The following is a 72,089-nucleotide window of genomic DNA, read 5'->3' on the forward strand; positions in this document are numbered from 1 at the left end:
GTAACAAAGCCAGCATGGATGTGGCTCCAAAAACTGATGTGTAGGTAATGGAAGAGAATGAAGGACTCATAAGTAACTATACACAACTATAAGCACCTAATTGTCAAAGATGTCAACAGCATATGCTGGGGAAAAGATGGCTACCTTAATACTCAGTGGTAGGAAAACTGGATTTTCCCATGTAGAAGAATGAAATTGGTCTGACTTTCTCATATATCACACACATCAATTTTAAATGAATTAAAGGTATTATTATAAGACTAAAACTCTAGAGGAGACTACATAAGACACTTCAAGTGATAGGCAGGGACTTCTCAATGGTCTCCAGTATATAGGCAAACCATCTCCAGAACTGAAAAATGAGATCAAAAAAATTAAAACAAACAAATAATCCAAAAAGCCATAAAAACAAATATTCTGTGCAGAATAGAAAACCAGACTTGAGAGATAGCCCAAAGAACTGGGAATGGGTAACTTTGCCAACTATTCATCACACAAGGGATTCATATGTAGACTATACAAAGAACTGCAAACATTAAACATCAAAATTAAACTATCGAATCAATAAGTGAGCTAATGAACTGAACAAAGTGATCTCAAGAGAAGAAATACACATAACCAATAAAATGCTTGAATGTTCAGCATACTGATCCATCAGGGAAACGCAAACTAAAGGGCAAACTGTTCCATATGACATCCTCAGAGTGGCTGTGAGAGAACAAATGGCAATGATCAATGGAACGGATGTGAAGGAACCCACAGAAACTGTATGAGCATAACTCCATAACTACTATGGACATTAATACGGAGGCTTCTCAAACAAACTGAAAACAGGAATGCTCTATGGCCCAGCTACCACTCTTGGATATATACCTGAAGGATTCTGATATATACACACCACAGAAGTACATGTGCATCCATGTTTACTGCAGTAACATATTGCAGGGCCAGCTGAAGTGTCCATGAATGGACTAAAGCATCAAGAAAATGTGGTATGTGTGCACAATAAAAACTTAACCAACTGAAATGGAAAATGACATTTGAAGGAAAATGAATGAAAGGGGAAATCATGTTCATCAATTTCACTAGACCCCTTGTCATTCATTTTTATACTACAAATGAAAGGAACAAAGGTGGAGAAAGTAAGAGAATTTAAGTTAATTTCTATGATTTTCATAGCTTAAATCTATGATGATGTTTTGTTATTTTGCACTCCCAGAAGTTTGCTAACGTATAATTTGATCAATACAAAGTTTAATCGTAACAGAAATCTTTGCTCCCCTAATGGAACACAGGGGACAGTGATTGTTCTCCTTTCAAGAGGGGCGCCTGCATTGTTTTGACTTGACTGTCATTAGCCTTAGTCCTGGCTGATATGTGTATCTTATCCATAAATGGAAATCTGTATCTCTGCTCTTATGCAAAGATGATGTTTTAAATATAGAACAATATAACAGGGCAATTACTCTATGAAGCTACCTTGTCAGTCAAACATCCAGCACTATGCCCTGTGTATCTGCAGAAAACTGAGAGCTAAAAGCTGCTCAGCTTTTGGGTCTTTTGGACCATGCTTGCACTGTATTTCTCTCTTCAGACTGCTATAATATAAGACAAAGACCAGGTAGTTTATAATATTTTTTTTATCATTCTGAAAACTGTCTGACAAGATTAAGTTCTTCTTCATTACACATATTTTGGTGTGTCCGTGTGAGGTAGAAAGAGACTGAGCCTTGGGTTTTTTTTTTTTTTTTTATGACATCACTATTCTCGGCTCCACCTCATAGTCTAACCATCTTTCAAAGGCTTTGCCTCCTAGCACCATTGTTTTGGGGCTTTGAACATAAGAACTTGGAAAAGTTCATTATACTCGTTAAGCTAATTTTCTCAGGACTATAAAACACAATTAAGATAATCAAAAAAGAAAAAAACAAACAAAAGAGGAGGAGGAAAAAAAGAAAAATGACAAATTATAAAGGAAGAAATGTTTATACAATTCAGCTTAGCTTATTGGCTTACCTTTACTGAAGGTATAGTTCTATTTACTCAAGAAAGAGAGAGCAGCAACAGAGCAAAGCAACAATTCTGTGCAAGTGAAGAGGAAAATTCCACCAGACCCCCTCCCCTCCAGAAGAGAGACGATAATTAACATTCCTCAGACCACAGGCCACAGGGGTTGGGGACTGACGGGGGGGGGGGGGGGGGGGGGGGGGGGGGGGCGCCAAGAGACAACGGACATTGGCCACGCACAGACAAGGGAGATCCTTGCTGCCTCATTCCCTAAAGACCAATCAGTTTAAAAAGTCAGATTGTCCTGCCAATCACATTGTGCCTAATAGCTGCTGTCCTAAGGACTGTATAAAAGCTTACTGAATGAGCCGCACCAGGTCGCCTCTCCTTCTGGATGCAGGATGGCCCCAGCATGCTGGAACATTAAAATTCCCCTTGTTTTTTGTGGCGATTCATTCTCGTTTCTGCATAGTTCACTGAGGGGGTCTCCAGTAAACTAAGGCTCTGTTTGCTAGAGTCTTACACAAGATTTGCTCAGTGAAGCTATCTATTACATAGCTATCTGTTAGAGTCACTACAGGAATCGGAATGAATCTCAGACATCTGTATCCCAGGAAATCCCACCCAGCATGGGTGACATGATATTCATGATAGCTGCATCACAGATCATTGTCAAAACTTTCAAGCAGTTATAACACTAAAGAGTGTCCTCCCCTCCAGCAGTTGTTTTCTGCTTATAGAACCTCAGGCGAGTCCCTCATCAGCCTTCAAAGTGTCTTGTGAACATCGTGAGTCTCTTAAGCCTCCTTGGTCCCCTCTATAAAGAAAGTATCCATTTGAAGAAAATAGCCACACAACAGTGATCAGTTGACCAGTCTAGCTACAGAATTTGATGGGGTCAATACAAAGGGAAAATATAGGGTCTTGTTTCAAAAAGGAGCAAAAGAAAAGTCTATTCCATACACTAAACTATATAGGGCTTTTTTTTTTCCCTTTTAATTCTTTCTCATGACTTATCATGATGTGTTTTTATTTGCCATCCGATGACACAAATTAAAATTCAGCACAAATTTTGCCATGTATCTTGATGTTATTTTAAATATAAATAAAAGAACATATGGCTTACATGCAGAATCACCAAGATGGTGATTGCCTTTTAACATCTTCTATATATTGTTAGGTCCCCGGCTATCTAAATATCCAGAAATGAGCTTAAGGTGGACTATATAGAATGTTTTCTGGCACTTAGATAAAAGTCATTTCCCCCAGAAATTTGTGAAACTAGTTCTCATCTGCCAAAAGGAGTCATTCCCCTTACCTCTGGCAGAAGGGACATGTGGCTCTCAATTAACATGTATCTGTGGCTGTATATCAAAGCACATGATGGCCTTCAGGCTTCCTTGGTCCTTTCCCACAAGTACTTGTTATACAGGTCAACATCCCCCAACCCTGCACCAGTCTCTTTTCATTTCCCTCCCCTCAGCTACTCAGTCTCCTAATAACCCACTTTTCTCTAGTCTTCCAGCACTTACATAGTCTTTATCTCTTGCTATCCTATTCTCTTGCTCTCTCACTACTTGCTATATTCCCTTCTCTCTCAGGTAGCCCCAGCATGTGGAGCCTGTTGTTCTTCTGTTCTCCTCTAAACACTTCCAAATTCCCCTGGCTATTGTCTTTCTCATGTTTACAATAAAAATCTTTCCATTATGGAACAGTCATGTTGGCAGTTTCTTTACTATGCTCCCTCTCTTACACATATATATTTCATTCTTACAAGAACAAAGAAGACGTTGAATAAAAGTGTTTCTTTCCACCTCTTGTGACCTGCACACTGAGCCAACCTTAGACATTAGCTAGAGAAAGATCAGAGAACAAAGCGATGTTCATCATTCTTGCAACCATCTTCAGCATAAGTGTTCAGCTTAATGCAAAAGGTAACAAGCATTTAAAAAGAGAGCCTAGGGATTTGGCTCATCACTGCTCTTTTAAAACTCACTGCTTTCTTATTGCAAATAGAAGTTCTGGTTCAGTCAGAAGAAACAGGACCCAGCACAGTTTTTCCTCATTTCTCTGAGCTCCCTCCTCTCATGATATTCTGCACATGGAATATAAAGAATGCTATATGTGAATGATATTGTACAACAATTTGGATCCAGAACATTCCAAAGTTTGTGGATTAATAGTCTGAGTCCCAGTCCATGACATTGTTGGAAGGCATGGAACCCTTGTGAGGCAGGGCTAGTCAAAGACTATTACTCCTCGGGATAGTTTTTTGAACATGAGATTGAAATTCTAGCCCTTCCCATCCCCTCTTTTTAGCTTTGCTTCCTGATACCTATGAAGTAAGCAGCTCTTCAACAATGTCTTCATACCATGTATCAGAGCATTATGAAAATAAACAAACGCATAAAGAAATAACATTAATAAGTAAGAAGAGCTGTAAAGATCAAGGAGATGGTTCAGTTGATAAAGTGCTTTCTGTGCAAGAATGAGGGCTGGAGTTTTGATTCCTCAGCAGTCACATAACAAAGGTGTGGTAACATGTTCCTGTGGTGATCCCAGCAGTGAAGTAGAAACAGGCAGATCCCAGAGCCTTGCTGACCCATCAGCCCAGCCACATCAGATACTAAAAAATATGAGCACTCAAAATCTGAACTACTGGTCCTTTGACAGATCCAAAAGCTGGAAACATTAAGAGTCAAACTTCTCTAAGTCTGGGCCAGACTATGGTGATAAATCATCCAACTGTCCTCTTCTGTCTTTGAATTCCTTTCAGCAACCCCCTCTTCTATAAGCTTATGAAACTCTCCAGACCTCTGTATCCAGGCTTCTTAAATTTGTAGCAAGTTACATTTTCAAAACAACCTGTTCATTCTCTATTCTAAATAGAAGGTTTTGAAGGCAGATTGGGACCCTTCTTCAGTCCTTTTATGCACAGTTTGCTATACAGTAAGAATTCAGTGTAACTCTTTTATGCTTATTTTATATTTTTGTAAAAGGAGAAAGAAAGCTAGAGGCATAAAGAATAGCTACATAAGTATGTTTTGAAATTGTGAAAATTAATAGTTTAGATGTTTAGTTTCCTATCTAATTAGTATATAAAGCTCCTATCAAAAAATTGAACAGTTCCTGTGGTGGTTTGAGTGTGATGCCTGCCACCATAGTCTCAGACATTTGGACACTTTGTCCCTAGTTGGTGTCACTGCCTGAATAGGAGGTGTGGCCTTTCTAGAAAAAGTACACCACTGGGAGAGGGCTTTGAGGTTACAAAAACCATGTGCCATTCTCATGGGCTCTATATGTCCTGGTTTCAGTTTAAGATGTGAGCTCTCAGCTTGCTGCTCAAGTTTCCACAACTACCCACTGCCATGCTCCCCCACTGTGATGGCGATGGACTCTTACACCTCTGGAACCATAAATCCAAATAAAGCCTTCCTTCTGTAAGTTGTCTTGGTTGCAGTGTTTTGCCTCAACAATAGAAAAATAACTCATAAAAGCTTTCTTTTAACTTAGACTGTATGAGATCTATAAAAAAATCTATAAACATAGTATATGATAAGAATGGCAATGCTGGCTGGTAAGACAGGCCAGTGGATAAAGTACTTGCCACACAAGTGTGAGGACCTGAGTTCAAAGGCCCCCCAAAAGACAGATGCAGTATTGATTGTCAGTCATCCCAGCATTCCTATGGCAAGATGGAAAACAGATTGAAAAACCTTTGGAACCTCACTGGACATCTCTGGTGTCCACGGTGAAAGACAAAGAACTGGAGATGCTGCCACAAATAACGTAGAAGGCAAAGGCTGACACTGGAAGATGTATCCTGATCACCATACATACAATATGGCCTAAGTGTACCCATACTTATACAGAGACAGAGGGAAGGGGAGAATGTCAGAGGCCCAGTTCTTCCTTTATACAACTACTCAGTATACACCTAGCTTTGATGCAAGGAGGTAGGTTCACCTGTCGTCTCTGCAAGAACTGTTTCCTTGTCTGGGATTAATACAGTGTTCCTTCAAGATACTTAGAAAGAGAACACAGTATGTTCCCATAATCCCAGAACTTGGAGGTCAGAGGCAGGGAGTCATAACCTCCAGACATGACTGAGCTCTATAGCAAGACACTACCTCAAAAAATCAAAACAAAAAGAAACAAAAAGATATTTAGAACAGGATCCCATCATTCTAATGGTCTGTCTGTGTCTCACTTAGAGTTTCTATCACTGTGAAAAGACATGATGACCAAGGCTCATATAGGAAAACAACTAGAGCTGCCTTGCAGACTAAACATTCAGTCCATTATCATCAGTGAAGCAAGCATGGTGGGATGTAGAGAACTCTACATCTGTATCCTCAGGAAGAGAAACTTTCTGAGAAGGTTTCTAAAAACTCAAGTCCACCCCTAGTGACACATTTTCTCTAACAAGGCCACACTTCCTAGTTGTGCTACTACTTGTGGTTCCTATGGGTGCCATTTTCATTCAAACCACCATAGTCTTCTGCAATGTCTGTGTGTATGTGGTGTCTGTATGTATGTGGTAGGTAAATAAAGTTGAATTTGTTTACCACAGCTTGCAGGAACACTATATCAAAGGACAATTAGAGCATATAGTCAAACATGCAAGACCAAGATCCATCCCCAAAGTAAAAATTAAAAAAAAAAAGATAAAACAAACAAGTGATCTTTCCCAGTAATAAATCAAACAGAAATGTTCACAAAGTAAGCATCCCTGCCAAATTAAAAGGTAAATATGTTATGATCTCAAAATTATTCAAAATGGATAGTATTTAAAGAGAATGAAATAAAAATGGATATTATTTTAAAAGAATTGGTACAGAAAGTCTAGACTATTTTATTTAATGTTTAAAAGCAGTGACTGTGAAATCCCTAGGATTCCGGTCCAGAGCGTGTCCCATTTGCTGTGACTTCCCCTAGTGTTCACCTGTTGGGAACAGGGCATCTGTTTCAAGTTCTGCCTGGCTTAAGTCAACATAATTCTATTCATCAAGTTGACAATCTTAAATGAAAGTTGGTGTTCTATTTGATTTCCCGCCGTTCTAATATGCCTTCAGCCACTACCACTTTCAAATTGCTTTTCCTGGGGAAGATTATGGTGTGATAAGCTCGGCCAGAGGCCTTAATAAATCAACTGGCATGGAGAATAAAAGTGAAAAATGTGCAGAACAAAGATATCAGATCTCATTTATTTTTAATTTTATTCTTCCCCTACACGTATATCTGTCTAATGTTTAAACATTATCTCCAAATCATCCATTTAAAGGGGGACTTTCAAATTAATTTAATTTCCATATCAGGAATACACCAAGCAGGCAAACAAAACAATCTCTCAGCGAGCCAGGCTGTGGTTTTTTGTCTCAATGGAACATCTTATGAGTCTTCATTAACTTCTGGTGAAAACTGATGAACTGTCTTACAATTTAATGTTTTGTTTACATAAATTTATAGCAGAATAGCTCAGACAAAGTTCTGAGCCATGGAACATCATGAATTATATTCCTCAGGAGGTGACAGCTACTGTCTACTATACAACTTTAACCAGCATTTCCTTAGACTTTAGACAAAGAGGCCCCAGGGTTGGTCTAGTTTCTAACAGTGCCAGATACATTCTTTACCTTGTCACCTAGGGTCCTCAGAACATGAACTTCCCCCTTTGCCTTATTTTTAAAAGAATCATGAAAAGAATGATAGTGGCCAATGAGTTGCTTTCTTGCCCTATCTTCTCTTACATTGGCAAGAAATTTTCCCAGAATTCTCCTTTTGAGGTCATTAGCCAGAACGGGACACAGGCAGTCTTTGAAACAGTCTGCTAGCACACTCCTCAACAAATGAATGGCCACAGCTGGGTTACGTTCACACCTGTAAACCAACTACTGACAAAAGAAATACAGCTAATGTCATTAGCCTGAATTAATTACAAGTCACCCCTGAGGCCTCAGCCACTAACCAAACAAATGGAGAAGGTAATGTTTTCTAGATGAACAAAGGTGTTGAACCAACCATAGGATATGTGTTTTTCTTATAAAGACATATCTGTAACTAACTCTATTTTTTGCTATCTAACCCATTGGTTGAACAGTGAAGATGAAATCAAAGCACAAAAGACTGACAAAATATTAGTGCTAAATAGACGAAGCTTTAATGTTAAATGAAAGGAGTTTTAGTCTTACTTTGAAGATTATTCTACTTATGTGATCCTTACCTTAGAGGCTTAATTACTGAATGTTTGAGAATTACCGATTTTCTTTCTTATAGTGACTTTCAACATCTACTAAATGAAACTTGTTCAACTAAATCAAGAATCAGGTGGGTAAAGTTAGAAGAAGGTACCTAAATGTTAATGCAGAGATCTGGGAATGACTTTTCAGAAGTCTCTGCAGAAGCTATGTTCTCACTCAGGACAGACCATCAACATCATAGAGGATTCTGAAAGCAGCTTCCCAGCATGCCCCCCTCACTATTATTCAACATTCCTCAACAGCCTTCCAACCACCTATTCAACTAGCTATTCTTCACTTTTCTATACTCATTTTATCCACAGAGGTATAAAAAGTGAATTAACAGTAGCTTCTCTTCCTTAAAAAGAAGAGGAAATAATGGAAAGGACCTCAATAAATACTTCTCCAAGGAAGGCACCTAAATGACCAGTGAGTATTCAGAAATGGCTAGTCCCAATACTCATCAGAGAAGTGTGAATTACTTATGAACTGACTTATGACCTCACATCTGTTAAAAGGAATGCCAGGAAAATAGATAGATAGATAGATAGATAGATAGATAGATAGATAGATAGATAGATAGATTTCTGTGGTCTAGAAATCCAGAGTATAACTTCAAAGTCACTGAAATTAGTATGTCCCACAGACATCTGCACTCCCATGCCAATTGCTGCAGCCAGGACATGGAACTGAAGTGTGAATCAACAGAAAATAGCATAGAACTTTGAAAAAAGAAAGAAATCTTGCTATGTTCTACAACGTGACTGACAATATGACAAGTAAAATGATCCAGGCACAGAAACACAAGTACCCCATGATCTTGCTTACATGCAAAATATAAAAAAGTTAAACTCACTGATGCAAAATCACCTGTGATTACCAAGGTTTCCCAAGGAGTGGGGAGTGGGCAGATGTTGATCAAAGGACGTAAAATTAGACATTTTACATGACAGGAAACCTAAATTCATAAGGCCTATTGTGTAATCTGACAGTTACAATAAATAACAATGTATTATATACATGCATATATATGTACAGACATACACACACAAAGTGAGAGAGAAAGAAAAAGAGAGAGAAAGAAAGAGGGAGGGAGGGAGGGAGAGAGAGAGAGAGAGAGAGAGAGAGAGAGAATTTAAAAAGATACAAATATATTTCTTTGGAGAATAGTGTTGTTCTCTTTCAGCTGTGTGCCATGGTGGCCTACATCATTTTTATTCCTCGGTTCTGTGATGCCCTAGGGTTTATAGAGACCCTTCCCGGTTACCATCCTCATTAGAATTCATCACAACACAACTCAGTTGCCTCCAAAGTGTAATTCTGGGGCACAAATGAGATAGTCAAAGAAAGATGAGGCATCCAATCCCACTTGAGAAGAGATGGCAACGTCATGAGAACACCAAGAGTGTTAATTCAGTTAGGGAACATAAAATGTAGAACCTCACAGATGAGGCCTCATTCATGAATCTCCACCGACAGCTGGTAGCCATCTCTGTCCATAGGGAAGTGCTACTAGGGGGCAGCAATATCCCCTTGGCTGTCTTTACCCAGTTGTAGGTATAGACTGACTTCAGTTTGTGGGATGAGAAACCTGTTTGAAGTTTTGGGGACAGTCTGAGGGGGAAGTGTGGGGAATTAATATCCTCCTTGCTGCACATGGAAATCTTTTGTTTCCCCTATGGCTTTGACAAGGCAAAGCTAATATTTTGATTTCTTCATGTCAGGCCAATCCTTGACTGTGTTTGACCCCAGGAGAAGAAAGAGGTAGGTGTCAATAGTGACAACTACTAACACATGTTTCCTGTGTTGTCCTTGTGAGTGTAGTTTGTGCCAGCATGCAGAGACGTAGGTATATGCTACCAAAGTGTGTTGCACTAGCCATTTTAATTACAAAGTGGAGATGGAAAATATTGAGTAATTCTGTGCATAACCCCATGGAACATTCTGAAACTATATGTAATTCACAGTGCTGGCTATAACTGTTACTCACCCTCTCTTCACCTGGTAGCAGTGAGGGCTTTGGTCTCTGCTGATGGTCATTCCAGTGAATTTTAGAATGTAGAGGGCCCTGTGCGTTCCTTCCCCTGAAATGTGCAGCTGTCCCACGGACTATAATTATCCTTCCACTGAAGTCCTGATTATTCCACTAACATGCTAGGTGGTCTGCTTTTATGACAGATCACTTCAATGAGTGTTTCTTTATTAAATAATTGGCATTTTCTTTACTAGTATCTTGATTTGAGAATAGATATATCTTCTTCAGAGAACCTCAGTCTACTCTATTAAATATTAGTTATTTACTTATTAAATAATGATAATATAATAAGGTGGAGTGATATACAAGAAGTAAATAGTTTACAGTGCTTATCTTTGGAGACAAAGGAACTTTACTTTTCCTTTCCTCTGCCTTGTGGCTCAGTGTCAGGGTTTGCTTCCTAGGACAAGCAGATGCTGTTCAGGGATCTTCACGGCTTTATGTCTACGTATATCTGATACGACAAATATCAGAGTGTACGTTTTATATGTTGCTCTGTTTGTGTATTTGGTTGTTTACTGATGCTATGGCTCAACCTAGGGCCTCAGAGAAGATAAGCATGTACCAAGCCTACCCCCAATTACCTTATTATACTCTCTCAAATGCAGTCTTGCAAATATTTTGCTCTCACCAAAACAACCTCCTAAGAATAATCTGTGATGCTTAACCACAATGATGCATTTAAATACACACATGCACACACATGCACACACACAGCCTGGGTCGCAAGGAGATGGGTCATATGATCAAAACACGTTGCATGCAAGTTATGAAATTCTCAAAGACTTAGTAAAAGACACACTTTTTAAAATCAGGTGAAGAGCAGCAGGGGAATACACCAGCAGACCTCTGATCTCCACTCTGTATACCCACATGGGTGAACACCCTCACATCTATAATACACAGCATTTATACACAGATACAAAAGAAAACAACCTGAAGTCACCGCTGGGATTGCTAATGCATTCCAGATGTTTGGCCACCTCTTGCTGAAAAGGTGGAAATCAAAATCCTTTTTGTTACAAAGCCCCAAATCCATAAAGATAAAAGAATCCATAACTTGAATGTGAAATAAAAAACTATGTGAAGGTAGCATTGAATCTAACTTAGTTCTTGACAGGTTTTTTTGTTTGTTTTTGTTTTGTTTTTGTTTAGAGCGGAGGGCCGAACCCAGGGCCTTGGGCTTGCTAGGCAAGCACTCTACCACTGAGCTAAATCCCCAATCCCGGTTCTTGACAATTGTTAAGTGGTTACTAACTTGCACAATAGAGCCCAGCTTAACACTCAACCCAAAATGCTACTTCAGAAGACACAAAACTGCACAGAAAGACATTATCTTTTAACTTTCTGTTAACGAAGAGAATGTTCACAAACCACAGTATGATTCAAACAATACAAAAAAAAAGTTTTGCACAGAAGGAAGACATGAAAAATCTACTCAGTCTAACACGTTAAAGTAGAAAGCAGAACACAAATTAATTCAAACAAAGCCACTTCATTTAACCAGGTGGCCAGTTCAAGATCACAGAAACTTTCTTACCATTTTGACCTTGAAAATCTGCCTCTCAAATCACATTAGGGGTGGCTGTGCTTTCTGGTACCAAAGCTTCAAGTTGTTAGTGATCAGCCTGACTCACCATTAGTGATAACACTCAGCCCTAAGTGGTTCCTTCAAGTAAAGAAAGGGCAAGAGCAAAGTAGCCCTGAGATACCCCTTCTTCAACTGAGACCTTGCTCTACTTCCAAGGCAGAACACTGCTTATGAGCAATACGAATAAAACAGACATAAAGGTAGCCAGGCATTCTCATTATTTAAGGAGAATTTTATTCTATGACAATTTACATAATTTTTGAGGCCAAAGTACGACTAGGAATTGCAAAAGAGCTTTGCTCAAGCCATTAGTAGGTAAGGACATTTAGAAAGTGCTCCCAAATGTATTATCAAAATCTCTTCAGAAAACTGTAGTGAATCCTTGCTATGCTTGTTTGCTTTCTGTTGTTGGGATGAAACACTGACAAAAAACTAATTCAGAGAGGAAAGAGTTTATTTCAACTTACAAGTTATAGTTCATCATGGAGGGAAGCCAGGTCAGAATTCAAGGCAGGAACTGGAGGCAGGAACTGAAGCAGACATCATGGAGGAATACTGATTACTGGTTTGTTCCCAATGGGATTCTCAGCTTGCTTGCTTGCTCCCTTTCTTTCTCCCTTTCTCTCTTTCTCTCTCTCTTTCTCTCTTTCTTTCTCCCTCTCTCTCTTTCTCTCTTTCTTTCTCACTTTCTCTCTTTCTCCCCTTCTTTCTTTCTTTCTTTCCTTCTTTTTTCCTTTCTTCCTTCCTTCCTTCTTTTCTTTTTAGTTTAATTTAAAAAATGATCTATTTTGATCATGTTTTTCATTTTTGAAGGGACACTAGCCCACTTTAACATGTGGCTCTGGCAGGCCTTGCCCTTCTCCCCCATTCCCTCTGTCTTGCTAAAAAACATTAGATTAGATTCCTAAAGATAGCAGGCAAGGTCAGTTCCGCTTTTTGGCCACTACCTCCTTCTGAGGCTGATTACCAAGGTCCATCTATCAAAGTATTGAAGTCCAGCAATGAAAAGTCCCTTTTGGCTCACATAATTAACATGCTCAATCAAAAGTAAACACTTCATCCTAACACACAGCTTCCCCTTTACTTTTATACACTGCTATTTTCCTATGTTCCATGTCTGTCTCTTCTCTACCCAGAGGCTGTACTTTGTCCCACTTTGGAACAAATATTCCCGCCCTCTCTCCCTTGTTCTCTTCACCTTCTTCCTTGTCCTCTATCTCCTGTCTTTGTCTCTTATTTCTGCTCTTTGTTCCTCTGAGGCAAATAAATGTCCTTCATGCTGAACATTGATCCTGGGGGTCCTGAGTCAATAATGACCCCTTAAAATCTTCCTCAACTCCTCCCAGATTCTTCCGACCTCCCTACTTACCCAACTTTATGCTTTCTCTCCTTCCCTGCTCTGTTTCACTCTTTTTTTTAAAAAGAAACAAAACAAAAGACAAAAAAAAATTTCCACAAAAACCATAACAGGCTAAAGAACAATGAGATTTTTAAAATGCCCAAACAAAGCAAAATGAAACAAAAAGTCTACAAAAATATTATTGGGTTTATTTTAAGATGGCCAACTACTCCTAGACATAAGCCTATCCAGGATTCTTGGTTGATATATCCAGTGACACCCCTTTGAAGAAAGTTGAATTTTTTCTTTTACCAGTAGGTTTTCAGTTGGTTAGGAGTGGGACCACATGTCCATTCCCCATCCGTGCTGAGATCTTCTTTGGCTTGAGATTCTGCAGACCTTGTCCACACTTCTGCACTCTCTGCAAGCTCACACATATATTCATCCTGTTATTCCTGGAAGACACTGTTTTCTTGGAGTCATCTATCACCACCAGCTCTTATAATTTTCCTGCCTCCTCTTTTGCATAGATCCCTCTAATCCTTGAGAGGAGAGATTTGATGAGGACATCCCACTTAGGACTGAGCTCTCCTAAGTCTCTCCCTCTCTCTTTGTCTGAGTGAGACACTGATCTATGGGTAGAGCATACGTCATTAGGAAACACTTTATCACTCTGTTCCTTTGGTAGAATCACAGTAGTAGCTTTTCCCCTAAGCCCATAACATACCTAGTCTCAGGTTCTTGCCATTTTAGAATGGGTAGGTATGGAATCTAACTTATGGAGTAGGCCTTAAATCCATTCAAAAAGTAATTGATTGTTCCTATAATCTTTGTGTCACTATTCACCAGTATCCTGAAAAAAAAAAGTCACTGTTGTAGGTCACAGGTATTGTAGGTGGAAGATGAGTACCTTTCTCCCCTGATACCATGCAGCCACCATGCAGTACCATGGACACTAGTCAGCAGGGACTAAACTCCTAGTTAGGTACCAGCTTGATTTCTCCATGTTTGATGACATAAATAAGTGCAGTGTTCAACAATAGGGCTTCGCCATCAGATTGTAGAAAATAATCAATAGCCTTGGCAAAGGCCTGTGATGTTTGAAGGGGTTCTATGGAGCACCTTTGGCCAAGAATTCATTTTGTGGCTTAAGATGTCTACTTTGGGAGTTGTCTCCCCTGTTATTTGGTGAGTCTATTCAGATTTCTTTTATATATGCATATATTTTAGGAAGCTTCTATGGTAGTTAAGTTTCCATGTTTTTTTTCAAATGGCCTCAAGTATTAGTAGTCCCTCCCATATTCCCACCATTACCCTTCTCTCCCATCCCCCTGCCTATTAAATCTACATATTTTAATTCCCCCTTTAGCTCCTCATAATGCTGTATTTCCTCTTTCTTGAGAGATCCTCTCCCCAAACCCACACCCCCAGTCCTTTGCTAAATACCTAACCTCTGTAGCTATTAAGATTGTAGCACATATTACAGAGGTTTAAAAGATAGCATTCACATATAAGAGAAAACATACAATATTTGTCTTTTGGGTTCTGTCTTACCTCACTCAGGATGTTTTGGTTTTTGTTGTTTGGGAGCTTGGGGGGTGGTTGTTGTTGTCATCTGTCTATTTGTTTTGTTTTTCTAGCTCAGTCCATTTACCTGCAAATTTAATAATTGCATTTTTCTTGATAAGTGAATGCTATTGCAATATCATCCTGCTTAAGAAAGAATAAAGAATACAATCCAGGGCCACCTGCTCAGAAATGACATCCCAAACAATAAGCTAGACTCTCCCACATTTGATTATTTTTTTGCTGCAATAATATGAGGTTTATTGATGATAAGATGATAACCAGTATACTGGGGCTCCCCTACATGCAGGTAAGAGGAACCCCGAATTGGAGCTAAAAGCAGCTTTTATACCATTTTTTACAGAGTTCACAGGGACAGTTAATTACTTCTTAAACAGTAACCATAAAGGATTTCAAACAGCCATTCCCAGGCCTGGTTTCCATTCCCAGCCCCCCCCCCTTTTTTTTAGTAACTCAAATTTGTACCTTATCTTTTAAAACAAAGAGGGTCAGCTTAAGTGGCTTCTGTTTACCCAGGTGTACTGTGTTAGGGGCTCATCTCCCTGATAAACTCCTATCTTGGGTCTTTCTTCCTGGAATGTTTGTTTGAGTCTTTGGAATGTGCTTCTCCTGGGATGTGCCTTGCTCTCCCACATTTGAAATTAAGAAAATGCTCTACAAGCATGCCCACAGGCCAATCTGATGGAAACAGTTTCTCAATTAAGGTTCCCTGTACCATGGTGACTGCAGTTTGTGATGTCTTGACCAAAACTAACCAGCTCACTTTATCACTTACTGTGCCTGCAATTTGTTTTGTTTTTAATGTTTTCATGAAAGGTGGCATATCACTATGAAATGTATTACTCATTATTGGTGACCCATATGATGAAGAGAAAACCTTTTCCACAAAGAATAATGGGGTGAATTCAGGGTCAGGGGATAACGGATTGGAGTGTGATCTCAGAATCCTGTAATTCATTACTGGAGTCTGGTTCTGAGCTCCTGAAACCACTGTGACCTGAGGGCCTAAGAGTAGAAGTTGAAACAACTTCAAATTTGTTAATTATTCAAGTATGTTAACTAGTCATATGAACTTTCCAATCTACCTCTTTCATAAGCTTGCTGTTTTTAACCAGAGTCAGGGAAATCCCTAAATCTTCAAGTATAAACAAATTTCCACCAATGTGTTCCTGATTAGTACCACAGTGTCTAATATGTGCTGAGAACCCAGATTCCAGGAGATAGGAAAGCACTCAATACTCCCCTCCCCAGTTTGAAGAATACAGTTAATCAATAGAGGATGTTGTTAGCTGTCTGTGAAAGAACTGTTTTATTGCTGTGACAAGTTTCATTTTTTTTAATAAAAAAGGAAGCATCAATAATTCCCCCCAAGGAATAAAAAGCAACAATTTATAGCAACAGAATCCAGAGAAAAGATCCATCTAAATCTCCCAACAAAATAGTAAGGTACAGGAATATGAGCCTTACCAGCCAAGGGTTTCCAAGCCCACCTAGACAAGCTGATACAAAAGAAACTCCAGAGGGGAAACATTGATGCCTCCTAATTCAGTAAATTCCTTGGAGAAGATTCAGCAGACCAAAGCAAGTCTCTTCTCCTCTCTCACCACACCCTCTCCTCATGCCAATGTCTGCCCACTCTTACCACAAAGTAACCTTTTTGAAAGCCATACCTCTGGCCCCTAGGCCACCACAGCCACCAAGTTCCTTTTTCTGTCCTCAAGTTCAAGGTTCTCCATCCCTGCATCTTAAAAAAGAATACATCAAACACCTGAACAAGCGTTATTTGACTTCTCTTCATTTCTAGTGGCAGAAAGCTAAGCAAGATTCTACATCACTCTAACCCCAGAGACAAGCAGAGTGCCTAATAAGTCACAGGTGCTGGGCCTCACAGGGCCAGGACAGCTCCAACCCACACCCTCAACATCCCCTGCAGCCTGACTTCTCCAAACCTAAGGATTGTTTGAGATTATGAGATCATATACTGTGCTTGACACTGAGGGACTGTAATGATTTCCCCTTAAACTAACACCATGAGAATGGAGCAGAGAGTGTGACAGTACGCAGCATCCCTGACATCTCCCAGTCATTGATGGACCAATGATTGTATGCTTGTTTTCCCACGCATAGAGGAACTTTTCTTTGTGTTGTCTTTCAATGGTAAAACTAGAGCCTCTCTCCTGGGTTACAGGAGAATAGAGGGGATGTTATCGAATGAATTCCAACTGTGCAGAAATGCTAATATGTGACTACTTCCAATAAACCTCAACTTAATAATTGCCAAGTCTAGACACTATAGATGTATATAAGTTCACAGGCTGTGCTCCTCTTTCCCAATATATTGTCGGCTTCTCCACATTTGCTGCAGGGACCAATAACTAAACTCTCAAGATGATCTTAATGAAGTACACCGCTGAGTGGTGGCTCATCACAGCAGGAAACTCCCATAAGAATCTTTAAAGATATACTCATGTTCATGCTTCAACCTTTTATGAAGTTTGTCTCTGAACCTCCAAGACAAACAGAAGCTGTACAGTAAGACTTCCTGAGAGAGAAATAATGAATCAGGGAGATGTGCAAACCCAACTAGCTCCACGAGGTTCTGTCAAACAGCTGTTAGTTGAAGTAAGTTCTGTAATCTACCAGGTGATTTTTTTTTTACAATACACTCTGAGTTAAGAGGTACTAACTTCCACTTCTGGCATTTCTTTTGAAATGGTTTGTCCATATGAATTTGAGGATGCTTGGTTGCCTACACTACACATGTGTTTTGACTGGTCCATATGCTTTAACTTACAAAGATTCTGGCAGAGAGTAAGACTCAAAAACCTTTCAATGTCACTTCCGGAACACTGAAGCTGGCCCAGAGGCAGAGGGCAGCAAGTGAACCTGGATTCTCAACTCTTTATTTTGACACAATATAAACAAAGCTGAGGCTGTGGCACATGGTTCTGAAAATCGGTTCTTGGCCTCCTTTGGGTAGGGAGACATTGCAGTTGACATGCAATTATAAAATGAATTTGGATTTTTCAGTTTCCTCCCTGGAGCCTTTAGGAAATAGAAGCAAAGCAATGAGAAATTGCTCTGTTCTGTTGGACTTGATAGGCTTCAACAACTTCAGTTATCTCCGTGCTATCTGAGATCAGCAGGGACTTCTGAAGACTTGGCTCTGTCTTCGGTTGATAAGCATGGGACTTCTGACGGGAGTCCAGCCAATCCCTTGGATTTCATTAGAATTTATTTTAAAAAAATAAATAAATAAACAGAGGCAGAAAGATCTTTCTGCTGCAGGGACCAGCTGTATTTTCTCAGTGACGGTAGGATGACACCACAGTGAATTCAAATACTTCAACACAGAGTTCTTTACTCTGGAGCCAGCCCACAGTCATTTCCTCCATCCTCTCTGCTTTCCAAAAATGTGTGTCATCACCTGCTCTCCCATTCCTTGGAAGCGTCATCTTGGGAAGGGTACTAAATCTTCCTCATCCTTCATTATCTTCATTTGAAAAAATGCTAAAGTTATATGAGGATTAAGCTAAGTGCTTATAGAACTTAGCATAAAGTTCTTTGGTGGCTATTACAATGTTTTTTTTTTTCATTTTCAGCTCTTTTCTCTTGATAATAACAAATTTACAATGTAGGTTTTAGTTTTATCTAAATAACAGTAATTACTATATAAATAATAGGAGAGACTGCCATTGGAAAGGGTATCATACTCAGACCTTACTAGAGGGGAACCCTGCCACACTGTTAAACCACACAGAATCTGCACAGTTAGGCAGAAGTTAGAGGAGGCAGAAAGCTGGAGGAAACAAGAGAGAATATAAAAACATGTCAAGATTTGTATAGGTGGGAGAAGAGGTCCTTGGTCCAGTGAAGACTGGATGGATGCCCCAGTATGGGGGAATTCGAAGGCAGGGAGATGGGAGTGGGTGGGTTAGTGGGGGCACACTCTCATAGAAGCAGGAGGAGGGGAGATGGGATAAGGGATGTCTGGGGAAGGGAAATGGGCAAAGGGGATAACATCTGAAATGTAAATAAATAAAATATCCAATAAAAAAGATGTACTACCTTGAGTATTTCAGAACTCTAGAACAGAGGAATGTCTTGTCCCTAACCCAAAGGGTTGATGAAGGCCAAAGGACAGTGGGTGGAGCAGGACAGCCCAAAGGAAGAAGTAAATTGTGATGTTGTATAGCTGCTTCCTCAAGATTGAAACAGTCTTTTCTGTAGAGAAGACACAGGGGGACCCAAGAAACTCACAAAATATACAAAATTAATAAGGCTACCTATACAATTATATGAGCAGTAACAGTCTATATGGAAGGGGAAATGTCGATGGAGTGGGCCTCACAGAATTGTTGCAGAGGCCCCAGTGATTCAGCTTACACAATCACACTTCACCTATGTTCCTGATGCAGCTGCCTAAGTCATACAACAAGCTGCCTACTCATGACCCTGTAACTCCACTATCACCCTACTGATCTCAGTCTATCTGATTTCAGATAGGGAAAGAACTGCAACTTCCACATCATTTCAAGGTATTGAAACAACCCAGAGAGGTAGAGGAGGCAGCCCAAAGCAAAGCAGCATGCTCGAAAGGTGTGTTGCCTTCTTCTTTCTGAACCCAGATGGTCACCCAATGTCTTCTTGAGGTGTTGTGAGAGTGGTGGGCTGACAAGGAGAGGCACAATGGCCCCTCGTCTTCTCAGAGTTCTAAAGCAGCTGAAGAAGACTCAAGGGCAGATAGAAGGGGATAAACATATCAAAAGTATAGTGACTGAAACAGAACTACCACAGTACAGCATGTATCTGCAGGTACAATCAAGTTTCTAATACACAGATGGATGTGCCTTCTCACAGGTTCATGGACAGAGCTGGAGGACAACAGACCTTTCTGTTGGGAAGAAGGAATGCGTGACCCAAGAATTAACTGTTTTGAGAAAACCAAGACAAGAAGGCTAGGAGCCAGCTCGTTCCGGTTTGCTCTCTCAACGAGATCAATAGCTACTACTCCTTTGGAAACAAAGAGCATAGGGTAGTGGAAAGATGGCAGCTACCTGTCTTCTAGAGAAGGAAGAATTATTATTACTATTCCCATTTATTATTGCTGTCGGCTGCCATAGACCACAATTTTATGATAAGAAGGGAGGGAATGATTCTTCTTAGAGACATCCATTCCTTTTCTACGAGCAGCCTGTACCTAGTACATAAAGGACAGCAGTTCTGTGCTGGGCCTTGATGGGACAGAGATGCTTACTTTCCTAATCCAGGTTATCAGTGGGAAGGGAGCATAAGTCCATTGTGTTATGCATGTACTAACTGCAGGAATTCTATGGTAAAATGGCTCACATAGGTTTGTATACCTGAATCCTTGGTCCCCTGTTAGAGGAAATGTCTGGGAAGGACTAAGAGGTGTGATTTTGTTGGACGAGGTATGTTTATGTCAGTTGGAGTTCTCTCTATGTTTTTCTCTGTCTCTCTCTCTTTGTCTTCCTCTGTCTCTGTCGCTCTCTGTCTCTCTTTAGGTCTGTGTCTCTCTGTCTCTCTCTGTCTCTCTCTGTGTCTCTCTATCTCTTTCTCTGTCTCTCTTTATCTCTGTGTCTCTCTGTCTCTCTGTCTCTGTCTCTCTTTCTGTATTTCTCTGTCTTTCTCTGTCTCTTTGTCTGTCTGTCTCTCTCTCTTTATCTCTCATTAGATGTAAGTTCCTGTCAACTGTTCCAGTGCCATAATTGCCTGCCTGCTATCTTGTTCATAGACTTAACCTCTGAAGCTGTAAACAAGCTCCCAGTGGTGTTTTCTTTTATGGGTTGCTTGGTCATGGTGTTTCATCATATCAATAGATCATAACTAAGGCAAATAAAATGATAACTTATGAAAAACTAAATAAATAGTTCCTGCTACATGCTAACCTATGTAATCTAAGTATAAGGCACATACATGGATTTTTGAAAGGAAAACATCTTAGACAAGATAATCATCATTTCTAAGGCAATTGTGCTAAAGTTAAGTGTGTAGTGACTTGGTACATAACATACAAGCATACTGTCATCATTTACGTGGGTTTCCTGAGAGAATTGAATCTTATTTAGACTTTAAACTGTGTCTAGACAGAGGAGGAAAATTTTCAGAAGAAGGAGACAGCTCCCTGAAAAGCCTTCATATAAGAGGGTTTGAAGTAGACTAGGGAAGTCTTGGCTGTGGGTAAATTTGTCCAACAAGGCATGGCAATGTTGTCAAAGTGGCAATCTGAGATTTAGGTGCTAGAAGACTGGTCCCAATAGGCAACGTTGAAGTGGCACAACTTTAAGAGGTGGGCATAATGACCAAGTGTAGATCATGGGAGATATTACCCTCTGAAAAGATTAACACCCATTCCAAGGGACCCCAGGCAGTCACTGGGTTGTGAGCTCCTGAGTTGTGAGCTCTTTTTATAAGAACAATGTTGGGTAACCCTTGAGTCTCTCTGCCTTCCTGTCTTACTATGTGATGTTTCCCTCTCTCATGTACTCCCACCATGATACCTTTTTTGCTATAACAATAAAAAAATGCATTACATTACATGTTTGAATATACAAATAACTACAAATTTAAAAAATCACTGGAAAGCTAAATGTCATTTGAGAAAAAGTTGAGCCTAGAAGTTTACTTTACACAAGAAAAATATTATATATCTCCACCAACCATGACGATGATAGAAACAAGCTGTGCATTTCAGAATCACTTTGTTTATGCTTTGGAAATATTACAAGTAAGCATAGTAAAATATAACCTGATAAAAATTATAGCTTGAGAATTCAAGAATGGGGAGATCAGACATTTAAGTTAAGAAAACAAAATGATTTACTAGAATGTGATAAATATAGATAAGTGACAGGCTAAGAGATACTGGCCAACCAAGGGTGGTCCAGATGGCAATCCGGGTAAGAATGAGTTCCGTACAAATCCTTCCCCATCATGGAGCATGGAGCTTTCAAAGATTGGTGCCACTAAGTAGTACATAGAGGGATTTGAAATAACACAAGTAATTTCCTCTGGTTTTGTTGCATGCTTGCCAAAAAATGTTCCTCTTACTTTTACTTCCAATGAGCTGTTTATGGAGAGACTTACCCCAAGCCATCATAGGAAGTTAACAGTTTTTGCATTGGAGAGCAATAAAAAGATGGAAGAATGATAATATTGTATTGCATATAAGCATCAACTTGACAAATTTAAAAAATATATATTGAAGCAGTTTTAGCAAACGAAAAAAGGAAGTTATTATTATGCATAGAGAATATTAGAGTTGTTTCCTTCTTGGTCTGAGGGTAGCATTGCTCCTGCCGATGAAGGGTCAACAGGCTTCCAGCTGATAATCTATGACATCTGTCTAAATTAAGAAGACAGCACTGGAGCACTGAACAGACATGGGGCTTGGGAAAAACATCCAGCAATCAAGATTGTTTCTTGAAAACACCTCAGACATATCAGCCAACCTGCTGCATTCACAACCTAAATGGCCACTGCCACAGCCCCATAGGTCCCAGAGACAAGAACAGAGTGGGCATGGAACAAAGCAGTCTTCTCAAAGTCACTTTCTACAGATAAACCTTCAATACCGTTTTTCTCAGAACACTGGGAACACTGAAGCCACCCTTGGCCGTGGTTGTCTGTGCAAACAACCCTGCCAAATCTCTCTGGGACAGATCTGCCCCCCTTTTGTTTTTGTTACTGCACATCCTATTCCTCAGCTGAAACTCTATTGAACATCATAAGATTAATCTAGTCTAATAAATATCCCCCAAGAAGCATGCTTGGCACAAACATATACTCCCGAGAGTCATTAAGATGAAATCTCCCTATTGTTGGAGGAGGCTATGCACAGAGAACAAAATGTTTGGCTCCTTCACCAGCATGCTTCTGAAGCATGACAGAGTGGCAGCCTTTCCTAGGAGAGAATGAACCCCTGAAATGAGTCACTGCAATGCTGGAAATAGGAATCCATGTGGGACACCACGAATACTTCCTTTCTGATCAGCAAGGTTCCACAGAACTGGCACATTCTCAGCTATGTGACATGATCTGAAACCAAGTTCCTTAGTGGGGGGGTCTCTTTACTTCCTCTCACTCTGACAACCTAGAGGCTGAACCTACCTGGAGAGTGATGCTATCTGAAGCATTTGTGACTGCTTCGAAGAAGAGGTGCTGCCTGCCCCTCCTCACAGACTCTTCCGTTCTCAGAGGAAGAGTGGGAGCTTTGCAAGGTTCCTGGCTTTTGCCTTGCCTTTCTCCAGTGGCAGAAACAAACCCACAGCAGCAAACAGCAAAAGTAGGGTCTATGGGTCACATGCAACAGCTGTGAGTGCACATAGTTTCCCTTTTTTAGTGCACACAGCGCCTGAGGCTGCACAGATCTAGTGTGCAGAGTGACTGGGACAGACAGGGTCTGTCCTCTAGCAGTTCTACAGGGTTGGTTCATGTTTGTCTCCACCTCACACATGGAGAAACTGAGTATCTCAATGGTTGTGCACTTTTATAAGGTAGCTGAGGTGATCTATGAATGCAGCAATGGTTCTCCATTAGGGCAGAGTTTGTTCCATGAGACACTGGGCAATTTCTGTGGATCCCAGAAGGGGAGCTAGAACCTACATCCAATACATACAAGCTCAGAGGTACTGCTATGCACTGTGAAATAGACAACACACCCACACAGTAAACACCCATCCAGCTTTACATGTCAGGAGCACTGAGACTAAGAAACCTTACTGGAAGGATTATGTGGTCAACATCAACACTGAAATGGCAGTGGTGTCTTCTAGATGACATCTATCATGAGTCTGCTCTGAAAGAAAAGGGAAAGGAGCAACATGGTTTTCATTTGGTGTGATTTGGGCAAGATCTTCTTAAGACCTTCTTTGACAGAAGTCCTAGGACACAATGTGAGCCTGATCCCTAAGCAGGGATCACATTTCTGAGACCATCTAGGATGTGTACAAATAAGTTGTGAAAGAGCAAGCTGGACAAGAAGTGGTTCTTCTAATACCACTCTTTACTGACTCTAAACTACAGGAGATGGGCCAAACCAGCAAACATATATACGTGCAGAAGCCAGAGTACCACCTGGCTGTACAAAGAACCCTACCCACTCTTGCACACAAGCAGTAGGTGGACATGGAGACACAAAAACAATGTCCTCCCTACTGAAAACTAGATATAACACAAGGGGTCCACCACAAGCCAGTCCTTACCTTCCTGATGTTTTCTCAAACTTCAGACAGGTTTGTATCATGTGCAGGAAGTTTAAAGAGGCAGAGTAATTGTACAAGAAGAGATAGCAGGATTTGACTCAAGCTCCATCATCTCATACCTGACCTAGGCCTGCTCAGCTGGACCTTTTCCAAAGAGGACCATTGCCCAGGGCTGACCATGCCTCAGGCATCTGGTGAACATTCGTTTCCTTTTAGTCTTGTTGGTGGTAGTGTTTTGTTTTGGGGCTTTGTTTTGTTTTTTGAGGTTTTGTTTTTTGTTTTTCTGTTTTGTTTTGTTTTAAAGACAGTGCAGGTCAAGAAAACTAGATGTAAACCTTCTATATAGTCAAGATGTCCTGGTCCCCAGAGTCCAAGGAAGCCTTACTGTAGTGGGGATGGTTCCTGTTACGTTATTTCTCTTGTCAGACTGTTAAAGCTCTCCTTACATCTGAGTTCCTTAACACATCCCCCTAACAAGTAAAACATCAGAAAGTGAGCAGAGATGGGGGTGACAAGGCCTCTCCATCTCCCACTGAGAAAGTGTCACCAGGATCAGACAGAACCGAAAGTAACTGGCCTGACCTTCATCTGGAAATCTAGAGAAAATTCTCATCCTTTCCATAGAAAGGTTATATACCAGTCAGCTTCCTGCCTGACTAACATCCCAACAGTAGCTGGAAAGAGTGAAACACCTCAACTTGACCAGCCCCACCCACACTGTAGCTCCTACCTTTCCCAAGAGCCAGGTCGACAAATCCCATCACGTCTTTCCTGACCCATACACCATACTGATGACATAAAAAGCAACAGTAAACAACAAGAGAGTCATAAATGTGGAATGGGTACACTTAGATTGAAGCCTACCTCTGCCACCTATCAGGTGGCAAACTGGGCAATTCACTTTAAAACCTTCCATTGTCTAATCAATACCAGAATAGTAATTTGGACTGTCTGAGCAGCACCACAGGCTGGATGTGAGAATCAGATTCAACAAAACTTCAAATGGGTCTGTGGGAACAGCTGATTCATAAATCATTTCTTATCTTCCTTAGACACCAGCTCCTGAGTCAGAGTGCCCCTCCCTCTTTAAGTTCCTGGTATAGCCTCTGAGACCTCCAGAGAGGTGACTAAGAGTCATTCTACCTTATATTCCTGATGCCCATTAGCATGAGAAGGCCTGGGCCACTATTCTGATCTCAGTAGGGAACACTGGTTATCTATCTCAGGCTCCTTCAACATCTACTGCCTAACATACCTAACTGCATGAGATTGTCTTGAAGGACTGGGCATTAGACAAATTCCCTGGTAGGCAGACAAATATATAGGGAGAGAGGCCATGACTAGGTAATAAAGATGGGGGAATTTCCAAGATGGGTGGCTTCTTCCTTACCCTTTTGACCTGAGACAAAAGCCTGTCAACTTAAAACAAATGCCTTGTAGTCTTTTTCTCCTGCCTGCTGATGGGCTGGCTCTAGAGGCTGGAGCAGGACCTGTGATGCAACAGTTACAGACCCATCAATCATCCTATCAAGAACCCTGGACTGCAACATGCTAATGTGGTGCAATGGAGAGAAATTCCCCTTTCCATTCAACCACAGTTACAGTCTGAGGCCAGTCCAGTCCTGACTTGCTTCAAGGCTGCAAGAGCCCTGACACAGATGGGGCATCTAGCCAGGAACTGGTGCTTCCTGAATGGCTGTGTGGCTGAGAAAGGGATGATAAAGTTGAAGGGTCAGTCACAGAGATGGCATCTGCAGAACCTGATAGGATACAAGGACAGCTACTCTTCTCCTTTTGAGCACAATAAGCTCAGCCAGGAAGATTACTCCCATGCAGGGGGATTTACCAGCTGCCTCCTCTCCACTCCTGCCCTGCTCAGCGTCTCCCACTCTTGCATTCTTTCCATTCTCTTCTCAAGAAGGCAAATGCCTTTTCTGGTATGGAAGTTGTGAAGGGGGATGGAGAATCATTCCAGTTCATTGGTTATGTTCTAAAATGTGTTTGGTCTTTAAAAACACATTTATCTAAGCACTGAAAGGTTGTAGGATTAAATTCATCATGCAGAATCCCAAGTCAGTCCTGCATTTCCTGATCTATATATGACCAGATCAGTTTCCTGGTAGTTTGCAAAGGGCATGTCACCCTTTTGCCATTTTACCCTGGAGACTGAGTGTGATTTTCTTGTGTGATCTGTATGGCAGAAATGAGAAGTGCACAGACAGTCCCTGTCCTTTCCTCAGAAAGCAGCTCTGGATACCACTGTGCTGTGGGGTTTTGTTACTCTTAGTTGCTCTCGCACTAACCCTGCCCCTTCAGTGTACTGCCAGCCCTGGAGAAACACAGGTCTTCTCTCCTTCACTAACTACAGAAAAGCTGGAGCTGGCAGCCATGGGAATGTGACTGAGAAAGAACTGAGGAAGACTTGCTGGGTGAGAACACAGGGCAGGGGCTTTCTCTCACACAATGAGATTCTATTTATTCTTATGGGCGAAGTGGAGACAAAGAACATCTGCCTCCCTTACTTCCTATAAGGAATCATTCCTACTTTGGTCTTCTAGCCCATCTTCCTCACAGGCTGGAAGCGGGTCAGAGGCTTTCAGAACTTGCTGCTCTGTACCTTGGCAGTATCTAATGGTTCTTACTGCTGTGTTGTTCCTCTCCAGAACAGTCATCTCATATCACAATCCTCCCAGAGTCCTCTTTCTATGACAACACCTGGCTGGCAGGGTCTTGGGAGCTTAGGAAACACTATTCTTAGATTAACAGGCCAGGGACCATAATGTTACTTAATATATGAGCCCCTGACAACCTCTATAGCTGGAAAGATGCTTAACTTCCCTTGCCTTTCACAACATAAAGGATATAGGAGATATTTACCCTATACAATATTCATCTACTTACTCTACACTGTACTCATCCATCCCTAAGGTATGCTCTATCTCCCCTCTAGGAGTCAAAAGGATTAATATTGCAGATGAGAAATGCAGCTTGCAGATAAGAGAAATGCCAATTGTATCTTTTGATACTCGAATACTTCTTCCAAGAACACTTATCATAGTCATTGTAAAATCAAGAAGAAAACACAGCTACTAAACTATATATGATCAGACTGTGCTAGAAAGACATGGTGGGACATTCTGGTGTAGACAATTCTAGTATAGACAATTCTGGTATAGAAACCAGAAGCTCCCAAATATCCATAAATGAATTTTGGATATACTATAGATGAGAAGAAAGAAAGGCTGAAAGTTTTTAATAACCCTTCTGTGTCCAAACTCTCACCTTGTTGAGGGGATGCAGAGGCTAGAGTTAATACCAGAAAGTCCATGAACTAAATAATTAGTACAGTCAGATATAACATCAGGCTAAATATGCAGAGGTAATTCACTCGAGCTAAGGTTCATACACATCATAGCCCACTGAGTAAACAGATGTGGACTAAAGGCATTATATCCTGCGGTCCCTAGACAATGAGGTAATTGAAATTGTAACTCAAGCTCGTACAGCTGAAGTAGTAACCCAAGCCTCAGTACAATAATTTTGAAGAGGAAGCCTTCAGGATGTGATTAAGTCCTGAGCCAAATGCTTACTTTCTTCTCCCTCTCTCTAAGTGAGGATACAGGAAGATGAGAGCCATCTGCTGTTCAGAAGTCTTCTGCCAGAAACCAACTCTTGGATACCCTGATCTCAGACCTGCAGCCTCCAAACTAGGGCGAAATAAATTTCTGTTGTTAGAGAATAGGAGATGAGTCAGGAAGTAAAAGAATTTGATGTGCAAACATTATGATCTGAGTTCAAATTCACAGAAGCTACATAAAAGTCACATGCAGTAGCATGATGCTCTATAATCCCAGAATTCCTGTGGTCTGCATCCAAACACAAATGCAAACACACACACACACACACACACACACATACACACATACTTTTTTTAAAAAAATTGTTGTTTTCTAGTTTTACAGTAATCTTTAGTATAATAAGGTTATTATAGACTGCTCTAGTTAGGGTTACTATTGCTGTGACAAAACACCAAGGTAGCCCTTTCCTCCTCAAATTGCTTTGGTCATGATATTTCAATAGTAACCCTAACTAGGACACATAGAAATACTACCGTATCAAGGAAAATATCCATGCCATATTGACTTATTAATTAAAGTAATCCTTAATAAGGATACATGCTAAGAATGGGATGCTGTGATTCATAACTATAATCTAAGAATGGAACTTGATAAGAGAGAAGGAGTTTTACAAGTCTGAGCCCATTTGGGCTGCATAATGAGTTTGAAAACAACCTGGGTTACAATGTGTGGCCATCCCAACATATACAAACAAAACATGCACCATATTCTGGGTATTGTGAAAGTCAGCATAAGACAGGAAATAAGACAACAACAGCTGTCTAGAGATCAGAGAGCACACATTCCAGGACCAGACCAGAGGAAGCCACAAAAAGTGAGATGTAGAAATGGGGGACTACAAAGAAAGATGCGCATTCCAAAGATGTCTGGGCAGACCCTGACATGATTTAGAAGTCTAAATGAAACAAGCATCTGCTCCAGGCAAAAAGCTTTTCCTGTGATTCTAGCTGAGGCAAGACTCCCTTACCAAATGGTACAGTCTACGTGCTGTGCACACTGACTCCCCCAGCTCATTCCCGCCTTCTACCTCTCTGGTTAGTGCACCTCTACTACTTTGTCTTCTCCAAAAATAAACATATGTGCTCACCAAGTAAGGCTTCTGGTTAGTCAAGTGCTCCTCTTTTTTATTTAGGGCCAACTCTTATCTTTCCTTCCTCCTTCTAGTTCCCCCTCCCTATATTCCTTCCCAGGGTAGAACTAATTAGAACAACAAGAACAAATCGTCCATTATTATGATTCTAGCAAAGAGTTTTCTAGTGGTGCATAAAACTCCGTATTACACATTTATTATATGGACGGGAGGAGAAATGTGCTGCTTAAAGTACCTGGGAAGCACCTCTGTGTGTGTGGTTTGAGGTAGGTCATTTTTATTCAGTAAATATTTTGTAATAGTGTATTACACACAAGAATAAGATCTTGACAATATGCTACTACTTCTATCCTAACCACTCTTGACTCCTGACCATTGCCCTATTCACATGACTGAGAGTTTTAGACAGGTGAACCTCTCAAGCCCTCATTCCTCACATCCACCCATCTGTCAGACAACTGTCTTCTTAACCTTCTACACACAAGGAACTGAGGAGAATCAAAAGTGTTTTTCTCTACACTTTTCAGCCACATTTTGCTTAGGAGCATAATGAACATGCTTCAAAAAGGGGTTTATTAGATTAGCTTATATGATATAGTCTGGATAGTCTAACAAATATTGTCTCACTAGAGAACCTGAGAACCTTGTAGCTCAGTCCATAGATGGATTTTTATGGTAGCTCATCTATAGACTGGATGAATAATGCAGGGCTGAGTACCTGGAAAGTTTTTGGAAAGTTGTATCCCAGAGCTGAGTATGAATTTCAGTGAAGTAATGCAGCAGAAACAGATTCAAAGTAGATGAATGTGCCAGCAAGAGTGAAGACAAGTAGGCAAAGGTAAATCCTCCTTATTCCAGCTTTTATCTGGATACCCACCAAAGATGCCGTGCACATTTAGTACCAGGTTTCCCCGATTCAAATAATATAACCAAGAAGATCCCTCACAGAAGTACCCAGTTGCTTGCCTCTTAAATGATTCCAGATCCAATCAGCATGACAACCATGATTCGCCATCATCATGCCTCTTCTTGATTCTGAATCTTTGGTCTGTCTTTGATATGTCAAATATCTCCCTCAGGTCCCAGGGTGGTGATACCATGCTCACACTCCTCTCTGCTATGCATATAGGTACATATTAATCCTAGCCTTGGCTACGTGAGCCTTAATCCTGTACCAATTCGCCCACTTAGATTCTCTTCACACCCTTCTTTCTGCTGCTCAGACATACGAACGTCATTTCCTTCTCAGCCCACAGTATAGATTTTCTTTACTGAAAGGTAAAAATTAAATTAATAAAAATAAATTAAGACTCAAAAAAACAGGTAATGTATTCATGAGTCTATTTGCTGTGCTCATTTGAACAAAGACAGGGCCCTGCTCCTGTCTGCACTCAGCAATTAGGTTACATGATAGCAACCCCTGTGTGGTTTACCTTTATTCCTGAGCCACTTTGGTTTAACAAATTTTAACTGTGAGCCAATATAAAGCCCTTCCAGAAAGTAACTGGGCATTTTTAAGCAGGCCAATGGGAACACTGCTTTGTACTTTTTAAGTAACCAATGCCTGTTCGCCCTACAGTCATCTTCCAGCAGCGGTGTCCAGAAGTAGAAAAAAGAAGGGAAAGGCCATTGGCCTCACTTTGCATGTCACCTTTCACCCTCTGGGAAGATAGAAGAATAATTTCTGGTCACAAGGAATTATGCTTTGGGGGAGAGTTTATTCTTTCAACTTTCCTATTTATGGTTTAAAGTGAAGGATAGGGGATCCCATGAATGTCACTAGACACTCTTGAATCAACCCTTCTCTGCCTAGTATGCCATGTCACTAATGAAGAGTAGAACAGTATAGAGTGAGCTCTAACAGCCACTGGACAAAGCTCACCCATGTCTTCTTCTTGCCTGTACTTCAACAGACAAAATGGTAGCTGTCATGCATTCTCACCCAACCACCTTACTGATGTGGCTTATTAAAATGCCAGTTTTTCTCTTTCATAGATGTTCTTCTAGGATGGAACTAAAACTTGCTGTCATAAGGTTAAAATTACATCTTACACACAGTGTCTATCTGTGCCTATGTCTAAAATAAGATTTAGTCTGATTTCAGAAAACACAAAGATATTGCCATGTAGACTTTTACATGTTTTTCTTCTTAGTGCTTAAAAAGAACAAGAACCTCACAAGGTACAGTCATTTAGTAACCTTTCAGAGAAGTATGCTTATTCCAGAATCTAGCAACACTCAAGTCCTTTGCAACATGTTTTAATATATACACATCATGTCACATAATTTATTGTCAATGTATTATCTGTAGTGTCCACTGTATACATAGTTGTTCTACTACTATATTGTCTAGGAAATAAGGACAAAGAAACTAACTGCACATATTCTTTAGCAATGTAATTCTTCTCATGTATATGAGTATGGTAGACATTCATGTTTGTATGCATGTTCAAGTGTGTTTGGGTATATATATATATATATATATATATATATATATATATATGTCTGTAAGCACATATGTTTGTATATGTGAAGGGCCCAGGTTGATGATGGGAATCCTCCTTGATCACTTTTCCATGTTTTTTTTTTGAGGGAAGGTCTCTATACTATAGATATATTAAGACAATACAATATGAATTTCATCATATATAGATAAAGAGTGTAATTTTCTTGCCATGTGTCTATGGGCATGGTGTCATTCACTGGAGCACAATCAACTTGTCAAAGGTGCTTAAGCCAACAGATTCTCCCTGTCATAGCAACCACTGACAGTATCTCAGCTATGGGCACAGGTTCAGCAGCCCCTATTTCCTGGAATGTTGATTGACTTGATGAGTGCAGGTGTCTTTCCATGTTTAGAAGACTGACCCTCCTTGACCCTTGGCTTTTCTAATCTTTCCACTCTCTGTTCTGTGAAGTTCCCTGAGTCATGTGAGGATGGGACAAGATATTGATGTTACATTTACACCTGAGCACAACACAGAAACTTGCTCTCTGTGATTTGGTCATTTGTGAGTTTCTGCACTAACTTCTGTCACTGCATGAAGAGACTTTTCTGAGGACTGGGAGCTGCAGTGATCTATAGAGATAGACACATATTTACAGAGAAGTGAGATCTCTTCATTTAGCAAAATAATCATAGGGTAACTGCTAGGGCCCAGGAGCTCTCCAACCATGGGGATATTCACCGTACTAGGCATGAGTGTCATCCTGTAGAACAGGTCCTAAATAAAATCAGAAGGCAGTTGGTTAGCTGCTTAAAACTTATGACCCTATTGCACCCATGGGCCTATCTTGCAAGATAAGCATTTCTGTAGCTCACAAGGTTAATATCTGGGTAAGCCTATTGATGACTTTTCTCCACCAGCAACTTACATAGCATATTCTGGCGTTACAAAGGCTAGCTAGAGGAGGAAATCTTGCAAATCAATATAAGCTTGCTCTCTCCTTACCTAGAGACTAAGATGCATAGTGTATTCAGCAACAGTCTTCTGCATCAGGTTCCGGTTGGATGTTAATAGCAATAGCAACAGCAGCCTATATTGTTCTATGGGCTCTAGAACATCCTTGAACAACACCTCAAGGGAGATAGATATCTTACACCTGACACTGGGATTTTTATTTAAAAGGAACAGTCTTCCATGTATAATGTAACTCCCACTAAATTTGTGTGTGTGTGTGTGTGTGTGTGTGTGTGTGTGTGTGTGTGTGTGTGTGTGTTTAAAACAGTAGGTTTCCATATGGCTTTTTCAAACACACTTGGTGTTACACCACTTTGGCCCTACCATCCCATCCTTCCCCCAACCTAAACTCTAAGTAATAAATAGAAAAGATTCAGCTAACTACATTTGCCAAGCACAGGAGTTACAATAGTCTTTTGGGGACTCTAGACAAAAGGTAAATCTCTTTATTAAAACTTACTGAGTAAAGACCCTTAATCTTTATTTTTCTTAACCCTAGTTGGTACCACTCTCTATTATATGACTGGAGACCCTCACAGTTTTAGGTATCTTGGCAGTTAATTGTTGATCTACCAGTCTGATGCTTAAGCCTCATCCACTGCACCGGGCAGCTGTGTACAGAATCCTCTGGCATCTGGAGATCGGTCATTGCTCGTGATGGGGAGCTCATTTTCTTCCACAGCATCTTTCTCTATGTTTATGGCTGTGTGCTTCAGAGTCATCCCATAAATACTTTATCTATTTCACAGACACTATAAATCACACACCTGCTTATATAAATGTTGCTCCGACCTGCACCAGTTTTTAAAACAATAAGATGCCACCCAAATTTAGGCATTATTCGAGCAAGAGTCACTGTAGTTTTATGGAGGAGAAAATGAGGTTTAAATAATGATAGCTAGAGGCTAGAGAGGATAGCTTAGTATATAAAATGCTTGCCATCTATGCATGAGAACCTGAGTTAAGGGGAAAACTGGGCATATTGGTATATGCTTGCAAGACCAATGTTAAGAAACGGACAGGCAACTCCCTAGGACTTGCCTGCCAGCCTAGCCTGCTCAGCAAGCTCTAGGCCTGATAAGAAAGTCTGCCTCAAAAACAAGGAGAATGACTCCTGGGAACTAACACTCAAGGTTGATCTCTGGCTGCCACACATGTGCATATTCATGTGCCTGTGACCACACACACATACACACAACCGTACACATACACACATACATACAGATACCTATGGCAAATAATATAGTAAGTTCATCAACTAATGAATGACACAGTTGAACCAGAACTCAGATCTTCTGCTTCATAGTAACTCTTCAAACACACGTCATTCTCAACCAGGGAGATGTAATCTCTTTATAAGGCAATACAGTCTTTTTTTTATTAAATTATTTATTTACTTATTTTATGTATGTGGGTACACCGTCACTGTCTTCAGACACACCAGAAGAGGGCATCAGATCCCATTATAGATGGTTGTGACCCACCATGTGGTTGCTGGGAACCGAACTCAGAACTTCTGGAAGAGCAGTCAGTGCCCTTAACCACTGAGCCATGTCTCCAGCTCCAAGGCAATACAGTCTTGTCTTACCATCTATGATGAAAAATTGACCCCAAGACTTCCTATATAACAAATATGTTCAAGGTTCCCATAAAAATGAAAATACTGTATGTATGCTATGTATATACATTTAAATATACTTTAAATCTCCTCTGGACTCCTTTGCCACCTTATGCAATGTAAAAGAGATTTAAATAATTGTTATCCTACATTTTGAAGAATATAATGACAAGGACAACATCTGCACATATTCAGCAGAGATACAGCTTCTCTTTCTCAGATATTTTCAATCCACAGTAGATAGAATGGATATGAAAGACCAACAGCTAACTTAGAAAATTACTAAACCTGTCACAGTTCATATGGGCTTTCCCCAGCTTCTCTGACAGAAGGTAAAATTTATAAATAAGGACTAAACCATAGAATCTTATTTCTGGGGAAAAAAATAAGTTTGAAATTGTAGTAGTCGGTTGGGGGGGCGGGGAGAAGGGAGCAGACTTAGCTTGATTCAAAATCTTGTACAGGACCAGTAGCATCCTGTCCCCCAAGGAAACCCACAGATCCTGTAGGAATGATGCCTGACTTGAAGGAGACCTAGAGGACAGCCTGACTCCATAGCATTTTTAGATGTGCATAGCTGTCATCCCGTGCAAAGCTACCCTTCACTCTCCAAAATTCTTTCATTTACAACTAGGTATTATTTTAAATGTACATGTGCGTTTTAACTCGCACACCACCCATCGTCATACTTCATGAGCCTCTTTGAATCATGAACATCCTTGAAATTCAGTCCCAAATGAAACTTTAGCAACTTTTAAGTTATAGTTTTGCCCACAGTGATTCTGAAAATTTTCCTTCGAAAAAAATCTACTGTTAATTATCAAGTCACTTTAAATTGGCAGGATTTCTCGGTGACACTATATTATTTTATGTCTCATATATCAGCAGGTGCTCACATTACTCAGAGTTCTTGAGTCATAGTAGCATTAATTATAATAGCTTTAGTTATTTCTCTGCAACAAAAGAAAAGGGCCCTTAAACATACCAGTGAGGATTAATGTTTGGCACATGAATAAAAATGAGTAGTGTTTTTTTTTTTCTTTAAATCTGTTGCATTAAATCATATAATTAGACACACAACTTTTAGGTACAATTTGTTTTTGTAATTGTGTTCTTAGTATAATTTTTAATTATATATGAAGAGTTCAATGTTCATTCTTTGTATTTTTAAGCTGCAATTTTTCTTTTCTACCTGGAGCTCTTTTATTCAGACTTCTCCTTTGACATAGATTATTTGAATTACTAACTCAACAATAGATCATAGCTTCCTCAATTTTACTCAATTTAGTAAGATGAAAAGTACCTGGCTTTGAAAATACAGAATAACTCTGAAGATAAAAGTAATAATAGCTTCCTATAATGAGAGTATGCCAAAAGAATAATTTGTCATTGTCCTTTCTTTCTTTCCTTCTTTAGGCAAAGATCACCTGCCTCCGTCATCTGAAACAATTATATTGGTTTTCTGTAATAGTTGCCAACTTTGTGCTCTCCCAGAAGAAAAACCCACCCACACAGCTTCTTCACCCTGCCCCAGATATTAGCATAATAGAATGCTCCAGCCATGCTGCAGATGTGGCAGCTATCTCCAGGACTACAGTGTGACTTCCTGGTTTGACTCTGCTGGGACTATATCAGAGCCTGCACAGCTGCTTGTTCTTAAAGCTCAGTTCACATCACAATGATGTGGATAAAAAGTTATTTGTAAGGGCAAATCACAACTATGGGCAATAAAAACAACCATAACAGTAATGGCAATGTGGCTGTTATAACAACTGACACAGGGAAAGTAAAGGTAAGTGGATGAACCAGTAAAGTGATTGCCCCACAAACATGAGGACCCCAGTTCTGATCCCCAGCACCCACAGAAAAAGATGATCGTGGAGCCAACAAGATACAGCAGCAGGAAGAGACATTTGTCACAAAGCCTGATAGCACACGTGGCAGAAAGAGTCAACTCCTAAAGATGTCCTCTGACCTCCACATGCACACTATGACGTGGACATACCCACATACATGCACATGAATGAATAAATGAGTGAATGAATGAATGAATGAATGAAACTTTGAAGATTCTAAAACTGGGCACAGTGGCTTGTCCCTGAAATCTTAAGGTAAGAAAAAACTGACATTCACAGTATGGCCTGAGCAAACCCACATACATGTACCCAAACTAATAAATAAGTAAGCAATAAATAAATACATAAAACTCTAAACATTCTAAAACTTGGCATAGTGGCTTGTCCCTGCAATCCTGGGGTTAGAAAGGATCTCCAGGCTTACTGGCAGCTGCTCTAGACAATCAGTGAGCTCCAGGTTCAGTGGGAGACACGGCCTCAAAAAGAGTAAGAGAATGAAAAGACGGCCAACATTGACCTCTGGCTCCATGTGTATCTGCACACACAATTGGACACAAACACATACAGCCACCACTATCAAAAAAATAATAATATGCAAGGATTGAGGCCCAAGGTTCCCAATGAATCCAAGAACACAGCTGGGCTCCACCATATCTCCCTTTCTCAAACTCGAGCTGCTTCACTCTTTCTCCTAACAACTGCATTATGATGTTTCAAGAAGAGCTGCCAATTTATAAAATTCTTAATGCAAAAAGTAACATCAACCTTCTATTTGGAACCATTGAAAAACTGCAAACAAATGTGGAAAGGTTTTTAAAAAAAAAAAAAAAAAAAAAAAAGCATAGAAACGGCATTTTTGGTTACTTAGAATCATATGCCACCTGCTTTTATAGTCATACCCAAAGCAGCCCCAGCTTTGGCAGGTGGGAAGCATGCAGTATGTTCGGCAGAGCCCACTTATCTCCACAGTAATCGTTAACCGTATCTTGAGGTTGTTGAAAGATACCATGAAATATAAGGAACTCAACCAAGTAAATTACAGGAGATACATGAAAAGAATCCTATGCAGTCATTACTGTCATGCCAAAGTGTAATTGTGTGGAAAGCTAGTCACCACGAATTCCATGGGAAAACAGTGTGCAGGCTCAAGGGAAGGGGCAGCCTGTGCTGTCCACATTTTCTCCTTCCCTCCACGCTCTCCTTGGGTAGCTCTTGTGCCTCTCAGTCACATATCCAACCTTTCAACTGCTACTTTCTTGAAATATTTAAATATTTTTGCCAAAAGAACAATAAAAGGAGGGGAGAAAATAATGTCTTTTCAACTTTGCCTCAGCTAGACTACCTGCTACCTGGGCATGCTGATAAGAAGGAACATGTTTGCCTCCAGGCAAGATGCTTCTTCCTATTGAAGACTGTGAGCCAATAGAAGGACTTATTCTCTGAGCAGAAACTGGATCTTTCCAGAATGCAGATACTGAGAAGGGAGAGTCACTCCTGGTCAGGAAGCTGACAGGAACCTGTTTCCCACGTGATTGCTGCCTTAAATGGAGGAGACCACAGTTGCCTCTAGAAGAGACCCCCCCCCCCATCAGGGACTGAGAAGGTCCACCAGGAGTTCACCATGTGAAAGGGTGAATAGGAAGAAAAACAAGAATAGAAGCACACAATCCAGAAGGACAGTGCACCTGAAGCATAAAATGTGGTTGGTCATGTGTCTCCATTGTATGATAGCAACACCTCCTGATCACCAGTACAGCTGCCTCTGTCCTCCACACTGAAAGAGGAGTGTGTTTTTCCTTGTGTTTTCTTTGCACAGCAGTGTAGTATTTTGATGTTCTTTGGGTTATGTTTATTAGTGTATACTGGCTGGGTAAATGATGGGTCTCATTATGACATTTCATTGTATGTTATGTGCTTTATTCATAGTCATTCATAGTCACTCTCTGTTGTTTCTTCTCTCCATGACAGCCAGTCTCTTTCCTCTTCCGGAATCGTTCCCTTCTATTTACATATCACACACATGCATATTTGTATGCATTTGTGCATTCACGTGTGTGAGAGCATGTGTGTGTGCATGTGTGTGTGCATATAGGTGCACAAATGGGGTTTTCACATGAATGTATGTTCATCTGTGAGTCCTTGTTCACCCTGGATAAAGCATACAAGCTGTTGACTACTGTATAAGAGAGCTATTTTCTAACAGAACTGTAACACTAAAGAGTTGTAATACTGAAATCTTCTGAGGAGACCACCTCTTCCCAGCATTCACTGCCTGACCAGGAACCTGCTCACCCACTTGTTTTGAATTTTGCTTCATCCTTTCATACCCAGTGTGCATTGAGGTCCAGGCACCCCAAGGGAAGACATGGACCTCAGAACTCGGCTCTGATTCATTCTTCCCTGTTTGGTGTGCAGTAGCACTTGGACTTCTTCCCAGTTTGGTAGCACTTGAACACCCCAAGGGAAGAAGGAGAAAAATAGAACCACGGAACAAGAAGTGAGAGTCCATCTTAACAAGAAAAACAACAATATTTTTAAAAGGAAACAAAAGGGTATTTATGACACTAAAGCAATAGTTCTTAGTAAATAGGGTACTTCTAAAAAATTGAATTCAAAACTAAGCCATGAAAATTAAGAGGCTGCCAGTCATCCACTATGAAGGCAAAGGGGAGAGGCAGGTATATTTTAAATTAAAGAGAATTAACTTAAAGTTTGTACTCAACTAAATTAACTTCGATGACTAAATCCTCCAGAGAAAACAATCAGAATGTAACTGAAAACTTGGACACTACAGAGTTGGTCTTTGTAGAACTTGAAAGAGGCATCAGGATATGACCAGAGTGATTCCCAGAGGTCAGTGATGGAGTGGACAGGGCAAGCAAGGAAGTAGCTAGCCAGAATGCAAAGAAGCTGTGCAGGGACATCAAGGCTTTAGGGACATCAGCAGGACGTATTGTAATGAGCACACAGGACCAGGACCATCCACTGCCCTGCAATCTCTGCTACTTGCAACACCTGACTTCCCTGCCTTCCACCCCCCTTCCTCCACAAGCCCAGGTTCTAACATAGTCACAGAGACATGACTATAGCTCTCTAGCACACAGCAAAACAAAGATGTCAGCTTTTCCAAAGATGTCAGATAACCCTGTGTCTGGCTTATATTTAAATGTTCTAACACAGCTCCAGAGCTAAATCACAGAGAAAGCTAAGCAACAGCTCCTTCTGCAGTCTCCCTTTGTTCAGGCTAGTGTGGGTTTGGGGGAGGGGAGCTCTAGGATAAGAGCTTCTGATGAAAGGACATTTTGATGATCAGCTGCTCAGCCCAGGACTATTTTTCAATCAGATGTTTCTCTCATCCGGTTTTTTTTTCCTATTTAATCCACATAGCCAAAAGTGATAGTGTGTTCAAAGTAGCTGGTACTGTGTTTCTAGAATCATAAGCACACATATATAAATAATAAAATTCTACAGTAAGTTTCCACAAACTCATTCTCACTTATTCATTGTAACTTAAGTCTGAACACAAATGTTTCTTTTCCATTTTAATTAGTGTTTCCTAAAATCTCAATGTTTTCACCATGATTTTGGCATAGTAACTTCACATCCCAGTTACAACAGTATAAGAGACAGAGAAAGAATGGTTACTTCTGGGAAACAAGAAGCCGGACTGCATCATAATGTTTGCCACACTTTGAAATCAAAAGCAGTGTATTTGAATCTTTACCAAAAAGACTAAAATGCCGTCTTATTTTGGAAATTATTCAGAACTATTTAAAAGCAGCAGCAGAGCAAAAGCGGCTTCCCTACAATCAAATTCACTCAGCAAATAGACTGTTAGAGGAAGATTACAACTCTCCAAACGTGTGTGGGTTGCTGTGACATCAGAATCTATATTTCCCGGCTACTTTTAAGGTAAGTCCATTTTCATGAGCTTGAGTAGAACAAGGGGGAAGCAAGCAAACATACACAAAGGGATGCAAGCATGTTTATTATGGATAAGGGGTTTATGATGTTGTATTTCTGACTGAAAAGAAGCTCTAAGAGGAAAAAAATCAAGTAGCAAAGTCAGAGAAATCAGTACTCTATTCACTAGACTAAGGCATAATATTAATCTATATCTAGTATCAAATTAAAGAAAACTTGGGATCAATTAATTCTCACATCAATAAGCCCTTTAAAGAAAAGTAAAACCACTCTTCATTGATGAACCAAACCAGGCCATTCTCAGAGTGAAAGGGTTCCAATACCTTTGGAGCCAGTGTTCCCTCTGCCATTCCCTGTGTCAAGTAAGTGTGTGCTGGGTTCTTACCCCTTGCTACTGAATCTGCCTGTTCAGATCAACCTTCCCAAATAACTTTTAACTACATTAAATATGAAACCAGTTCTCTCTTTCAGGATTCTCTTCTGTGTCTTACTTTGAGTGTGAAACAACTCATAGTAATCTACCTAGAAATATGGCCCATGGATGTGACTAACTTTAGATCAGATCAAGAGGTTAGGCTATTACAATGGCATTAGTGCCTTTATGAGAGCTAAAGATTGCTAATGTAACTCTGCCTCTCCATATAACTATCCTCTGATATGTAGCAAGAGGCTTCCAGGCCTCCAGAAATACGAGCTAAATAGGTCACTGTTACTCAGAAAAAAACTCAGTAGTAGTTAATTATAACAAGAAAAGATGAACTAAGAAAAGCCTCCCAAGTCTATGTTTTACCAATCACTAGATTTTTATCTACTGTTTCTAGTATATCAGTATCTTCTCCAATAAAAGAGAAGCTAACAGGCTCTGGCGACAGCTCAGTTGTGACAGCACTTGCCATGCAAGCCTGAGGACCAGATTTCAGTCCCTAGAACTGATATAAAAAAGTTGGGCTTGGTGGTAGATGCTCTGTGTGGGAGACCATGAATCCAAAAAGAATGGAGATGATGCCAAAAGAATGACATCCATTGCTGCCTTCTGGCCTGCACATATATACACATATGCACACACACATACACACACATACACATGGACATATACAGAAAGGAGTGTTGGGACTACTTTAGATGGGTACTATCTAGGTCTCAGTGTTAAGCAACCTACATATGTGCATGTAAATGTCATTTTTATTTCCTCAGATGAAGTGATGATATGAGAGTTGTACCCAAGCTGTGTGAATACATTGGCTTGAGCTGAACCCAGAGCATTGTCTTCTCTATTTTAACTGTCCTAAACCTAGGCCTGGAAGCTTTTAGCCTCAATAAAATCTTATCTTCCAAACTGACTGATTCAATTTGGCTTTTGTTGGCTTCTGACTGAGTTGTTCTGCCTGGCCTCATACTAACTTTGGAATATGTTCTGATCTTCTGTCTCCTTATTCTCTGATTGGTTCTATCTTCATCTGTGTCTAGCTTGTTCTCTATATAACCTCTCTCTGTAAAATTGATGTGTATACCCACCACCCACCACACCACCCTTTTTCTCTCCTGCTGATTTTAAGTAGCCTCCCTTCCTTTGATGTTCTCATGTGAGTTGGGTGTATACTATCTCTAACTCATTCTGTCAAGTCTTTCTCTGATTCATCACTTTGTCTGACCCTCAATTAGATGTCGCTTCCAAACATGACTGCTTCCTTCTATAAACTAACCTTATCTTCATTGTTAGGGATTAAATGTGTGTACTAAGGGTATATCTGTATTCTATCTAGATAATACTATAATCCAGTGCTTGTCTGTATTCCAGCCAGAAAATAATAATTATACTTTCTAATAGTAATTAAAAATTACATTTTCATACGTTTTATCAAAATGATAGTTCCTTTTTATTTATTTATTTATTTACTTAGTAGCAGCTCCTGATGGTCCATACTTTTGCCTAAAGCTATCTTCTCTCACTGCAGATGAAGCTAATTGGTGGAAAATGTTTTTCCAGAAGCCAAGAAACTTCTAGTCAGTGATTAGAACCAAAATGACAGAGTGGGCTCAGGAAAGGACCTTAGGCTGCCATGTGTCAGATGAAGCAGCTGATGTACTCTTACCTCAGTCTAGTGATTTCCCAGTTTCTTACTTCTCAGCCTCATGGAAATTAAGAAGGATGCCAGATGCTACAGCCTGAGTGCTGCATCAAAACTCATGTGATGCTTAACTCCCACAATGAGGTACTAAAAGGTGAAACTAGCTGGGACCTTTTGAAGGTGTGATAAAGTCTGGAGGCCTCTGCTGTCACAAACAGATCAACCAACTCATAGATTAGTGGATTAGTAAATTAAATCTTAAAAGTGGGTATGTGGTAAGAGCCAGTGTTGCTGTCTTTTAGACATATACCTCATGCTATATGGTATCCTGAGCTCCCCCCTGGGATGCTACAGAATTCCTCCCACCAGAAGAACTCTACCAAATGAAGCTTCCAGAAGTGTGAGCTCTACAAGGCTTCCTACCTACCTTCCTTCCTTCCTTCCTTCCTCCCTCCCTTCCTTCCTTCCTTCCTTCTGTCCTTCCTTTTTTCTTTTTTTCCCTTTTTCTTTTCTTTTTTTGTTTTTTCCCAGACTTGGGCATTCAACTACAACAACAGAGTAAACTAAGAGCCCCGACTTTGACAAACACATCTCCTGGCAGGGAGAACTATCCACAGCAAAGCTGTGAAACAGTAGGACTTCTAAATCTGACTGCACATGGAAAGACACATGAACACTGAGGCTGATCACAGTGACAGTCTATGAAACATGATGGCTGTGTGGGAGAGCTGGTGAGCAATGCTGAAACCCTTCAGGTATCTGTAAAGATGTTGAGCTAAAGTTAACAGCTTAAATTATCATTAAAAATAAAAGGTATTTTTAACTCAACATAAATTAACAATGTACCTATTTCAATTGCTTTTGCGCTGATTTTGGAAAATGCCTAAATAGCTTGAGGTTTGGGCATAAATTTACTATTTCAAGCATTATGGTAGTTTGTGTTTCGTTTTTCAGTTGCAAGGTCTTTTTTTTTTTTTTTTTTTAATCTTACTAGGAATTTTACTAGGTAAATGCCAGAGCCTTAAGTTCTCCCATTTGATACTCCAAACAACTAGCTTTTCCGGCAAGAAAGGTGGCCATTATCTACCTATTGGTCTAGCTGTATCTCTTATACCTTACACAGGATAATACAAGAAAAAATGGGGTCATTTCTATCATAGGGAATCCATTTAGCATATCTTAGAAATTGTTTTTAACATCCTGTAAGATGCTGTATTTGAAGGATAATTCCTTTAAAATATGCTTTGTCCATAGAGAAATCAACCAATGAGTAAGATTATAAAATTCAAGCCATTTCCAGAGAGAATAAGGAAATAAGGAGAATAAGAAAAATGGGAGGTGTGGGACTCTAGGCTGAGGACAAAAAAAGGGATACCTGTTGGAAGAGTAGGGACACCATTTATGTGTTGGTTTGTTTATATTGTTCTGTCTAGTTGTTTAGGTGAGATACGATTCTATTGTAGTATGCAGGTTATTTTTAAACTCCCCAGCTCAAATGATGATTCTGTCTCAACTTTCCTGCTGCTGGGATTACAAAGATAGCACAGGTTACCACACCAGACAATGACAGAATTTAAAAGAAAGCTGTCAGTGTCCATGGGAAAACAACAGTTTGGTTTTGTGTCATTACAGAGGCAAATCCGCAATGAACTGTGACCACAATGAACCTGTCTTGTCTCCTGCCTCTGAGTACTATGTTGCCATGCAGGGTAGTGCTGCCTCACCCTTCAGATTCATAGTAGCATCAGTCAGCTCAGGTCCCAGAGAGCAGCCCTCAATTCACACACAAATGGCCCCAAGACACAATGTGGTCTTCTAAAGGAGCTAAATGAACCTTTCTATGTTCAGATTCTAGCCACCACAGAGAACTTGTGGTCACTCTGGGTTTGGAAATAAACTCCCCAAACTCTCAAAACTTACCATATGGGACGGGAGTAATGGCTCATCCATTAAGAACATTTTTTGCTCTTGCAGAGGACCAGGGTTTGGCTCACATCACCCTCCAGTTGTTTCCAAACATCTAGCACTTCAATTCCAAGAGATACAATGCCCTCCTCGGGCCTCCTCAGGTACCAAGCATACATATCATGTGCATAAATTCATGTACCCAAAATACTTACATAAAATGAAATAAATAAGTAAATCTAAAAACAAGACAACATAATTTATTTTTAGAAGACAGTGCTTCCAGTTTGTTGATGTACAATTAGTGTCTCATACTCAACTTTCAATAACGCAAGAGTTTAACTCTTTAAGCTTAAAATGCATATGTCTTGGCTCATAAAGAATGTGTGTTCCCCCTATGATAATTAAAACCAGGATCATACAGAACATACCATAAATGGATGTGTTAGGTGTAGTAATGCACAAGTGTTGTTTATTAATTACCTGACATAACCTAGGCACGGGTTTTCATTGGTTTAATTAGCTGAATACAAGGCATTTCATCAATACATTGATTTGTATGGATACATTGACTTTATCAAGCTAATTTATCTGCAGTTTACTTTAAGTTTCAGTAAACTTTGAAGACATTAACATCTACATGAAATCAAAGCTCTTTCATTCAAGGAACAGAGAGCAGTGAAGCATTTCCAATCAGCAACTGGTTCTTACATTGAAAATGGAGAAAGTCATCAGAACGGACCCTGAAAATCTTACATTATGCCAAAGGTCTACTTATTTCAACGCCTAAGCTCAGACAGAACCCACAGTCTGAACTTAGCGGAAAAATGTGTCTGCAAAAAGGTGAAATTGAAACTAATCATTACACTCAGGAAAGATGAAATGATTAAGTCCTGGCCATTTGTGGACCAAAATTGTCTTATACTCATTCAGCAACAAATTCTTTGTTGTTTGATATTCTGGAGGCAGAAGCTTCCTGCATTTTAATGAGAAATAATGCTATAATGGTGTTGGCAAAACTTCAGAAAGGTGACCTGCCAGATTCCTAAATTAAATAAATCTTTGGAAGAATGGGGAGGAAGTGGAGGAGGGAGGAGGGTGAGAAAGAGGAGACGGAGGAGGAGATGATTTCTTTCATGAAAGCCATCTCCAGCAGCTTTTAACTTCTTTGTATGGAAACTACCTAAACACTGAGAAGACTGTGATCAGCTTACATTATTAAACCAGATGTCAATACCCTTGAACCCAATTTTCTGTCTCTTTGTATCATTTGTTATTTGAAATTATCAAAGAGTTTTCTAATCTTCTACTCTTATTCCAGACAAAATATGCTTCTCCTATCCTTTTTTAAAATCACAAGAATTAATAACACTAAGAATGCAAAGTCTTTGAAAATGCTTCAAAGCAAGAAGGAATTCTTTATCCATGAACCCCTGGCCTGCTGCTTTCAATTTATGTTGCTTCTCCTAAAGGAACTGAATGCCACGCAGCCCCAAAACTTTCCCCTGGAATTTAGTGTTTAGGATCTGAGAAGTATAAGGGCATAGCCTCTTAAGAAGTAATCTTAGCTGATATGAGTGTGTGTGTGTGTGTGTGTGTGTGTGTGTGTGTGTGTGTGTGTATGGTGAGAACGTTTTTTGTTTATAGTGAAAACTAGCATCAAATAGTTTAAGGAAGTATGCAGGGCTGGTTTCGATGGTTCAGTAGGCAAAGGTCCCTGTTGCCAATGCTAATAATAATTAAACTGGGTTTGTTTCCCTAGTGAGATTCCCATATATGAAATTAAATTTCTACTTTCAGTGGCTTTTAATTGAAGATGGCTTCTGATTTTGGGATAGGGGCTTATGTCCACTTCTATTTTCAGCTGTAGGACACCATCTAATGCAGATGCTCACAGGCCCTGTCCATGCTACCTCAGTCTCTGAGTTCATGTGTGTTTCAATCCTGTTGACTTAGAGGGCCTTGTTGCCTTGGTGTCCTACATCCCCTTCTCACTCTTACAATCTTTCTACCTCCTCTTCCACATTGCTCTCTGAGCCCTAAAGGGAGGGATTTAATGAAGACATCATTTTGGTCTGAGTATTCCAATGTCTCTCACTTTGCATACTATGTGCAAGTGGGTCTCCAAAATTTTTCCCTTTTGCTTCAGGAGAAAGCTTCACTGATAATGGCTGAGCAAGGGATAGATCTCTGAGTATAGCAGAATGTCATTAGGAGTTATTGCTAGAATCTTTTAGTAGAACAGAAGAACTTTGTTTGACTATAGGTCTCTGGGCTATCTAGTCTCAGGTTTCTTGGCCACTGAAGCAGTATAGAGATGGGCTCCATCTATGGAATGGGCCTTAAGTCAAATCAGCTAGTAGTTGCCTGACCCCCACAAGTTTTATACTACCATTGCATTAGCATATCTTGCAAGTAAGATACCATAGTTGATCTGAGGGTATGTGGCTGGGTAGTGCTTGTGTTTCTCCTTTGGTAGCATGCAGATAGATAAGTATCTCTCTGTACCACAAATAATATGTATAGAGGAGAAGACTTTATGTAGACAACAGCTTGAAATCTCTGTGTTCAATGAGGTGTTGTATTTAGCACCAGGATCTTGCTAGTTTGTAGAGAATATTGGTAGCATCCTGGGTTGATTGAAGATTCCCATGGAGTTAGCTTCAGAATTTGTGTGCAGTTTTTGTCTTCATGACCTGTCTAGTTGTAAAAGTGGGGTATTGAAGTCCCCCACTAGCATAGTGTAACAGTCAGTGTGTGATTTCAGCTGTATTGGTGTTTCTTTTAAGATATTGAGTGCCCTTGTGTTGGGCACATAAATGTTAAGAATTGCAGTGTCCTCTTGGCAGGTTTTTCCTTTGATGAGTTTATAATGTTCTTCTATACCCCTTTTAATTAGTTTTGATTTAAAGTCTATTTGGTTAGGTATTAGAATGGGCACAACAACTTTCTTCTTAGTTTCATTTGCTTGCTTGAAATATCTTTTCACCATCCTTTTACCTGGAGATGATTCCTTGATATCAACGTATGTTTCTGAGATACAAAGAAGGAAGAATCCTGGTTTTGCATTCATTCTATTAGTCCATGCCTTTTTTTCTTGGAGAATTGGGATCACTGATGTTGAGAGTTATCAATTAAAAGTGTTTGCTGATTGTTGTTATGTTGTTGTGATTGTGGTGGTGTTGATGGTATTTTGTTTAGAATTTTGTTTTGTTTTGTATGTGTCCATATTTCTCTTCATTTGATTTTCTTGTCTGGGATTATTTGTTCCTTGTGTTTTGAAGGGGTGTAGCTTAGCTCTTTAAATTGGAGGTTTTGTTCTAATTTGTTCTAATTTGGTTTTATCATGGAATGTCTTAGTTTCTCCATCTACTATGATGAAAAGTTTTGCTGTTGCATTAGTCAGGGTTCTGTAGAGTCACAAAACTCATTATCATTTGATCGTCGTTTTGATGGCTTTCTGTTAACACAGCCTTTCTTGGAGATGACTGAGCTGCATGTGCAAGAGTCTGCATACTCTAACCATTCTACATGCCCTACACTGCCTGTCCAAACCTCTATTTCTTTTCTAAGAGCTGTAACACTTCTGTCATTCCTAATTGGACCTGGCAAAACCTATTCACCCCAGACTCTACTTACCCTCCTCATTCTGGCATACAGCAGTGTCTGATGCCCCAGAGGGAAGGAGTAGACCACAGACTCCACCCATTCCAGACTCTGCCATGCCTTGTCTGAGCTGGTGGACCTGCGGTGCCCAGGAACCCCACCAGAAGAGTCAGAACTCACATAACCACTGTTTCAAAGGAAAGAATAATGTAAGTTTTATGGCCTAGACATCATTCTTATGATGATTTAGTGAAAAAATTTGACTGCCTTCTGCTCTTGCCAAAAAAAAAAAAAAAAAAAAAAGTTCTGCCTGAAGCTAAATTTAAGAGTTATAAACTAATAGCTTTGACCAAGGATATTTCTAGACAGCCTAGTATTGACTGTTTTGCTTGATTACTAATGACAACACTGATGCAGATTTATAATGACAAGAAACATGCTGAACAAGGAAAAAATACAAAAATGTACAAGTTTGAGGAGAAAATGAGCACCAGGAAGTATAACAAAGTCAAGTCAGGTGCTCAAGGAGATAAAAAATAAAAGGTTAAAATAAAAACAAATAACAAACAAAAACCTGATGCTCATTTGAATAAAGGGAGTGGTGACCTTGAGGCAAGGCCTTGCCCAGCTAAGCTTCAACTGTGCAAAGAATTAAACAAAAGTAAAGGGCCAGGTATGGTGGTGCACTTCTTTAATCCCAGCACTCTGGAGGCAGCCAGCTTGTGTTCAAGCCAGCCTGTTTTTGTAGATCAGTTCCAAGACAGCCAAGTTGAAGCAGTGAAGAAACCATTTAAAACAGAAAATTGGTGAAGATATATTTGAATTAGGGGCCCATATTCCAGCCCCAGCAAGCAGCAGAACTTGGCTATATGCTTCTGGCTTTGCAGTCAAAGATAGAAGAAAGGGATTATGGAATCGCTACCTTTGAGACTAAGGAAAGCCTCTGAGGCTAGGCCAGGGGTGATCCTGCACAGAAGCTTAGAAAGGCTATTGCATGAAGCTGTGAAGATGAGGCCTGGATTGCCTTGGATATCCCAAGATGTTAGAGATACCAGAGCTGTGGAATACTTTCCAAAGATAGCTGCTAACAGAGAATAGAACAAGCCGAAGAGAAAGGAGTGTATTGCAGTCAACAAAGCTGTAAGGAGTTGGAGATCTGACTTGCACTTTGACATCTGACATGGAAATGCAGAGTCTGGAATTTGCCTGGATATTTTCCAGTCTTGCTTTGGTCTAGTATTTCCTCACTATCTTCTCTTTTCTCCCTTTTCATAAGGTAATGTATGTTTTGTGTCATTGTATGTTGGAAATATGTGATCTGCTTTTTCATTTTGGTTTTACAGAGTTCTGAAATCACCACCGATCTCAGAAGAAACTGAACCTTTTAACAGTGCTGAGACTATCATAAACTACAGGAACGTTTGGAGCTGGACTGAATGCATTTTTACATTGTGATAGGGCTATAAACCTATGGAGACCAGGGAGTGGACTGTGGTGGCTTTAGTAGGAATGGTCCCAATAGGCTCATGTATGTGAGTGCTTGGTCATTTTAAGTCCTTGCTGTGTAAGTGTGCCCTTCTTAGAGGAAGTGTATCACTGGGAGTAAGCTTTAGGGTTTCAAATGCTCAAGCCAGTGGCAGTGTTTCTCTCTTCCTGTTGCCTGCTGATCCAGATATAAAACTCTCAGCTATCTCTCTAGCACCAGGTCTGCCCGTGTGCTGACATGCTTCCATCCATGACAACAATAGGCTAAACCTCTGAACCTGTAATCCAGCCCCAATTAAATGCTTTTCTTTATATGAGTTGCCCTGGTCATGGTATCTCTTCAAAGAAATGGAACACTGACTAAGGCACCTGGCCTTGTCTTTGTTGGGTACTTCCTTGGTTTCCATTGCCCTCTCTTTTTCCTAGGAGAGTGTAGTGCCTGTGTGTTACTTTATAGGGATGTTTTCTGGGATTGTGCTGCGTATGTCCCAGAGGGGTTCCAGGTAAGATGTTTCTCTGGGTATTGGGAGCTGACAGTTAGGAATGGATACGGGCTAGGAGCAGGGGTCTACAGGAGGGAGGAAAGCAGGGTGTGCCACCAGAATCTACTTAGTTACCATAGAATGGGGGCAGACAGTGAGGAGAAACCACAACTGTAGTCTACTGCAGAGCTAGGGATAAAAGTGAGGCGTTGAATTTAGAGAAGAAGAGAAAAAGTATCTGAAGCTTGCCTTCCTGCTCTGCCTATAAATCCAGGGGTTCCTGCTGGATTTAGGGACTAGGATGAAGCTAGAAGTTGAAGGAAGGAAAATTGGAGAGGAATATCTGTGTGTTCCACTGAAGATCTAAGTTGAAAGGGAGGTATCCTAGCTGCTTCCCTGGCTGGAGTACCATCCAGACATCTTGCTGAATTATCTTCAGAATTCTGTTAGTAATATAATAACAAGGGTGTCCTGCAAGCCCAAGAAACAGATATTCAAATGAATACTTTGCTCATATGAACAGGGTGCATTAGATGTACAGCCAGGGCTAGATTAGCAGATTATCAGGACCTCAGTCTCTCCCACGGGTCTACAAAATCACCTTTAGGATGTAGCTTTTATCTTCATGGGTGTGAGCTGGCAACTACCCACTACTTCTTGGACACAAGCACTGAAGAAGGTAAAGAGACCAAATGTGTTTCCAACTCACAGCTTTGCTTAGTTGGAGACTAGAATCCTTCCCAAGAATTGCTACCCATAAATTAGTGACAAGGCTAAGGCCAATCAGTCGCTGTTAGCTATGAAAAATCAAAGATGTCAAGAAATGGAATGTTTCAGCTTTCGAGCCTTCATATTAAGGAAGCACAGCATCCAGGAAGCTGATGTACATTGACTAAGCCAGCCTATAACTTTTGCCACATGCTCACAGTGAGTTTGTAAGCATATACACTTATCAAAGAATTAGCCTAAATCCACTCTTGGGAAAAAAAAATATATAGCAACTGGTGATCAAAGGGGAGTAAATGGACTCTGGGGGGTGATTCCCTCAGAAGAAATGACAGCATAAATCTGGAAAAAAGCAATGACTCTGGACTACTTGTTCATATTCCAACAGTAACTCATTAGGCGTTCAGCACGCAGGTAGATAAACAACTTGGCTCATGTTTGGGATTTACACTAAGTCTGTGGGGAACAGGAGGATGGTGAGTTCATTCTACTCTCATAGAGGGTGTGTGGACAGAAATGAGCTCCCCAAAGCTCTGTGCAGGCAGCCTGTGCTCTGTGCCTTTCCTTTAGCTTTCCAGATCCCAGCAGAACACAATAGACTTTGATGTAGTGTATTACGTGAGGTGCTGAAGGTGAACAGGGCAGAGGACAGCTTTCTAACACACTTCTAAGGCAGAATCAACTGCCAAAGGATCAACTGCAAAGAATCTGCACTGGCACCTGGGAACATTCTGTCATAGTCACACTTAGTACAGTATTTATATGTACAACTACTGAATAAATCTACTTGACTGTATTCACCCATGGCTTAACTCTATCTAGTCTATAGATGTGAGAATGAATGAAGTGTGTTAGATGTTTTCTGACATTCCTGATTCTCTAGCTACTTGGGTTGCCAACTCCTCCACCAAGTTATATATGGTAGAGAATATATACAAGTCAAAATTGAAATGATACCTACATGGTCCAACTCCACTAGAAATAATTCACTTGTAACCCACATAAATAGTACTTCTAGAGCTGTGTCATGCACAGGTTGTGTAGCTGCATGCCACAGCCCTTTAGTAACATATTAGTATGCTGGGGCACAGCCTGCAGCCTGAACTTACTTATTGAATACTGACTGACAGTTCATAAAGATGATCATGGCTTCGAGAGATATATTATTAATACTAATTATATGCATTTTACACAGTAGAAGACAAATCAGCATTCTACTTTTGATGAAATAAACTTATAAGATGGTTGAATTTTGACATTTTCATCATAGTATCTATGGAAAAGAAGCTTTCATGTTGATTTGGAGGATCCATGTTTGGAGTTCACTCAGAGCATTGTCAAAGTCCAGAGGCACTCAGGACACCAGTTTGTCACCACTAAATTCAATATTACACTACCTAAGTTCCCCACATTCTGCTTTTAGAAAAATCAAGGAATATCAAGAAGCTTGGGAAAGCCCACTTGGACATGTTTAAGGACTTTGGAATCTAGTTACTAACAATATGGCAACTCAAACTTGGTTGTGGTAATTCATAAAGCAGAATGTGCTCCTCTTCCTCCCCCCACCCCCACCAAATCCACTGATCACACCCCTAACTGCAAAGAGGGCTTAGACTCATGTACATACACCTCAGTCATCTCCAAGAAATGCTGTGTTAACAGAAGGCCATCAAAATGAGAATCAAATGACCAGTGAGCACTGGGCCAAGCAGCAAGCTTGTGTTAAACTCTATAGAGATAACACAGCATGCTTAAGACATATTCTTTTTGTACAGATCCCCAGTTAATTCTAATAACACCATTCATCCAGGAAGCAACCATTCAGTGAGTGTTTGACTACCAGATGTCTGCCACCTCATCTAATCCTCTATACCTTGTGACATTAGTCCTAGTGCTAAGCTCATTCTGAACACACCTAAATACAGATGTGGAGAGGCTGGGGTATCATTCAAGATTACACGGAAATTGGGTAAAGCTGGAATCATTCCCAAGCACTGGAACAAAGAGCTGATAATTCATGAAAAAGCATGCCAGTGAAGATGGGTCCCCAGTCATGTCACGTGTGAGACATCAGGAAACACACCAGTGATCCAAGAAAACAGGAGAACCAAGTGGTAGAAGAGACAAACATGGTATCAAGGGAAGAAAACGGACAAGTCTGGAGCTGGAATAAGCCTGGAGGATATTGGAAGCCTGTGATTGGAACCTGACTAGAGTAAGAATATCATCTCCCACTCAAGAGACATCGCCAAGATCTCCTCCTTTGGGAGCCTTCTGAAACATATATTATACATATATAATATGTATACAATATGTTGTCGCGGACAGTGCTTGGACAACCACCTCACCTGGACTGGATAAAAGTATGTGCATCAAGTTGTATTCCTACAGAATTCTCATTTAAAAGCCATTGCCCCAAACTCTATTCCCTATAATAAAAACTGAACTGAAAATTAATATCATTTCAGTATGGTAAGACATATTTTTTAAGCTAGTTACAAAATTCAAGTGGTTAAAAAAGGTTTAACTGCCGCTGTGGGTGCTAGGAATTGTGGAACTCTATTTTACCTATAAAATAGCAATGATTTAGTCTTTCAATGAATTTGACATCTTGTTAATTAACAAATTTTTAGCATGCTGTTTTCAAAGTATGATGTCTTATTTGCTAAGGTCCTGTGGATTGTTTTCTTTATACTATGGTGTGACTCCCCACCCAGATGCTAGAAAAGTTTACTCTGTGGAACTGGATTCATTGCAGAGGCACATGAAGTCTTTACAGTATATTCATAATGCAGAGAAATGCAGAGAAAAAATTACTGAAGATAGTGAGAAAGGTACATGTAGTGGTTTTCCTACCCAGAAACATCAGAATTAACAAAGGTACCCACTAACCTTGTAAAAAATGAATAGAAAGTCTCATCTGTTTTCTATAAACTAAGGATCACTGGATCTGATGTATTGGAAAAACCACAAACTAATACCACCAAAGAAACACATTAATTACAAGTTCATAACCACTCACTAAAGTACTATTTAGCAAAAATGAATATGTAAAAATATAACAAATAGAAAAATAAAGTAACAACTCATTGTCATAATGGCATTTCTATTAAGAATTATGTTTGTTAAGGATAGTAAATCCCACTGAATGTGCAACAACATTGTTTTACATTAACATAATCCAAATTTATTATTATCCTTAAATAACTAATGATGTCTTATTGTATAAGTCCCAATATTACATATGTAATATTTAGTATTAATACATGATATGCATTTGATACAATTCCATTAGTTACTTTTTTCTTTACTAACTAAATACTTGACAAGAAGCAAGCATGGTAAAATAGGAAATTTTTCTTGGCTCACAGTTTTAGGATCATCCATCATGGTTGTCAAGGCACAGAGGTAGTCCACATTTGACAAGATCTGAAAGCAAGAAAATAAAATACTGGCACTCAGCAGGCTTTCTCCCTTTTATCTTTTAATTTCACTCAGGATGCCTGCCTATGGTATTATACCATTCACATTTAAGTTTCGTCTTCTCACTTCGGAAAAAACAATTAAATTACACATTCCCACAGACACACTCAACATTGGGCATCATTAGTGCCTGGTTACTGCTCAATCCAATAAGGTTGATGTCAATGACCAAAGGTGACATCACAGTTGCTAAAGTTATTCAAATGGTTGACTTATAATAAACTTTTATATTATTTATCATAGTTTAAAAACTCCATTAATTTGATACTTGGAGTCACTACACTTAATAATTTTGCATAATGTCATCTGTTGCTTCCCTTACAAATTTACATTGCTCTTGGAAAACTTTAGGTATGATGGTTATGAACTGGCCAGTTCTTCCCACCCAGTCTCTCTAAAGAGGTATAACAGTGGATCCCTCAACAACATTCTTTATTCTACAAAAGAAAATTATGTTCCTAAAAGTGCCCTCAAAGTTTCTGATTCACAAACAATTTACACAGTCGGTATAGTCTTTACATCATGGCTCAAAGCTTCCATTTTCTTGCTCAACATTCCTTGGATGTGTATTCAAGATGTCCTTTGCCACGGTTTCACCTATGAGTTTCCTCAACCATACATATCCATTGTCAAGTTTGGCTCAAAACAAAAGCTGTGGCTGTGGGTACTTCTGCACTGTCTATAAGTGACAGCATCAGAAACACCTGCGGTCCTTTAAAGTTAACTTTCTAGTCTCCATGTTGGTACCATGAATCTCAGCCCTAAACCTTCCTGGCACTTGCTTCATATGTGATGTTCCTGACCTTGGTTTTTAGAAACTGCCTTAGCAATTTCTAGAGGCTGCCAATTTTCTCTTTTGACTCAAGCTATTGACTTTGATTTTATTTTCTATTTTCTGTTTATTTTTCTATTTCCGTTTATTTTTTTATTCTCTCATACAAGAAACTAATATTAAGGTTAAGATATAGCCCAGGAATAGAGTACTGATGTAGCAAGTGAAAACCCCTGGGATCAATCCCCTGCACCACCAGAAATGTAACTCAAGATTTCAATAACACATTTGATTCATCCTGGGAAATTTTCTGCTATTGTCAATCAATATAAAACTCCTGACTCAACTACTTGAACTCTAAATAAAAAAAACCAACCTGAGTCAGTTGGGCCTCCTGAGGGTGGGGCAAGATTGAGGAAGTGGACTATACACTAAAACGCAAAGGTGATCAACTAGAGATGGTATGAGTCCAGCAGCAGGCAGTCGCCTGGATTTTACAAACATAAGCAGGGTATTTATGCTCGTCTTCCAAGACCTTTCAGAAGTAGTCATAGCCTAGAAGAATGGGAGGAGCTAGAGGGAGACAACAAGAGTTGGGTTACTGAAGATGGCTGTGGCCTTACAGGCACCTACAAGCTGAGCTAATGAAGGACCAGTCAGTTCTCATTCCAGTTTCATACTGGCTACAAATTTAAATAGCTTCACTCCAAGAGAAATCCACAGAGAATTCCCATTCATCATTTATACTGCTGGCTCTTCTGATCCCTGATTCTCCTGCTCCAGTGACTCAGTTGAAATCCTTGAGAGAATTCTAGACACCCAGGTCTATTTAATTTACTGAATCCTTAGAGTTAGATTCATGGAAAGTAAATATGTATTAATGATGAGACATCTAATAAAAGATGATGTTATTTTCTAAAAGAATTATTCCCTGTAGCCCTGAATTAGTGAGAGAAAATAAGCATGTAGAATGTTTATAATTGCATTATACCTCATGTATATTTCATTTATTTCAGTATTTATTGAAAACTACTTATTAAGGATGAGGGTGTATGATAACAAAGGTATGCTTTCTCTGTGTTTTGACAGGGAAACGGTTAGTAAATAGCCAATCATTTGAGTAGCGTGGAACTGCAGTGCTGACATGTTAAGAACGGAAGGTAAAAGTCTGGGCATCAGTATGAGAAACTGACTGTTACACCTTTTAATAATGCTGAGACTATGTTATTATAGACACAAGATAAACATTGACAAAGCATACAGTAATTTTTGAGAGAGATTAACAAGAAATACCCTAAAAGCAAGTGACTTCAGTTCATAAGAACTAATTAGATTGTCCCTCATATAATAAAATTGCTAGAACCCCTATATTTTACACTGATGCTAATAAATCAGGGTAGGCAGGAAATAAATCAGAAAATGTAAGTAAGGTAATTGAGATTTCCCTATAAATCAGTTCAAAAATCAGGATTATAGGCAATGCTTACGGTATTATCCGATTTTTAAGCGTCTCTTAATACAGTAACTGACTCTCAATATACAGAAAGAATTGTTTTACACATAGATACTGCTGAACTTATTCAGGATTTTTCTAAATTGACTTCATTGTTTATTCAGCTACAGCAAATGATCAGGAATAGGAGCCAGCTACTGTGTATAACACACATAAGATTCCATCCACGTCTGACAGGCCCTCTGGCACAAGGGAATAATGAAATTGATCAGCTATTGATAGAAAGTATACTAGAGACTTTGTAAATTCCACACACAAAAAAAAAAACACATGTTAACAGCAAAAGTTTTAAGAAAGAATTCTCTATCACTTGAGAACAAGCCAAGGAAATTGTGAAGCAATGTCCTACTTGCTCATTATATAATCAAATTCTATTACCTACAGAAAGTAACCCTAAATGTACTCAAGGAAATAAAATTTGGCAAATGGAATGCTTGGAAGCAAGTCTTTAGATGAAAGGTACTTGAGGTAAGATTAAGTAGGGAGCTGGAATGGAAAGTCTCAGAATCTCAGTGACCCAGAGTGTGAATCTTTATAGGGAGATTTGTAAAATCTTCCATTTTACAAAGTTTGGTTAAAAAAAAGATATGTACATTGTACAGGATATCAATGAACAACTGTCTTAGCTTCAGAATCAAGGCTGATTCTATAATTACACATTTATTAGAAGTTAACTTAAAATGGACAATGGTCTGATATATCTCTCTAATAAAATAAAACCGTTTTTTACATATTACAATATAAAACATGTTGCAGATCTATCACATAATCCTACAGGACAAGCAATTATGGAGAGATCTAATCATACTTTAAAAGAGATATGTAACAGACAAAAGGAGGCAACAAAGACCTTCCAGAGATAGATTACATAGTGCTTAATAACCTTGCTTTTAAAAATATTAATGAACAAAAAACTATGGCTACTGGAAGACATTAGATTATGAAAAAAACTACTAAACTAAACCATCCTGTTTATTTTAAAAATATTCTAATGTCAATGGAAAACGGGAAACATGTTACCCTGAGGGAGAGGTTATGCCTATATTTCCACAGAAAAAGAAAAGCTATGGGTTCCTTCTAAGCTGATAAAAATCAGACATGACCAAGGGAGACTCCTGAAAGGTCTTGGCTATGGGCAAGAAGGAGACTGACAAGATCAACAAGATAGGTGATGTATAAGCAGATCTGTACTCAGATCTGTACGCAGAGACAACTCTGGTATCTGCTGAGACTTAAATGTCTATACACAGTCAATAACTCTTTTTTGGTACAAAATTCTCATGACTTATTACACACCATTCTTTAAAATAGCATAAATGTAAATTTATATTGTAGCTTGATTATATGATCAAACTAACCTCAAAAGAAAGCCAGTTGTCTTTATTTAGTGATCTTCCTTAACTGATCTGTATACCCTGCACATTCCATACAAATGTTTTTTTTTTCAGAGCTATATATTACTCATAAGGTTTGTATATTACAGAATGGAAGAAGGAAAAGATAACCCTAACAAGATTCACACTCTGGGATACTGAGATTCTGAGGCCTTCCATTCCAGCTCCCTACCTAATCCTACAAGAAGTACCTTGAAGCTATTTCATCTAAAGACTTGCTTCCAAGACATTCCAGAACCACTAGCTCACCCATCCAACCTTTCAGACGGTTATAGTCAGGACTTCAGCTAAGTCTTGATGTTTCTCAGAATGTAGAGACTAGATGGCAAATGATGCTAGCTAGCCTTCCTTTGACAAAACCAATTTTGCTATTTCCCTTTGGAAAATAAAGAATATTGAAGACTGTCGAGGAAGTCAGCTGTCTCTGCCAATTGTATGAATTTTGGAAGCTGTCTTTGTGCTTCCTGCACATTCAGGTAATATTTAATTCCTTCTCAAGTCTCTGATGGAGTTGAAGACTAGTTATAGTCTCACAATTGAGTCTTACGTTGTTTAACATTAAAGATGTACCAGATTTGAAAGAATGGCTTTCAGGTGGTAATACACGTTCAAATCAAACATGATTGAGGTACAGAATTATAAACTCTTTTAGTTAGGATAAGTGATCAAAGTGATCTTGATTGACAAATATAATGGACCAATGTTATAAGTAAAATTCATACTTAATAATTTTCATAATTGCTTCAAAATTGTATGTACTATGTATTTTTACTATGAGAAATACTATGTATTTGTTACTATGAGAGAAGGAGCTTTTAATTGGCAATGTTGTGGGTTGTCCTAATACTGTTTGTATTGTGATGTTAATTCTGCTTCCTCAGGGGGTCTTATAGCTCGGGAATAACTTAGTATAGTGTTAGATATGCCCAATCTAGTCACATAGCTTATAATTATAACTGGATTCTGTGTTTATTATATGGGCTTATTGGAGTTGGAAACGCCAACAACAGCTGACCAAATGGGGTAGTGGTAATAGTCCATAATAGAGAGAAGTTAGTGTGGGTACAGAAGACAGATGAGGTAATGTAAGGCAAAATCTGGATCTGCATAGGCTCCCAAATCAGGACAGAGTTGGAGCCAAATAGAAAATTCATCTTTGTTTAAGGCAGAAGAACACTAAGTGATCACTCACTGGGCTGGTGAAGTAGTAAATGTCTTGGATCTGGTAAATATGGGCAGTGAGATTCTGACAAATGATGACAATTGACCAGAGAGGTTGGCTGACATCCCTAAAGTCCTGTGTGTGGATGAGGGTGCTGAAGATAGAACCTAATCATCTGACACCAGCTATGGAAGCAAGGAGAGATCAATGCAAAGCACCATATTCTAAAATATAACTTCTTTATTCTATGGGCTTTGGAGATGAGATGGCCATGTTAGCAGACAAAATTAGACAGAACACACTTATTTATAAGTAATGGTTTCACATCACCTCTTCCAAAATAACTCTACTAGGCTCACACTCCACACAGTTTCTCTGGGCATTAATCTTAGTGATAGTACACAAATTGTCTCATTCATGTGCAATAATTTGTACTTTAGAAATCACTCAGTATACGGTTTCACTTGGTTCTTTCCTTGTCTTGCTGGAAGTCTTTTCCCTTTGATAAGTAGGGAAACTAAGACTTGTTTCTGGTCAAAGAACCAACCAATGGAAGAATCTAGATTATTGTCTCCAGAGTCCATTTTTCCTGCTAAAGCATATCATTCCTTCCCTACAGCTGTAAATCTACACTTTAATATGATGCCTCAAATGTTAATAGTATACTGAGCTTTACAGGAGAATATTCTGGTGCCATCTACACTTTATAAGTAGGCTTAATTTTTACAAAGAGTATCTTATTTGATTTTTGTAATAGTCTTTTTGAAATGAGGGCTAACATTATTCCAGTTTTACAGGTAGAGAAATAAAGAAATCAGAGAGTCTCACTAGCTTCAAGACCCTGCAGGAGGTAAGTAACAGAAAGTCCACCTTCAGCCCCAGACTTTAACCATCACTCATTCATCTCCAGTCTTGGGAGTCTGTAGCTCTTACATGTCCCTCAGTTGATCTGTACCACTGGTCTAACTTAAGACAAGCTTATTGGGCATGAGCACTTCTGATTCTCTGTTATCTCTTCATTGCTCACATCGCTATCAGTTTAGTCTGGGATTGTATTTATACACTTTGACGTTTTTAGATACCCAGAATATAAAGATGATGAGCATTCACCTACAAACAAAACAAAAGAAAACAAGACAAGAAAGCAAGATTTTTCTTTTCAAACAGCATCTCCCTCCACAGTCAATGGGAGTTCAGTTGAAAATTCTTATGTAAAACTACATAGGATAAGACCCAAGGAAGGTCATATTGGGAGCTCAGAGGATGCTTTTCTGTGCTCAGACAAAATGTGCTGAATGTTTTCAATTTTTGTTAATTTATTTAAAATGTTTAATTATAATATAGCTGCATCACTTCCCTGTTTCCTTTTCTCCCTCAAACCCCTCTCATGTGCTCTGCCTCCAGCCCCTACCATTTCCCTGTCACTCTCTCAAATTGATACCCTTTTTTATTATTGTTGTTTCATATATTCATAAATATATAAATACATCCTGCTGAGTCCATTTAGTGTGGCTTGGTAGTATATGACTTCAAGGCTGACCACCTTGCATTAAACACCAATCAGGGGCCAGTTCCTGAGAGAAGCTCATCCTTCCTCTCTTGGTAGTCAGAAGTTGCCTGTCCCATGACATTTTCTATTTCACTCTTAGCACGTCTATTACATTGACATTGTTCACAACTTTAGGTAGCCATCTTTAGGAGAGACAGTCTTACAGGCTTCCTGGTCCTCTGGCTTTTGCAATCTTTCTCCCCTCTCTTCTGTACTGTTTCATCAGTACAGACATTGTGCTGCAGATATACCTGTTGACAGCGTCAGAAAAAAAAATTATTCACTGCTCATTGCTGTGAGGACCCACTGTCAATATAACACCCAGTTTCGAAGTCTTAATTGGTTCTAATTCAGATTAATTGTCTTTGGAGTACAGTGGATGGCCAGTATGAATTTAGGAGGAAGATAATTGTGTCCAGGAGTGAGAAGATTTCTTATATGCAAATTGATTTTTAAAAAATAGAGTCTTTTTGCAACAGAATAATTAGGTGAAAAACCACATTGTTTAAACAAGGAAATTTCATAGTGAACGGGACATTATTAATGGCTACGTTGGGACAGAATAAACAGACAATACAAATGATGTGTAAGATCACCCTTTCTTGAAAAGAAGAGTGAGACATAGGAAAAGCCACATCAAAATAAATGTGAGTGATTACAGGAAGTGCAGGAGGGGAAAGGAATGGGAAGAAGCAAGACAGTGACACTCAGTGTGAGGACAATCACACAGGGAAGATGCGTATGGGCAACAGGGCTGTCTGTATGGAACAATAGATTTGACTAGAAGACAATGATGTTTAAGCTTGGAGCATTCCAGTGTCTTAATATATGATCCATATTTTGTAAAATTACCAAAATAAGGCTTCTTTGTATTTTACAGAAAAAAACCTCCACCACTTTGTGCCGATCCGTGTCACCTGGATGCATTCCTGCCTGCATGAATGAGCCAGCTGCATGTCTGCCACTTGGATACCTGAGTATCAGTGGAAAGTACTGCACCCCTGAACTTTCAGGGGGAAGATGTAAAGAGTGGGTCACAAGTGTGCATCACAGTTTGACACATCCTTAACATTGCTGGCCTGCAGAAGGCTGGACGCTCACTGTCAGATTTTGCTGTGTTTGTATGCAGTACAGATGAACAAACTGTAGACCTTATCCATAGGCAAAGTCTCCACCACTGAGGTTCAGCCTGGCTTAGCTCAGTTTCCAAAGTGCTCACTTAGTTCAATGGACTAAAACAGACTTTTACCAGTGTATGTATCAATCCACAGGCTTCCCTCTGCTTTTCCAAAGCAGACCCTTCCTGTGCCCTCTACTATAAGCACAGTCGGGCCCTGAAGGAAGAACAGAAGAAGGTGAAGAGGACAAAGAGCTGGATCTTTCTAGAACAGGTGTTGAGATTCTCCAAAACCAAACGCCAGCTTGGGCTGAGGCACCTACAAAGCCCTACCTACCATCTACCTTTCTTCCTTAAGCTGAACCCAGAGAAGAGGATGGCAACATCATCCTCAGAACAATGCATCTCTGAGAGCTGAGTGGGAGGAATCAGTGACAACCACATAATGTCTGTCACCTTTTGAAAAATCAAAATGAGGAAACCCAAAAGTCAAGTTGAAAGAAGACAAATTAAGTCAATTAAGATTTGACACATTGCTGAATACTTGCTGATGAAAGAAGAATTTCTTTTAACTTTCTTATTGTCTTTTTGCATAACACATTTTAAAAAATCACAAAACATTTTTGTAAAAGCATGAGCAGTATCTTTTAAAAAAACTCTTGTTCTAATATGAAAAGAGACACGTAAGGCATATTCTCTAAAAATTCCAACAGCTCAGTCTTGAGACTGTTTTTGTTTGTTTGTTTGTTTGTCTTTTGTTTTAATCAGTTTTGTGAAGCTTTAAGTCATTCAGATGGAATCAGAGAGCAAAGCCAGAGCCAGGCCACTGTTGGGACCTGTTACTATTGTCAGAACTCTCAGGACACAACTGCAGACAATCCAGAGATGGAGCAGAGCAGCAAAGACACAGAAAGGCTCCCCAGTTTTAATGACTTTCTACTCAAGGTAACAGATTGAGGCATATTCTGCAATCAGCAGATGTGACAAAGCCACATAGCTACATAGCTTTGTAAACCTGATTGAACATTCAATAATGTTCAATGCTTGTGGCAAAGATTATGTAGAGATGACTAGTGATGGTCTCAGGAAGAGCCACACAACCTACACAGTACAGAACAGAGTCCTCAAAGACACTGCAGGCACATGCCCACATCCAAGCCACAACCATAGGTTGGGTAATTGCTGTAGGAGACAGGCCAGTTACAATGTGAACACTGTTGGCTTCATGTGTATTCCCTGACATCTGTAGTACTCAGTTTGGTGTGTCTCATGAAAGTAATCAGATAAAACATTTCACTCTTGGTCTTGAACCTAAAATATCCTGTGTAATATTAGGAAAATGTTAGGAAGATGGTGTTCTGGCTTTGATAATTTGAAAATAAACCTTCCCTTTCCAAGTTAATTCGCTTACTAGATGAAAACTAAGGTAGTAGCTTTTGTGTAAAATCTGTGGAGAATTGATAATTAAGTGAGCAATTACCTCAGAAACTTCTGAAAGTAGTGTATTTGAATGCTGACAATTAAACACACTTTTCATATGGACTATGGCAATTCTAAGACCTGAATTTCCAACTGTAGACTTCTATCTTCTTGAGTTTACAGTTGTCTTTCTCAAGTTCCTGGAAGCTCTCATGGATTATTCTCTCCTTCCAAAAGATAAGAGACAGTAAGAGAAGGTGACACATACCATTCAACCACCTTTACTCTGAATAAATAGCAGTTATGGAAAGCTACTTTGGAATATGGCATCCACCATGTGTTTGAGACAACACAGTAAAAGGAATGGAAGCAACGGCAGCATCAGAGCCTCAGAGTGGGATTTGCAGAATACAGTATTAGGGAGCTATAACATTCCACCCAAAAACAAGTCAGTGAAGACCATTAACAGCCTGTCTTCTATAAACAGAAAGTAGAGAGTTCTATAACCAGAGAAACCGGCAAAAACCCACAAGAAAACAATGTAGAACTTAGGTAGACTTAAACATGTGCTTCTGGGAGTAGCTCTTATATCTAAAACTTCTGTCTCTACATTTTAAGTTATTGTAAAAGGAAAATTCTCTTTATTCCTATGAAGAAAAGCAATGAACATAACCCGAAGATTAAGGTGGAATACATGTGTATGACGAAAAATATGAAGCACTCCTAAAACTTTATACAGCTTACTAAAATGAGTGGAATGACATGTAGCAAACATTGGCAGGCAAACCCAAAGCTCCAAGGTATCTGTTCTCCCTAAATTGATTTTATGCTTGGCTGCTGTCTGTAAAGAGTCAATAGATCATTGTATGCAGAGCTAAATAAGGGGACTACAATGAAAACAAACAAGCAAGAATTCTATACAAATCCTAGGAAGAAGCACAGTGGGTCACATAAATTAAAGATAATTTAACATATATAAAATAATACTATGAATTCTTTTGTTTATGTAAATGAAAATGTTTGTGTAACTGGAGTGGTTTATTTGTATATAAATACTCAGAAAAACAAACAGAATACAATAAAATCTCTAGAAACTGCTGTATTGTATGTGGAGGCAAGGTATGGGTGACACAGAGTCTTGGGTCAGTGGAGAGAGCACAGGTTCTCTTTATATGATACTGCAATAGCTTATGTGGAAACCTATTTATTTGTTTCTTTCTTTCTTTGTTATGGGATCTATTTTTACAATAGACTCTTGGAAAACTCAAAGTAGATTAGAAATTAAGTGTTTAAAAAAACACATAAGGAAGAAGAAAATGAGGCTAATTTCTCCATTACCTCCATTACCAGTAAGAATTCTTAATTGGCAACCATAAATCAAACAACAAAGCTAAATATTGATAAATTCATCAAAATGGAAGACAACTATCAAATCAAGACTGTATGTTGTTATTTATCTTCAATGGGCAAAATGCTCAGGCCTAATGTTCAAAGAGCTCCTATAAACAGAAAGGAAAAAGATAGAAAGGTGAACCAAAGGTCATATTAAAAAATTAGAAAAATAAATTAAAAGCTAGCATGCTCTGGATACTTGATTAAGAACATCAAGTGCCATGTCAGAAAGATCAAAGATACAAATTCATAAATACCAAGTTCCAGGAGAACCTAACATACCCTCTGAGACCCTGCCCCCCCCCCCACACACACACTAGAAAAGGAGAAAAAACAAAATATCCTTTAAACCAACCAGTAAGTATGCCCTCATCCTTGCTTAATGGAAATATACTAACATACATTCTTCCATTTCATTGGTCAAAATGCAAGCACTTGCCAGACTAGCAACTGGTCCCCTTTTCTCTTTCTTGTCTCACCAGCAACCACAGGATGTGCCAAACGAGTAAGATAAACAAGAATGAAGAGCTACGGAAATATTTTCAACAGCTTTATAAATCACATAAAATTGTCTGTTCTCAGCCAAAATGTAAGGAAGAATGCAAACTTGGGAAAATGAAAACTTGATTCACTGTCTATAATGCAGAATTCTCCACTAAATCCCAGCCTTTGCTTAACATTCAATTTAACAAGTAATAAAGTCAATCAGGATGAATTTTGCCTTTCTTTAACCAACAAATACTGGTTTTCTACTGTGTGCCAGGTCTGACTTCCAGACGTTTCCCAAACCACACATTTGCACAAGCATTAAAGTCCATGTGGAGAGAGCTACCTAGCTCAGCGTGCTGCATGAACGCTCAGACCCTAGCCCATCATGAGGCTAGGTATCCGTAAGTCCCACCAGGTTGCAGTCTGGTCAGCAGATATTCCTGAAAATGGGTTAAAGCTTAGAGGAAAAAAGTCACACTATCAAATTCACCACTGGCTGCTTTCTTGCCTTGGCCCATAACTGAACAGTCCTTGCTGCTTCTGTTTTTTCCCCTGAATTTCCAGGCTCCTCCTGTTGGCTTTCAGCCCTGTCAACAACCTCAGTAGGTCTCCAGCCAGCAGTGAGAACCCTGCCCAAAACATGGCTGTATTTTTAACAGAATCGATTCTGACATTAGATATTCCTTACATCCCAGCGACACACAAAATCCCATGCCATCGAACAAGGTGATGTCTGTCATTATCCAGGTTGAATGAAACAGTCAAGACATTTAAAGGCTTATACATCTTAGGAAGTTGAATGCTAGGCAAAGAAATCTGCCCCTCGGTCAGTGAGAACCAGAGATACAGTAGACATGTAAGTGTCTGAAACAGGAGAGAGAAAAAAGGGAACTATAGGTGGACAGGTGTAAGTGCAAGGGGGCAGCTTCATGAAATGTGCCCTTTATAATCCAACCGGGTACGCTTGAATCAGAGCTTTGTGGGATAATTGCCCTTTTTGAACACTTAAAAGGAAAGTACCCGGGTCTGTTAATAGAAGATCAGGTGTTGGGCCTTTCGGAAATATTATTCTCAGTAACTAAAACCGCTCTGGGAGCAGCGCTGCAGACAATGTGGAACCCGTTAGACCACACTGTGAGATGGAACTGACAGGCGAGAGCAACCACCAGCTGCAGATGGCAGTGAGACTCCTAGAGTCTCCGTGAGCCGCCCCTAAACGCTATGCAAAGTGCAACACATGGTCTAACAATACAGGAAGAAATGGCACTTCCACGTGACCCAAGGAGAGCTTGGGACACAGACGAACCCTCCAGACAGCTCCCTCTGTGTGCTGATACCGTCAGTATGTCTTGTGTTTCCCAGCTTGAAGTCTTTCTCGTGTGTTACTGCCCTTGGGTGTTACCACACTATGGAATGAAAGAGCTGCTTTATTGGGCTGCAACACTCTGCAGCCGAGAATAGAAGCCTTATTTTCTCACCTACTCGTTCCCCACATTTGCCCTCTCCATCTCTCTCACCTGGGCTACCATCTCAGCCTATTCTGGGTGTGTGTAGCAGGGAGGGTATTTTCTTCCAAACATCATCTTGTGCCATGGACTCACAATGGCTGCAAGAAAGAAATCTGTGTCTAGAAACTGTAGGGAGATTGCAGACTCAGACGGAGGGACGGGAACGAAATCCTGCCGCTTTTCCACCAGGAATAAAAATCTCAGACAATCCTGTGGTGAACTGAACCCAAACAAATCTTTTCAAAATACATTTTATTTTTTTAAGATTGTATTTTTTTTAAAAAGTAATAATAATCTCTGATTTCCTCTTGGGGCTCATTCTCAGCCATCAAAAATTCATTTCCAGGGCTTTTGTGCAACAAGAGGCAAGATGTGCTTACATTAAAAATATTGTCACACTCTAGGGGATGCTGCCAAACAGCTTGCTCACAGAGCTGTGTGTGGCTCCATCCACCTCATAACTTCTCAGTTTCCCATCACCGCCTCTGATGAAAGACATGGGCCTGTTTTCTACTTACCATCTGAACAAGACACACAGGAGGCAGGCGTTTTTGTGACCCACCGTCAGACAGACTTTTTTCTGAATTCTCCACTGTCACTTTGCCTGGGAGGTGCTAGGCTGACTTCCAAAAAAAAAAAAAAGACACTTTTCTCTTGGTCACTTTAACGTTTGTTCAAAATACCTTATGTCTTTTATTCCCTGTTTTTGTGTATTTACGACCCCAGGTTTAATTGAGTGGGGAGGCTGCAATGCTCAGTATTATTTGAGTCGCACCAAAAGAGAATGTAAGAATCTACAGTTTACCGCCCAGTGAGCATGGGTCCTCAGGTGGCTGCAGTACCAAAATAGAGGTGAGGGGGGCACTGGGTGAAAGGTCCACCACATCCATGAATCATGGGGGCTCGAGATGAGGAGCAACTCCAGATGCTCACCTCTTCAGTGTGCCCTTGAGCACGGGACACGGGTCTCCTTCAGACATCATAACCACTGTTCGGAAGAACGTGTTAGTGATCTTCCTTATATGGGTGCCTTTCACTACAAATGCTAATGTTTTATTTAATTAATTAAGAGGTGGCCAGGACGAGAGATAACCGGCGCTGCCCACGGATAAGTTCTCTGAAGGAAGGATGACCAGGCTGTATAGCAAACAAAACGGTGAATCCAGGTGGAAGTTTCACGTATACCAGACCTTCCCAACATGTGTTTTGGAGCCCTCCAGAGGGCCCAGAAAACTGAAATTGTAATCAATGCCCATATATGTCTTGGAGAGAGAATGTACATTAAGGTTCATTTTTATTGAATTATCTTTTAAACAACGGTAGTAAAATAACTGTCAGGCACAAAAAAAATATATTCCATGGCATGGGCATTAATTTGCAGATTAAAATTCTAACTGCTTCTAGCCGCACACTTAATGCTTCCACATAAATATTCAACGGGTATTAGTCATTACAGTAAGTTTGGGAGTTCATTGAGAGTCTAAAGAAACACACTTATGTAAAACCAATATTATTTTGCAAAGTATCACTTTGCTTTTTAACAAATAAAAGCAAAGAAATGCACAGTCTTCTATGATTTTTTTCTTCCATATTGTGCTTTTCAGTCAACAACAGAGAATCGGTTCCTACAAATAAATAAACTAGGACTTTGGGGGATGTGAGGGTCTGCAGAATATGTATCACTAAATCCTTTGTGAATCTGGGCCAGCTGCCCAGATGACAGAACTCTGCAACAGACCAAAATAACCTCTGTCTACCTTCCCTGCTCAAACTGGAGTATCCAGCTCTTTAGATGTGGAGAGGAGAAGGGCAGGGTTGCTAAGAGAGAAACACCTGGCAAAGTCACTGCTCCCTTTACATCTTCCCCTCCATCCCTGTCCTCTGAGGAGAGAATGGCTATTCAGCATGCTTATGACTGGCAAGCCATGTTCTCTCTACTTCCCTCTCCTCTTCCTGTCAGACACACCAGTATCAGCTCCTAATGAAGCCACGGGATGTGTTAATTCAGTACTCTTAACATTTCCATTTCTATGGCTCAAGACAGTTACTTGGAATATAGGTGGCTCTGTGTTTAGTTATGTGTCTTATGTTTCCCTTTTCTTCAGTTCTTGCCCATTGTTTCAACTCACCGGCCTCAGTCCTCTCAAGGGTACCTGATTCTCCAAGAGTACAAAATGGCTAAGATTCTCTCATATCTGGCCTGCTACTTCCCTGTGCATCAAGAAAATATAAGTACACAAAAATACTTGGACTTCAATCTAATTTAGCAAAAATCTGAGTGCCTACTGTGTGTACAGTGCATCCAGAAGAGCTGGATGGATCAGTTCCCAGGGAGGCTCGTAGAGTTACATCTCCATGCACAGGTACTCTAAAGCACTGTAGACGGCCTCTATGGGTGTCAGATACCAAGATCCTCGATGTAAAAGAAAAAGAGAGAAAATTGTCAAGCTATATACATTAAGCAAAAACATTCCTTATATGTAAATTAGTTCCATAACTTATGCTTACTAAACCCTGTAGGAAATAGAAAGCCGTAGACAAAGTAGGGAAATGTTTCGAAACAAGATCAAGACTCCTTAAACAAATACGCCATCCTGTGCTTAGGACATGATGTCTTCATGAGTGTGAGGCCTGTGTTGTACTAGAAAACCAAAAAAAATAGTGATAGGTGATCCTGCCAAGCAACTGAAAGAACAAAAATAACGTGAAAGGCCCCAAGGGTAACACCTCAGACTGAAGAAGCAGATTTGTGACAAATGAGTCCTTTAAGTTCTGATTCGTGACTTGATCAATAGCACAGCTTCTGTTTGCATTTACTTTTCTGGAAATTGCAATAAAGGGACTGGTTGGGTCTCCTTGTATGCTCTATGTTTAAATGCACGAGACTAAGCTCTTTCTATGAGAGTTCCTGTTCATAATTGCAGAAAGTGATGACATGATTAGAAATCAGAATTTTACAACCCCTGAGAAGCGGCTGTTTGAGGCAATAGTAGCTAAAAAAAATAATAATTGGTAGAAAAGTGAGAGAACTTCACAATAGATGGATCAGATTCAAAATACCTAAACTCCACCGCAATCAATTTTAACAACTCTAGAAATAGAACTGCCAGGTGTCACCTGCCGTGACGTGATCCGAACATACACATGCCCCTGGCAACATATTCTTGCCAAACCTTGAATTCATAATGATCAAGCCTCTGGGTAAAGTTTCCTACTTAAAGAAGATAATATGGAACAAGAAAATATATTGAAGGCCACCTTGTGGTCATCCTATATGCAATACAGGAAATTCTACAGAAAATTACTTCAGTTCTTTAACTCATTAATATTAGAACAAAAAGAACTTTAAAATGCTAAAGAAAAATATCTTTACAAGCCATGCTCCCAGATGCTCTGCAGTCTAGAAATAGGACCACCAGGTGTCACCTGCTGTAACATGATCTGAATGCACACATACCCCCAACAACATATTCTTTATTAGAATTCTTTATTAGAATCACATTTTATTGTTATTCTGATATGTGATGGTCCCCCTGTGAAATGTAGCTTGTTTGAGAAAATGTAGACCAAGAATGAGATGACATTAGGAAACGGGCGATATTAAGTATTACAATTATATTTTAACAGAAATATTAGCAGGAGAAATCAATCTGTTGGATTTTTAAATGCTTAGTAGTTTTGAAGAGGCATGTTAAACAGTAAAATATTGGAGATGTTGTACATATGAAGGTTCATTTATATATTCTATTTTGTACATAACGGAGCATTACCACAGTAAAAACAAACTAACGGATAGGCATGCATTATGTGGCACCTGTGTACAGCAGATGTTTTACTCTACAGTGATTGCTATGGCAGCCCTTGCACTACTCCAAAAATAGTTGGCATCTGGGGCTCAGCAGACACACAGAGGATGGAACTGGGGCTGAGAGCTGAAACCTGGGTCCCATGTGGCTCTTTCCCCTAAACCATCTGCATGATCTGGAGCAGATTATTTGTTTGTTTGTTTGTTTGTTTCATCCTTGTGTGAATAATAAAAGGGTTTAACTAAACCTTGCTCCCCTTGGTGCCAGCCTCACAGCGTGTCTACATTATAGAAGACAACACCTGATGCAACTCTTCAGAGTCATCCTACTGTGTTGAATTCTAGCTCCTGCTATGGGCATTCCAGGTATTTGTGGGAGAATTTTTTTATGAAGATGACTATATGATGTCTAGCATACTGTAATCCTGGTAAACCATTCAGCAATAGCAAAGTCATTTTAAATGCTAATTGTGGCAATCGAAATGCCGCTCTATAACATGACTGTCCTAGCACTGCCCAGGTAACACCGATATCAAAATCACAAACTTGGTTTTTTTAACGTGTTGCTTACAAATATTGGAAGAAGTACTTGAAGAATCTAAGACATTGTCTGCACACAGGCAGAAGCCACACAATACTAACAAGTAAACAGAAGGGCTTGAATTATAGAGCCCAGAGGTTGCTTAATGATTTGTGAGGCAAAAACCAAACCCAAGAAAGACACTCAAGGAGAAAAAAGAAAGAAACAGACAGGAAGCAAAGCTTAGTTTGGGGGATGCATAGTCCCAGTTGTGGGAAGCCATGACAAGGCCTTACTCTTGGCAAACACTCACCCTTGGCTCTCCTATCTACTATTCTTTTTTCTGCTTACCTTCCATGATTCACTTGTCAGTTCTCAAAACTTCAAACAAGGCCTCATAGCAACCCACCTTAGTAACCCTTCCTCCTGATCTCTAGAATTAGCCAACATCCTGCTAGATAGATGTTTTTATAACCCCTGGTAACTGAAAGGCTTTGTGAGAATAACTTAGTTAGACCCCATAGCTGCAGCTACCTTCCTCCACCTGCAAAGCCCTCTTTCCTTTCCTACCCCTCCCCATATCCTGTTTTCAGAGTATATAACCTGTGTGAACAATAAAAATTTTGCCAGCTTGATCAGACTTCTTGACTTGCTGTGCCTCCTTATTTTCTCCCACATCTCAGTCCTCTCCACAGGGTCTAAGGGTCCCACTTGATTGTCCAGCTGGCCTGGACACTAGTGAACCTGGAATTTGATTTCCATTCAACATTGTATGAACTGTGATTGCTGATTTTCTGGCCACCAGGCACCCTACTTCAGCCCCCATGTAGGGATGTCATTGCTCCACTGACAAAAATGATTGCCATGCAAGCATAAGGTCTTGAATTTAACCACTCAGGAACCGTACAACCAGGCATGGGATCTTAACCCCATAGCAGTCTAGGGAGGCAGACAGATCTCCAGAACCTTCTAGCCAACCAATCTAACCAATAAGTGAGTTCTGAGTTCAGTGAGAGTCACAAATAAAATAAAGAAGGAGAATGAGAGAACGATACCAATATGGGCCTCTAGCTTCTAAATATACAAATACACATGTGAACATGTACACATACCACACACAAAGACACATACACACAACACACACACACAAACACACATGCATACACACATATACATACATACACACAAAACACACACACACACAAATAAAATTTCAAGTAGAAATAGTGCTAAGTTTATTAAAAGAAAAATTAATTCTCAAGTGCTGGTCCCCAAGAAATCATTCTGAAAAGAGACATTCTGTGAGAGGGAGGTGCCAACAGAGACTTCCAAGTTCTGTCATTATGTCCCTTTTCCCTTTTATCTGTCTAGACGTATTTCACAGTTATGGTAGCCCTAGGCCACCAAACTGACCTCAGTTTGATCTCTGTAGACCTACTGATATTGATGCAAGATGCAGAGAAGTTGCAAAGCCTGCAGTGACTGAGACACTGAGAATCTTGGTAGCCTCAAAGCACAGAGCATTTACCAGCTACTTTCAAATCTAGTCCATGCTATCAAGGAGCCATAGCAAACTTGCTATCTAGATCATGAGAGTCTGACTGTGATCTGAGTTTTGCAGAGGAGCACAGTGCCTGGCAGATAATACACAGTTGAGAGTAAATGACAAAATGAAACTGAAAATCGACACTTTATGTTTTCATATCGCGACCTAAAAACTTGGATAGAATAGCTGGATACAAAAGGGGTACACATCGCTTTTCACTTTTGTTTTGAAGTTGAGAATTGGGGTATTAAGATGAGGAAGGAGATATGGCCATTTCTTTCCAATTAACAGCAATCCATTTTCTATACTGATATCCAAATGTATTATGATGAGTCACTTGCCGAGGAGAACAGCTTTCCAGTGCTACATAATGATCACATAACAGACTGGCATAGAAGGCATTGGGTTGACTATAAATTTTAGCTAAGGCACTGAAACAATTTTTCAGCTTCTAATATATCAATAACATTAGCTAATAATCAATGAAGGTAAAATATAATTCAGGGAGTCTTCAGGTAAAGAGTACTCTGGTTCTTGT

At 39.7% G+C, this 72,089-nt stretch overlaps 1 long non-coding RNA gene across 1 annotated transcript; it reads right to left on the minus strand.

Annotated features, from left to right (window-relative positions):
• Positions 1 to 12,269: 12,269 nt before the first annotated feature.
• Positions 12,270 to 54,704, minus strand: LOC143438399 (uncharacterized). The gene is made up of 6 exons (XR_013107260.1): positions 54,514 to 54,704; positions 53,252 to 53,311; positions 16,469 to 16,542; positions 14,766 to 14,865; positions 13,524 to 13,666; positions 12,270 to 12,402 (listed from the first exon to the last, which is right to left on the minus strand). It is a non-coding gene; the product is annotated as an uncharacterized LOC143438399 (long non-coding RNA).
• Positions 54,705 to 72,089: the final 17,385 nt, after the last annotated feature.

Source organism: Arvicanthis niloticus, chromosome 25 (assembly GCF_011762505.2).
Source record: "Arvicanthis niloticus isolate mArvNil1 chromosome 25, mArvNil1.pat.X, whole genome shotgun sequence".
Lineage (NCBI taxonomy): Eukaryota > Metazoa > Chordata > Mammalia > Rodentia > Muridae > Arvicanthis > Arvicanthis niloticus.